At 41.1% G+C, this 72,089-nt stretch overlaps 1 protein-coding gene and 1 pseudogene across 1 annotated transcript; both read left to right on the top strand.

Moving 5' to 3' along the window:
• The first annotated feature begins 18,478 nt into the window (after positions 1-18,478).
• Positions 18,479-20,658, top strand: LOC127673682 (sperm motility kinase Z-like; annotated as a pseudogene).
• A 25,957-nt stretch (positions 20,659-46,615) lies between these two features.
• LOC127673681 (centromere-associated protein E-like) lies at positions 46,616-57,482 on the top strand. The gene is made up of 9 exons (XM_052169480.1): positions 46,616-46,748; positions 49,856-49,945; positions 50,087-50,202; positions 50,512-50,514; positions 52,096-52,215; positions 53,438-53,519; positions 53,600-53,667; positions 53,747-53,812; positions 57,396-57,482. Exons 1-9 carry the CDS (start codon positions 46,616-46,618, stop codon positions 57,480-57,482), a joined length of 765 nt encoding a protein of 254 aa, XP_052025440.1.
• Positions 57,483-72,089: the final 14,607 nt, after the last annotated feature.

Here is a 72,089-nt window from a genome sequence, read left to right as displayed (position 1 = left end):
TATATATATATATAACATTCTGTCCTAAAACAAAAGAATATACCTTTTTCTCAGCACCTCATGGTACCTTCTCCAAAATCGACCATATAATTGGTCACAAGACAGACCTCAACAAGTATAAGAAGATAGAACTAATCCCATGCCTCCTATCAGATCACTATGGAGTAAAAGTGGTCCTCAATAGCAACAAAGACAACAGAAAACCCACATACACATGGAAACTGAACAATATTCTACTGAATGATACCTTGGTCAAGGAAGAAATAAAGAAAGAAATTAAAGACTTTTTAGAACACAATGAAAATGAAAACACAACATACCCAAATCTATGGGACACAATGAAAGCAGTGCTAAGAGGAAAACTCATAGCCCTGAGTGCCTCCAAAAAGAAAATGGAGAGAGCATACATTACCAGCTTAATGACACACCTGAAAGCCCTGGAACAAAAAGATGCTATTTCACCCAGGAGGAGTAGAAGGCAGGAAATCATCAAACTCAGGGCCGAAATCAATCAAGTAGAAACAAAGGGAACCATACAAAAAATCAACAAAACCAGGAGCTGGTTCTTTGAGAAAATCAACAAGATAGATAAACCCTTAGCCAGACTGACCAAAGGGCACAGAGAAAGTATCCAAATTAACAAACTTAGAAATGAAAAGGGAGATATAACAACAGAAACTGAGGAAATCCAAAAAATCATCAGATCCTACTACAAGAGACTGTACTCAACACAACTGGAGAATCTGGAGGAAATGGACAATTTCCTTGACAGATACCAAATACCAAAATTAAATCAGGACCAACTAAACCATCTAAACAGTCCCATAATGCCTAAAGAAATAGAAGGAGTCATAGAAAGTCTTCCAACCAAAAAAAGCACATGACCAGATGGTTTCAGTGCAGAATTCTATCAGACCTTCAAAGAAGAGTTAACACCAAAACTCTTCAAACTATTCCACAAAATAGAAACAGAAGGAACACTACCCAATTCCTTCTACGAAGCCACAATTACGCTGATACCAAAGCCACACAAAGATCCAACAAAGAAACAGAACTTCAGACCAATTTCCCTTATGAACATCGATGCAAAAATACTCAATAAAATTCTTGCCAACCGAATCCAAGAACACATCAAAACGATCATCCACCATGATCAAGTAGGCTTTATCCAGGGAATGCAGGGTTGGTTCAATATACGGAAATCCATCAATGCAATCCACTACATAAACAAACTCAAAGAAAAAAACCACATGGTCATTTCATTGGATGCTGAAAAAGCATTTGACAAAATTCAGCATTCTTTCATGCTTAAAGTCTTGGAGAGAACAGGAATTCAAGGCCCATACCTAAACATAGTAAAAGCAATATACAGCAAACCGGTAGCCAGCATCAAACTAAATGGAGAGAAACTTGAAGCAATCCCACTGAAATCAGGGACCAGACAAAGCTGCCCCCTTTCTCCTTATCTTTTCAATATTGTACTTGAGGTACTAGCTCGGGCAATTCAACAACATAAGGAGGTCAAAGGGATACAAATCGGAAAGGAAGAAGTCAAACTATCATTATTTGCAGACGACATGATAGTCTACCTAAGTGACCCAAAAAACTCCACTAGAGAGCTCCTACAGCTGATAAACAACTTCAGCAAAGTGGCGGGTTATAAAATCAACTCAAGCAAATCAGTGGCCTTCCTATGCTCAAAGGATAAGCAGGCTGAGAAAGAAATTAGGGAAATGACCCCCTTTACCCCCTTTACAATAGCCACAAACAGTATAAAGTATCTTGGGGTGACTCTTATCAAACATGTGAAAGATCTGTATGACAAGAACTTCAAGACTCTGAAGAAGGAAATGGAAGAAGACCTCAAAAAATGGGAAAACCTCCCATGCTCATGGATCGGTAGAATCAATATCAGTAGAATCAATATAGTTAAAATGGCCATTTTGCCAAAAGCAATATACAGATTCAGTGCAATACCCATCAAAATCCCAACTCAATTCTTCACAGAGTTAGAAAGAGCAATTATCAAATTCATCTGGAACAACAAAAAACCCAGGATAGCTAAAACTATTCTCAGCAACAAAAGAAAATCTGGGGGAAGCAGTATCCCTGACCTCAAGCAATACTTCAGAGCAATTGTGTTAAAAACTGCATGGTATTGGTACAGTGACAGGCAGGAAGATCAATGGAACAGGATTGAAGATCCAGAAATGAAGCCACACACCTATGGCCACTTGATCCTCGACAAAGAGGCTGAAAACATCCAATGGAAAAAAGATAGCCTTTTCAACAAATGGTGCTGGTTCAACTGGAGGTCAGCATGCAGAAGAATGCAAATTGATCCATCCTTGTCTCCTTGTACTAAGCTCAAATCCAAATGGATCAAGGGCCTCCACATAAAGCCAGACACTCTGAAGCTAATAGAAAAGAAACTGGGGAAGACCCTTGAGGACATCAGTACAGGGAGAAAGTTAATGAACAGAACACCAATAGCATATGCTCTAAGATCAAGAATTGACAAATGGGTCCTCATAAAATTACAAAGTTTCTGTAAGACAAAGGACACCATCAAGAAGACAAATCGGCAACCAACAAATTGGGAAAAGATCTTCACCAATCCTACATCAGATAGAGGGCTAATATCCAATATATATAAAGAACTCAAGAAGTTAGACTCCAGAAAACCAAACAACCCTATTAAAAAATGGGGTACAGAGCTAAACAAAGAATTCTCACCTGAAGAACTTCGGATGGCGGAGAAGCATCTTAAAAAATGCTCAACTTCATTAGTCATTAAGGAAATGAAAATCAAAACAACCCTGAGATTTCACCTTACACCAGTCAGAATGGCTAAGATTAAAAATTCAGGAGATAGCAGGTGTTGGAGAGGGTGTGGAGAAAGAGGAACACTCCTCCACTGCTGGTGGGGTTGCAAATTGGTACAACCACTCTGGAAATCAGTCTGGTGGTTCCTCTGAAAACTGGGCACCTCACTTCCAGAAGATCCTGCTATACCACTCCTGGGCATATACCCAGAGGATTCCCCACCATGTAATAAGGATACATGCTCTACTATATTCATAGCAGCCCTATTTATAATTGCCAGATGCTGGAAAGAACCCAGGTATCCCTCAGCAGAAGAGTGGATGCAAAAAATGTGGTATATCTACACAATGGAGTACTATTCAGCCATTAGAAACAATGAATTCATGAAATTCTTAGGCAAATGGATGGAGCTAGAGAACATCATACTAAGTGAGGTAACCCAGACTCAAAAGGTGAATCATGGTATGCACTCACTAATAAGTGGTTATTAACCTAGAAAACTGGAATACCCAAAACATAATCCACACATCAAATGAGGTACAAGAAGAAAGGAGGAGTGGCCCCTTGTTCTGGAAAGACTCAGTGAAGCAGTATTCGGCAAAACCAGAACGGGGAAGTGGGAAGGGGTGGGTGGGAGGACAGGGGAAGAGAAAGGAGCTATGGGACTTTCTGGGAGTAGGGGTTAGAAAAGGGGAAATCATTTGAAATGTAAATAAAAATTATATCGAATACAGAAAAAGAATATTCTCAACACAAAGAAAAAAATTAAAAAGAAATACAGGATAACACAGGTAAATACCTAGAAGCCCTTAAAGAGGAAACACAAAAACCCCTTAAAAAATCAGAACAGGACACATTCAAACAGATGTAGGAAATGAACAAAAGCATCCAAGATCTAAAAATGAAAATAGAAACAATAACAAAATCTCAAAGGGGAACAACCCTGGAGTGAGAACACCTAGAAAAGAGATCAGGAGTCATAGATGAGAGCATCACTGACAGAATACAAGAGAAAGAACAGAGAATCTCAGAGGCAGAAGATACCAGAGAACACATTAACACAAAAGTTAAATCCATTTAAATTTCCATTAACCTAACATCCATCCACTACATAAACAAACTCAAAAAAACCCCACATCATCATTTCATTGGAGTCTGGAGGAGCATTTGACAAAATTCAGCATCCCCACCTCCTTTTCTGTTAGGTTCAGTGTGTCTGGGTTTATGTGGAGGTCCTTGATCCACTTGGACTTGAGCTTTGTACAAGGAGAAAAGAATGGATAGATTTGCATTCTTCTCCTTGCTGATAGCCATTTGAACTGGCACCATTTGTCAAAAGGCTATCTTCTTTCCACTGGATGGTTTTAGCTCCTTTGTGAAAGATCAAGAGACCATAGGTGGGTGAATTCATTTCTGGGTCTTCAATTCTGTTCTACTGATCTACCTGCCTGCCACTGTACCAATACCATGCAGTTTTAATAACTACTGCTTTGTAGTACTGCTTGAGGTCTGGGATGCTGATACCCCAGTTCTTTTATTGTTGAGAATAGTTTTCATTATCCTGGGTTTTTTGTTATTCCAAGTGAATTTGAAAATAGCTTTTTCTAACTTCATGAAGAATTGACTTGGAATGTTGATGGGGATTGCATTGAATCTGTAACTTGTTATTGTTAAGATGGCCATTTTTATTATATTAATCCTGCCAATCCAGGAGCATGGAAGATCTTTCCAGCTTCTGAGGTCTTCTTTGATTTCTTTCTTCAGAGACTTGAAGTTCTTGTCATAGAGACCATTCACTTGTTTGGTTACAGTCACACCACGATATTTTATATAGTTTGTGACTATTGCAGAGGGTGTCGTTTCCCTAACTTCTTTCTTGGCCTGTTTGTTCTTTGAGCAGAGGAAGGCTACTGGTTTATTTGAGTTGATTTTATATCCGGCCACCTTGCTGATGTTGTTTATCAGCTGTAGGAGTTCTCTGGTGGAGTTTTGGTGATCACTTATATATCCTATCAAAACATCTGCAAATAGTGATAGTTTGTCTCTGTCCATTCCCCATGGGAGGAGATACAGAGACAAAGTGTGGAGCAAAGACTGAAGGAAAGAACATCCAGAGACTGCCCCACCTGGGGATCCATCCCATATACAGTCACCAAACCCAGACACAATTTTGGATGTCAACAAGCACTTGCTGACAGGAGCCTGACATAGCTGTTTCATGAAAGGCTCTGCCAGATCCTGGCAAACATAGAGCTGGGTGCTCTTAGCCAAACACTGGACTGAACACAAGGTCCACAATGGAGGAGCTAAAGAAAGGACCCAAGGATCTGATGGAGCTTGCACCCCCATAGGAGGAACAACACTATTGTGTTAGTCAGGGTTTCTATTCCTGTACAAACATCATGACGAAGAAGCAAGTTGGGGAGGAAAGAGTTTATTCAGCTTACAGTTCCAAATTGCTGTTTATCACCAAAGGAGATCAGGACTGAACTTCAAGCAGGTCAGGAAGCAGGAGCTGATGCAGAAGCCATGGAGGGATGTTTTTTACTGGCTTGCTTCCCCTGGCTTGCTCAGTCGGCTCTCTTATAGAACCCAGGAATACCAGCCCAGAGATGGTACCACCCACAAGGGGCCCTCCCGCCTTGATCACTAATTGAGAAAATGCCCCACAGCTGGATCTCATGGAGGCACTTCCCCAACTGAAACTCCTTTCTCTCTGATAACTCCAGCCTGTGTCATGTTGACACACAAAACCAGTCAGTACAATTATGAACCAGTCAGTACCCCCAGAGCTCCCAGAGACTAAACTGCCAACCAAACAATACACATGAAGGGATCCATGGCTCCAGCTACAAATGTAGCAGAGGATGGACTTGCTGGACATCAAAGAGAGGAGAGGCCCTTGGTCCTGAGAAAGCTTAATGCTCAAGCATGTGGGAGTACCAGGACAGGGAAGCAAGACTGGGTGGATTGGTTTGCAGTGGTCTGGGGGCATGGGATAGGGTGTTTTCAGGAGGAAAACCAGGAAAGGCTATAACATCTAAATGTAAATAAAGAAAATATGTAATAAAAACTTCAGCATCCCTTCATGTTAAAAGTCTTGGAATGATCAGGAATTCAAAGCCAGTATCTAAATATAGTAGAAGCAATATACAGCAAACCAGTAGCCAACATCAAACTCAACAGAGAGAAAATTGAAGCAATCCCAGTAAAATGAGGGACTAGACAAGCCTGCCCACTCTCTTCCTATCTAGTCAGTATAGTACTTGAAGTCCTAGACAAAGCAATAAGAAAACAAAAGGAGGTCAAAGGGATACAAATTGGAAAGGAAGAAGTGAAACTATCACTATTTACAGATGATATGGTCATATACTTAAGTGACTCCAAAAATTCCACCACAGAATTCCTAAAGCAGATAAACAACTTCAGCAAAGTGGCTGTATATAAAGTTAACTCAAATCAGTAGCCTTCCTCTACTCAAAAAATAAACATGCTGAGAAAGAAACAGTAACAACACTCTTCAAAGAGATCCAAATAATATTGCATAGCTTGTTGTGACTGCAACCAAACAAATGAAAGATTTGTATAACATTAACTTCAAGTCTCTGAAGAAAGAAAATGAAGATCTCAGAACATGTAAAGCTCTCCCATGCTTATGGATTGGCAGGATTCATGTAGTAAAAATGGAATTCTGGCCAAAAGCAATCTACAGATTTAATGCAATCCCCATCAAAATTCCAACTCAATTCTTCATAGAGTTAGAAAAAACAATTTTCAAATTCATTTGGAATACCAAAAAAAAAAAAAAAAAAACCCAGGAGAGCAAAAACCATTCTCAAAAATAAAAGAACTTCTGAGGGAATGACCATCCCTGACATCAAACTAACTTACAGGGCAATAGTGATAAAAACTGTATAGTATTGGTACAGAGACAGGCAGGGAGATCAAAGCAATAGAATTGAAGACCAAGAAATAAATGTACACACCAAAGGTCACTTGATTTTTGACAAAGGAGCTAAAACCATCCAGGGGAAAAAAAGACATTTTTAACAAATAGTGATTGTTCAACTGGTGGTCAGCAGGTAGAAACTACAAATCAACCCATTCTTATCTCCTTGTACGAAACTCAAGTTCAAGTGGATCAAGACCTCCATATAAAACCAGATACACTGAAACTCAGAGGAGAAAGTGGGGAAGATGCTCAAACACATTGGTACAGGGGAAATTTTCCTGAATAGAACACCAGTGTCTTAGGCTCTCAGATGAAGAATCGGTGAATGAGACCTCATAACATTGCAAAGCTTCTGTAAGACAAAGGACATTTTCAATAAAACAAAATGGCAACCAACAGATTGGGAAAAAAAAAAACCTTAACAAATCCTACATCTGATAGAGGGCAAATATCCAATATACCAAGAATTCAAGAAGTTAGACTCCAGAGAATCAAATAACCCTATTAAAAATGGGGTATAGAGCTAAACAAAGAATTTTCAACAGAGGAATATTGAATGGCTGAGAAGCAACATCCTTAGTTATCAGGGAATTGCAGGTACATTGACAAATGGAGTACTACACAGTTACTAAAAAATGAGGAATTCATGAAACTCTTAGGCAAATGGACAGAACTAGAAAATATTATCCAGAGTGTGGTAATGCAATCACAAAACAACACACATGATAGGCACTCACTGATTCCTGTCGATATTAGCCCAGAAGCTCAGAATACCTGAGATACAATAAACAGGCCTCATGAAGCTCAAGAGGAAGGAAAACCAAAGTGGGAAAACAACTGTAACATATTCCTAGCAAATGATCTGATTGTAGAATATACACAGATCAATTCTGAGAAGGAAACAGAATGCTGGCGGCCAGCAGCAAATGCATACACTGGGGCATACTGAAACCCTAACCCTAGCCCTAACCCTAACCCTAACCCTAACCCTAACCCTAGCCCTAACCCTAACCCTAACCAAGGAATCCAAGCTCCATATTTTCATGAGTCAAGATGGTTTGTCTTTCTGAACAAAAGGCATTAGCCTGTCACAGATCATCTGCTTGTAGCCGACTCGGTATCTTCTCATGTCCTAACCTGTTAGACTTGGCACCACGTGTTTTCATGCTGAGGAAAATAAGAATTATGTCCTTCACAGCCAAAATTATCTGCTCTATGGAATTCCACAGAGATACTTTACACTTTAGCTTCTCTGGAGAATTTATTCAATATCTAAAGAACGTATTCACATTGAAGAGGGAGGTTTCTTTCTTTCTCTGAGAAGAAAAGAGTAGCAGTTAAGCAGTGTGTACCCTCTAGAATCCCCCAAGCTCTTTCACTATATATGCCTTCATCTCCCATGCAGTATGATGTGCGGCATGCAGTTTGATATGTTCCATGCATGTGATGTGTTCCATGCTGTATGATGTGTTCCGTATGTGTGATGGTTCCATGTGTGTGATGTAGTCCTTGGAGTGTGGTGTGTTACATGTATGTGATATGTTCCATGTGTGTAATGTATTCCATGTGTGTGATGTGTTCCATGTTGTTTTATATGTTCCATGTTGTGTGATGTAGTCCTTGGAGTGTGGTCTGTTTCATGTATGTGATGTATTCTATGTGTGTGATGTGTTCCATGTTTGTAATGTGTTTCATGTGTGTAATGTGTTCCATGTTGTGTGATGTGTTCCATGGAGTGTAATGTGTTCCATGGAGTGCAATGTGTTCCATACTGTGTGATGTGTCTGTCCAGATCATCCAATTATCTCAGAAGAGGAAGAATAGGATAGGTTTGGGAATACTGTCATTTTTGCTTTTAGACTAAAAGAAGAATAAATAGAGACAATGCACTTCATAGAATGCTGGACATGGTAGCACACACTTTTGATGGAAGTATTTGAGAAGTTGAGGTAGAGGATCAGAGTTTAAAGCCAGCTTAGAACACTTCCAGTTCAAGGCTTGCCTGGGTATATTGTGAGATGCTGTCTCAGAAAAGATAAAAGGTTATGGTGGTAAAAAAGGCAGCACATCTCAATGATACAGGAATTTAGAAGGTCACATAGGAGAAACATAAGTTGGAGACAAGTCTTGGATATGTAGCAGTATTCTATTATAAAAAGAAAAAAGATCATAAAGCACACTAACGGGACTGCAGAGATGGCTCAGAGGTCAAGAGCATTGACTGCTCTTCCAGAGGCCCCGAGTTTAACTTCCAGCAACCACAGACATCTGTAAGGAGATCTGGTGCTCTCTTCTGGCCTGTAGGCATACATGCAGGCAGAACACTGGATTCATAATAAAAAAATACATTTTTTTAAAAAAAAACATTAACAATAAAAGAATGATAAAATTATGTATGAATAAAAAGACACCATATTTGTGAATAGGTTTGTGCATGGGCAATGTTTTCTTCTGCTTATCTATTATTATGGTAATACACAACACTTCCTCTTTATGGCAACAGAACAATTTCCTTTATGTTGTCTAAGTACTTTAAGTATTTAAACATTGAACTACTTTATTTACCTTCAACTGTAAATGTTTTTATCTTCATCTGATCGTGTTTTACTTCCTATAAATCAGCCAGCTGAAATTATTTTTTATTTTAAATTAAGATGTAATAGAGATAATACACATAGAGCACATTGATTTCAGGATTTCCTTTGGATACACACCGAAATGTGTTACCAAACCTAGATCCTACAAGGAGCTTGTAGCAGCCAGGGCGTACAGCAGCTGTTCACACTGTGCCTACGTGCTGTTCACTGTCTCATTCTCAGGCAAGTGGCACCACACCACATGGGATGATGCCTCCCACTGTTAGGGCCATTCTTCTTCAGTTAAACCTCCCTGAAAATGTTCTCACTGACACAGAGGTTTGTGTCCTGGGGATCCATTGGAGATGGCAATCAGAAGTCAACTTCACATTTAAATGGCTAGTACATTTATTCAGAAGACTGAGAGCTCCCCTTGGGGCTCCCCTCTAGAACTAGACAGAAGACCCCATTGCAGAAGACACTACTCACTGTGGATGTAAGTGTTTCTCTGTGAAACCAAGGTGGAAACTGCTCTGGAAACTTTCTCCCTTTGACTAGTGTTTGGAGTGCCAGGAAGTTCCCTGAAGGCTGTGGGTGGGGATGATCAGCATTGATGATCTCACTCAGCTGTGCTCCCTGTGTGCTCCAGAACTATTCTGCCATGCAAGGTACACTCATTGTTGCAAAAAAGGCATTATGGTTCCAGGGGATAAGCAACCAACTCTACACTGAGCTTGAAATCTGTTCCACATGCTTGCTCCTGTAATCCAGGTAAAAACCTCTAGCTAGAGAAGTACAGGTCGGACAGAAGCAATCTATTATTGATGCTTCGTGATATGGACAGAGTTAAATTACTTTCTATATATTTGTGATTATATCCATAAGCTAATACAATTGTCAGCCCTAGTTAGAGAAACATCTTCTGTCAATGAATCAAAGCAGAGACTCACAGTTGGTCAAAGTCCTAAAAGATTATCAACATAACCCACTTTAGACACCAAGATCATTTCAGAAAAGGGGATAGAAAGTCTATGAGAGCCAGGGGGTAGAAAAGAATGCTATAAAATGCTACCTGCTTGACACCACGTGGCCACTAGAGTCACAAACACACAACAGCTGTGAGCTCCTGCATGAGATCTAGACACACAGAGTGACATGGGAGGAGGAGGGGAACTCTTAGGAAAAGAACAAAGCTTAGTAGGAAAGGGAGAATAAAGGCTGGTAAGGCAGGGAAATACAATCATGGTACATTGTATACAAGTAGGACATGGCTAAAACTGAAATCTTTTAGAAAAAATCTCAGTGTCAATCATCACCAGAAAAATGTATATGAAACTCACAGTGCATATCATTGTCTGCCCTCTAAGATATCCACAGTTCAGGAGTAAATTGGACATTCAGGGAAAGTTGTGCAAGAACTGTCTTCCATCGCTGATGAGAATGCAAATTGGTAATATGTCTTTGGAAGCCTAGTTTGGCACAAGTTATTTAAGTTAAAATTGTATCTGACCCATGGCCATAAAATTGTATCCCTAATTATATGGAGGATGAAAATATACATACATGGACGCATGGAATGTGTAAGAATGCTCAGAAGGGTACCATGGCTGAGATACACAAACTAGAAACTACATCAGCAAAAACTGAATGGGTGTGACACCTGACATATGGTTATAAAATGCATCATTCTACATATTTTAATTTTATACATATGAATGCATGCATGCCTGAATGTATTGCACCAGATGCATGTTTGGTGCCCTTGAAGGCCCTAAGCTAGTGCCAGATTCCCTAGAATCAGAGATAATAGTGAGCTGCTGTGCTGGTGCCAGGAGCCAAAGCTGAGAGAAGCGGCAAGAGTTCTTAACAAGAAGGACCACTGTCTGCCCCGACATGAATAGCATTTCCTCTTAGTGGAGATATTATTAGTGTAAAGAGACATCATGACTACAGCAAATCTTAGAAAGGAAAACATGTCCTTGGACCTGGCTTACCGTTCAGAGTTCAGTGGATCATCATCATGGCAGGAAGCATGGTGGGATTCAGGCAGATGTGGTGCTGAAAAAGGAGCTGATAGTTCTACACCTGGATCAGCAGACAGCAAGAAGAGACAGTGAGACACTAGGCCTGGCTTCCTCCAACAAGGCCACACCTACTCCAACAAGGCCACACCTCCTAATAGTACCACTCCCTAGGGCCTATAGGGTCATTCCTATTCAGACCACCACACCTTTGTAAGAGTAAAGTTAACTGAAAGAAGTCAGATGTGAGAGAATCCGCTGAATTACTCCAAGATGAGAGCTGTTAACTGGGTATTTGCTGTGCAAACATTTGGCTCTGCTTGGCCTTGTACGATGCTTACCAGAAAATTCACTTTGTGAGGATTCGAGGAGCTACAACTACTGTGATCTTTTTTCTCTTTGTATGTTATGCTTCAAGTTACAACTCTCTTTCAGGGCTGGGATTGAACACAGCCTTTATAAAAGCTGATCAAGAGCTCGGCCACTGAGCATAGCCAAGAATTACTTTTCTAAGAAAAGCATAGCCTCTTCCTTCAAAGAGAAATCATTAAATATAATGGTTTTGTGGAAGAGTTGGAGTGACCGGATTTTAATGGACTTTAGATATTAGATAAAATTGTAGCATCAGATAGACTGATGCTATAATGCATAAACATTGCAAGGACTCTTTGAATACCATACAGAACAGATGACAGGACACTGAAAAGACCTTGGAACCACAAATGCCATGGACCACCATCGTAAGCCTCTCTCCTCTGCGTTTGTACCGATCCTCTACCTGTTACAAATAACTACCTCACCAAGTTTCTCCAGTAACTACCTGCTCAAGTTGACTTCAAATGTAGTCACATTAATACCATACAGACCTGCCTCCGGTTATACTTGATTTTAAGCAATGAGAATTTTTCTCCCACGAGTTCTGCAGAGTACAATCTAGAACCATGAATTAAGAATGTCAATTGATTTGCTCATCAACCCAGTTCAAACTTCATGGTTATTAACTTCATTTTCTTAAATGTAAACAGAAAAGAAGAAAAATGTTAAAGAAACAGACTTTGAGATTGGAGTAAGGAGAACTCCATCCAGTTCCACTCCTATTGCTCTTAAAGAAGAAACATGTTCAAGCCTGTCTGCTGCCCTTGAAACTTGGGTAATACAACTTCTTCATGGGATTTATGGCTTTAAAACAGACAGCACACGTCTAATCCTTACTTAGTATCTGGCTCAAATGAAGTAATCATTAACTGTATAGTATCAATATTATATATCTTAATGAGTACTCTAGTTTTACTTCAATTTCTGTGATAAAATATCCTGGCAAAGACCAGCAGGAATTCACATATAAGCTTAAGTTATTCTCAGCCCTTATTTTAATAAGGATTGTTATCTGTTTAACATCCCGTCTAGCCCACAATCCAAAAGCAATAGTGCAAAGGAAATGTTATTAGGATACAGGGGAAGCCAGAATCCATCTTCATTGTCAGGAAATCAATATTTCACATCACAGTAGTCAGCAGCAGCAGCAGCTCAATCTACTCACAAACACTTCATGAATAAACCAACCATCCGGTTCAGGAGTATTGGGACAGCAAACACAAGGCAGCAGTGATGGCATGACCCAGCAGGAACAGCCAGACCTCAGCTGAGTCAGCAGGAGTCACCAAGACTACCAGGGATGCCAGCAGAACTTCCCTGCCACGCCCCTCTCACTGAAGGGATGATCATTGAAGTCTCCAGACCAAAAAGCAATGCAAAGCCCCTGTCACTGTCTATTCAGGCCTGTTTATATTCCCTCCAAAACATCATGTGTCCTCCAGGGGCCTTGCCTCACCACGTGTCTTGCCTCAGCATATTGAGTCTGTCCTAGCAAAACTCCCTGAAAGTCTGTGTCAGCTGACGTCACTCTGCCAATTGGCCCAAGTCTGAGGAAGTAGCAAGAAGGCACTTGAACACCACCAGAAGGATTTTGGTGCATTTCTCTCTATGGAGTCATGACAAATGGAGCTCAGCTAGGCAATGTAAGGTGAACCAATACATGCATGTGTTTAGATGCTCATGCATCTTTTCATGCTTGATTTTGCAAAGCATCCTTTCACCTGTGTCTGCTTCAGAAAACACTCCTTCCATGTCTGTCCCAGCCAAACACCATCTAACACAACTGACTTTCCGAAGAAACCATGACTTCTTACTTCATTTATAGCTCTAAGTTTATGGGGACTCTCTAGGTGCAGTTCATTTGTCATGATCTACTAAATACCATGTTGCTGGCTGCAGAGGAGTATGTTGTGTGTGGTCTGCTTCCGGGAAGTTTACATGTGCTGGACCTGGCCTCCCCCATTGTCCTTTTACATGCTCTGATCATATTGTTGTTATGCTGGATGCCATCTTACAGGACCCCATGCGAACTTCTGTACATAAGGCCTCCAGACACCATACCACCACTTACCATACCCCAGACATTGTGAGAAATCAGGTTGTGCTGAAGATGCAACACTTGTGAGGCTTAATGAAACATACATTTCTGTTTCAAGTTCACTTAGATACTGCTATTTGATCCCACAGTACTAAGTATAAGGTCCCTGCAAGAAAACCCACAAAAGACTGTCATATAGCATGCCTCTGATGTTTATGAAGCCCATGTTGCAGTCCTATTAAACTCTCTCTCTCTCTCTCTCTCTCTCTCTCTCTCTCTCTCTCTCTCTCTTTCTCTCTCTCTCTTATTGCAGATACATAAAACATACAATGTATTAGGTGCCAGTTGACCACTGACCTCTATCCCACACAAAGTGCCTCGACCTAGGTCACAAAATATACTACCACACCCAACTACCCTGTTTTCACAGCCATGGACCACATGCTATCTCTCTGATCTACCTCGCCACACATATACTGCTAGCTATCAGACACTACATAGACACACTAAATGAGCTGGCCAGCGTTCCTCACAGCCAAAGCCCACATGGTATCAGGGCAACCTCTGTAGCTCCACAGACACTGTAACAAATCAGGTCTTGGGGAACATCCAGGACACATTCTGTGCTAGATATCCAGCCATGCAGTGTACATCCTAAGCCCATTGCTCCCAGAAACACTGGTAATATTCATACCCTGCCAGATATAGACCCAAGCAATATACTTACTGCTGTGAAGCAGACAGTTATGGACCACTTGAACCCCACAACTCCAAATACACTTTTCATAACACGCCCTGTTGGCACAGCCCTGACACTTAGCCAAAACATTGCTAATGTTTTCCTCTTATGGTGCCTGCCCTAACCTCACACACACAGCTAATTCTCAGGTCTTGTGAGAATGACCCCTGACATATACTCCATGTCCCTCATGCAGTGCTCTAGCATTAATGACTGCTCTCCAGTCACATATATTACTCAAACTTGAATAAGTATAAGGCCTTGTAAGGCAGCACCCAAAACCTACCCCAGATAAACTTCTAGGTACCAGTTTGTTTAGAAATCCCCTCCTTTCCTTCATAGAGTATTCCACAGTGCATCAGATACTGATAGACTTATCTTCCACTCTTATGGCTTCTCAGCCTACAATACAATTTTACAGACCATAATGATCATCCCAATTTGGACAGAAAAACTTCTAGGTGTCAATTGAACTGTACAATAGTCCTGAAAATCTGTCCCATGTGGACGGATGCTCTGTTGCCTCATGCCTCATCTATGTGCTCAAGAGAAGACTTTGAGACACGCCACAGTTCAACCAATATGTACTGCATACATGGCTAAACAGTCCAAGTGGTTGTAGTGGCTATTCCTGGTTGTCAACTTGACTATATCTGGAATGAACTACAGTCTAGAATTGGAAGGCTCACCTATGATCCTAATTTGGAGGCTCAGAGATATAAGTTTCTGACCTGGATCTTGGCATGGAGACCTTGAAGCATAGTGGCTATGAATTTCAGAAGATTAAGACAAGGAGATTTCCGAGTTCAAGATCATTTGGGATTAAAAGCATGGATGCCACACCTTTAATCTGGGACACACCCTCTGCTGGAGACCTACAGCCTTTAATCTGGGCTACACCCTCTGCTGGAGATATATAAGGACATTGGAAGAAGGAAGATTCTCTCTCACTCTTCCTTGCCTGCTTGCTTTGTGGGACTGAGAAACTGCTAGATCCTTGGACTTCCATCCATAGCAGCTGCTGATCATTGTTGGGGAGTTGGATTATAGACTGTAAGTCATTGACAGATTCCCTAACTATATAAAGACTATCCATACGTTCTGTGACTCTAATACAGTGGTACACCAATTTTCCAACTACTATGAGACATCAAGTCTTGCTGCTCACCACAGACTGACTGCTACAAAGCCGACTTGATGGACAGCCCCACACTTGCCAACACACACACACACACACACACACACACACACACACACACACATGTGCACGCACACGTACACAAAGAGAGGGAGAGAGAAAGAGAGAGAGAAAGAGAGAGAGGGAGAGAGCGAGAGCAAACTATCAGTACTATGGAAGAGTGGACAAATGGAGCCTTGCAGAAGCAATCAAGTCAAGACACACCCATTTCCTTTCCTCTACTCTTGACTGTGAATGCAATGATGCTAATGGAGGTTCCAGACTTGACTTTTCCACAATGCTAGACTATAACCGGGAATTGTAGCCTCAAATTAACTTACTATCTCCAAAGTTGCTTTTTGTCAGGGTATTTGAGGAGTATTAATTATTTGGCTTAAAAATCCCCATAACAGTCTACCACTGAAGGATGTCAGAGCAGGAATTCAGAGAGAAGCAGGAACCATGGGGGAACACTTGATGGTTTTCTTCCTTCATCCTTTTATCCATTCTTCCTTCCTCTCTATATTTCTTCCTTTTTTCCTTCCTTCCTTCCTTCCTTCCTTCCTTCCTTCCTTCCTTCCTTCTCTCTCTCTCTCTCTCTCTCTCTCTCTCTCTCTCTCTCTCTCTCTCTCTGTCTCTCTCTCCTTTCTTTCATCTGATTTCTTATTCACTTTACACTCCACTCACTGCCCCCATTCCTGGTCACCCCCCCACCCACACACACACAATACTTCCCCTTCCCCCTTTCCATCCTCTCAGGATGGGACACCCTGGATATCCTTATCCAACCTTGTCTGGGTATTTTGTTTAACAAAGAATGACACTAGGACCCTAATCAATGCTTGGCACCTCTACACTGCTAGGAATCTGCATGTGCCCTTTAATAGTATGGGTAGTGGGGTATTTAGCAGTTCTGGTATATAGCTGTCTATGTGGATGATTCTCAGGGCACACTGTGTCCCACTTTATTTTCTAAAACACTAAATGTTGCTCTGCAGAGCCATCCTGACTCAGAAGCTTTGAAGACATTTCAGTCCCTGTGAGTTTGAACAAGTATGATCTGTGCATGCCCTACTGTGACCTCATGAGGATCCATTGTGAGAGTCCACCCAGCAGATATAAATAAGGGAGAGGCCTGCCCTGGATCTCTGAGGGTATAGAGAAGTGGAGTGGTTATTTACTTGTGAGATACACATTAGTGAGATTGTGTGAGGTTTTGAGATTCTGATTGTTTGATTTGTGAGTTGTGTGTGTGTGTGTGTGAGAGAGAGAGAGGGGAGAGAGAGAGAGAGAGAGAGAGAGAGAGAGAGAGAGAGAGAGAGAGAGAGAGAGAGTCATAGACAGAGATAGAGGCAGAGAGACAGAGAGAGACTGTGTGGGTGTGAGGGTGAGTCTGTGTATAGATTTAGTTGTGTGTTCTGTGTGCCTACCTGCTTGTGTGTGTCTGTGTGAATTCATCTACAAGCTTACATACAGCTACAGGGAAAGCCCAGGGTTAAGTTAGGGTAAGGTTAGTGTTAGTGTTAGTGTTAGTGTTAGGGCTAGGGTTAGGTTTAAGGTTAGGGTTAGGGTTAAGGTTAGGGTTAGGGTTAGGGTTAGGGTTAGGGTTAGGGTTAGGGTTAGGGTTAGGGTTAGGGTTAAGGTTAGGTTTAGGGTTAGTGTTAGTGTTAGGGTTAGGGTTAGCTAAACCTTCAGTGCTGTGCTAAAGGTATGTTGAAAACTTAATTTCTAAAGCAGAGTCATTCACTGGCCTCTTTTTTGCTACATAGGCTAGGTTTTGACTAAGGAGCCTCTGGATCTGCCTGTGTTTGGAGATTCAAACTAGGGAGGGACATTAATTAGGCCTGTTTTGTTTGGTGGGTCATTTGTTTAACTTTTGTGGTGGGCAGTGGTACTTTGAATTTAAATCCAAACCTTAGGCTTGAACAGCAGGTTCTACACTGAATGAGACATCATTCTAAGTCATGGACACTTAGGTTACTACTTTAAGATTTCCTTCTTAGCTTTTTCTGTTTCTATTCTTATTTTCCTTCTGTTTTTATTTTTCTTGAGTGGTTAATATGTTTGGGGGCCTTTTTTTCTTTTATATGACAGGATATTTGCTATAAATTTCAAATTTTAAAAATATATTTTTTCATTTTTGGTTTATTTAATCTTTTCCTCTAAAAACCATTATTGAGTACTCTTGGTGTTATTGACTGCTAGAGATAAGGCATAATTGGATGTGGTTAGTTATGGCTTCCAATTCTTTTCATTTCTCTGACTTGCTTTTGACTTTTGCTTTTTTGCTTCAATTTAATTAATGAGTTTTACATGCTTCCTTTCTGTTTTGATTACTTGAGGGGTCCTGGCTTTGCTTTGATTTCCTTGGTATTTTAATTAGTTTGGGGTATTGGTCTTCAATTTTTAAGTTATTTTGTAAATATTTTCTCAATCATTTCTTTCTTCTTCCATTCATTTTCGTTCTGATACTCTAGTTCTCTTCTCAGTTTTATCAAATAGCATCCAGTACATTACTGAGCTATGGTCTGTCTATTTTACTATATTGTGAGCTAGGTCCTGGTTTAGGGATCAAGACTGGATTCCTCTGCCTGTGTCACCATGGGTCTAGGTTAAAGCTTCTTGTTTGTGTGGTTTTCACTTTGTCTTTTGTTTTTACTTTGAATCCCACTAACTTTGTTTCTCTCATCCCTCATGTCTCTGTAAGTTTCTTTATATCTCCTTTCCTTTCTCTCCAGGCCCCAGTGCCTTTGGCAGTAGCACTGCTACCAACTATGTACTCAGATAGTGACTCGGAGTCATCAGAGACCGACACTGTGGTCAGCATGTTCGAGGAGGAGGTCTTCACCAGGCAGTACACAGTGTTGAAGACCTTGGGCCAGGGTGGCACTTCCAATGTGAAGCTATGCTCCCACCGCCTGACAGGTGCCCCAGTTGCTGTCAAGGCTCTCTTGAGGGAGAGGTGGTTGGAGCCAACAGTGCCCGAAGTGGACATTATGAAAATGCTCAGTCACCCAAACATTGTTTCGCTTGTGCAAGTTATTGAGACAGAACACACAATTTATTTAATAATGGAAGTTGCCAGAGGAGAAGAGCTACTTAAACGAGTCTGGGAGGCTGGATGCCTGAAAGAAGATAAAGCTAGGAGCATATTTGTTCAGTTGCTCAGTGCCATAGGCTACTGTCATGGTAAAGGTGTGGTTCACAGGGACATAAAGCCTGACAATGTCATAGTGGGTGAGGATGGAAAGGCTACACTTATTGACTTCAGCCTAGGAGCCAGATTCATACCTGGGCAAAAACTGGAAAGGCTGTGTGGAGCCTTCCAGTTCATTGCTCCAGAGATCTTCCGAGGCCTACCCTACGATGGCACAAAAATAGACATGTGGGCCTTGGGGGTCATTTTATATTATATGACCACCGGATTCCTGCCATTTGGAGCAGGAACCCTGTTGGAACTAAGCAGTAAGGTAATGAATGGAAAATACCAAATACCGGATCATCTCTCCGACGATATTAGGAGCATGATTAGCCTCCTGCTAACTGTCAACTCAAGGCAGAGGCCAAATGCGCAAGAACTCTTAAGCCATCCATGGCTCCAGCAAGGGGGAAAGACTTTGACATTCCATTACAACAGTGATACCAGATTCCCTGACCCTGACATAATGGGGGCCATGGAAAGCATTGGGTTTCATTCCCAAGACATAAGAGAAGCATTAAAACACAAGGAGTTTGACAAAACTAGGGCTACATACCATCTCATGAAAACCTAGGCATGTAAGGATGATGGCAATTACGTGCAAAGAGAGGTAACTAACCCAGGAGTGACACCTTCCCTTCAGCAACAGACCCTGACACTTACCCTCTGCCTCCCAGGAGAAGGGCCAGCGAACCTTCCCTTAAAATACTAGTGTCATCTACTGGACAACGTCCTGGGGAGACAAATGCCCCTGTTGCACCCAAGAAGACACCACCTATGGGAAGTCGTCAGCAAAGAAGAATTACTGCCCCTTGCATCTGCATTGCTACTTACACTGTGGTGGAAGTAATCAAAACCCTCGATAACACCTTCTCCTCTAACTCCCAGTTCGAAAAGGCCTCAAGTGAGTCAGAAAGAAGGAGACCTTTCACTCCAAGACCCCCTAGGGGATGGGCCAAATGGAAGAAATGAATTTCAAATTGCATCAGGACTCTATGCTGCTGTTGCATGTCACCTGACACAAGCTGGAGGAAGGTGTGCCCCCAAAAGAGAGAGGACACTCCGAAGATGACAAGACTTACAAGGCATCTTTCAGGTGAATTTTTATTTGCTATATTTATTTTTTACTAATATTTTCATATAAACAGTTCATGATTAGGTTCCTGAAGTACAGTGACTTAAATCTAGTTCTATCTAGATAGAATGGGCTGTGGACCCTCCTCCAATTAAACAGAAGTACAATACTTTCTTATTCCAGAAGTGTAGAACCAGAATACCATCAAATCAAATCAAAACCAAAATCCACTAGTGTAAATCAGTTCCTGTGGCTCAGCTCAGTGTCCCAAGCACAGGAGTCTGGATCTTCTGAGATGCAAATGTTTTTGGGCCACACCCCCTTGGGATTTTTTTGTCCACAGCACACACATCCTGTCTTCTCCTGTCAGATGGAATTGGTCCACATCTGTCATTGATGTGGTTCGTTATCACTAAGTCTTGGCATCTCCAATGTGTTCAGGGCTGCACTGTAATGAGGCTACACCTTCAACAATGGACTCTCCTGGCCTCTCACAGCACCAAGCTGGGGTTGTTTTCTACCCCTCAGCTTTCAGGATGCTCAAACCAATACCACCTTGGAAATTCTTACACATGATCTTGTTTGACTTCCAGCATGAGAAGCAGACTTTGCCACCATTCAACCAGACTTCTCTTGAGATATACCAAGGAATTGCTTTTGAGAAGATTTCAGCTCTGTGATGCCTCTGTCTTCTTAATCATGTCAAGTGTCTCAGCCAAAGATGAGTTGCAGCAATTGTCCTGGCTCATCAAAGTTTCCCTTTGATGTCCTGCTCTCTTGTTATTGAAAGCTGGTTCTTTGCCCCATGTCCCCCACTGATCAGTATCCAGAGATTACCAAATCAAATACAGTGCAAACCGCAGTGGCCATCCTATGTAAAGTTCCTGGGCACTGGACTTCAATAATTAATCAATAAAATGGCCCACAAACTTGCCCACAGGTAATCTGATCAAAGAAATTTTTTCAGCAGTTTCCCTGTTCCAAGTGATAGTAGCTCGTGTCATTCTAACAAAAATCTAACCAGCACACCTCTGAAGTGTAGTTCCCCCTAAACTTCAGAACAAAGCATATTTGTTTACAACATTCTCTTTGAGATTTTGACATTGGGCTCATCCTTTAATTCCTAGAACAGGGAGAAAATAAGAGCAAAGTAACCCAAGAATAAGGTTATCCTCTGAACCTAACTAGGAGGTCCATTTCCATCTACCACAGTTTTGACTACTGTTTTTCCCGTGATATAAAAACACATATAGTGGGAATGGGTAGCCAGAATTTCCCTCAGTGAAGCTCATTCAAGTGAAAGTTGAATTGGATGCCAATGTGGCTGCCTGAAAGGTTGTTCCCACACGACTTAGCTTCATGTTGTGTGCCTCCTGATTTGATGCTGTTACACCCCACATACTTTTGCCACACCTCTCACGTTCTCCTTGGGTTTTACAGCTTTGTCCTGATTGGCCTCTCCTCACCCCAGCACATGCAAGAAGCCCCTCCCATCAGCAGATAGGTCTACATTTTCTCAGTCTTCCTCTCAATGGCTCTTGCTTCTCTGGCTGATGACCCAATGTACCTGACATCAGAGGAGAATGGAGACTTCAGACCCATAAGCCTGCCTGCCAAAGAAAGGAGGGAGGCTGCTGCTGCTGTCAAGACCTTCTGGAAGTGGACCACCCCAGACCTGATGCTCCAGCTCAGGCTGCGAATAGTGATAGTTATATCAAATAAAGATAATTTGCTTATTCTCAATGATTTTCAAAGGTTGTTAGGATATATTAATTGGTTTTATCTTATAGTAACCTCATCTTAAGCTTGACACAAGAGGACTTAAATCTGTTTTCCAGGTAGATAAAAATTAACTGACAAAGGGCAAATAACTTTACAGATAGTAGAGAAGGCTACTGTAATCAGCTGTTCATGATATGTGTTCACTGCCATTCCTTGGCAAAGGGAACAATAATGTAGAATCACCCTTTCTCATCTCCACAAAAAGTTATAACATTCTCCAATAAATATACTGGTGTGGTAATAAAGTGTTGTAAGATAAAATCATAAAAGTATGCTAAGTATGTCCTTCATGTGTTCCTGTACCAGCATCATGACCAGTGATTTTAAATTCAAATCTTGTTTTACAGGTGTGATGGGGTATCCAGGACATGCTGGTAAAGGAGAATTGGGTTCAGATGTTACCATATTGCCTTGATTTCTGTTAGTGACGTTCCTGCGTTTGCCTTTTGCCATCTAGTTCTCACTGGTGTTAGTTGGTCTTGTCAATGCTGGACTCACCAGTGCAAGCTGCCCCTTCCCAGGTGGCCTCTGGTGCACAGCTTACCTCCTGCACTGCCTGGAGACAGGGTGCTGTTGCCCAGGCTGTTCAGATCCCAAAGCAGACACCTGAAGGCTCCCGCTGGGCCCCGCTGGATTCACCAGAGCACACCGACTTCTCCCCGCTGGCCGCCAGGAAGCCCCTCTTGCCTCTTGCAGGACCTGAAGATGTGGTGTTGCCGCCCAGGCTGATCTGGATCCGGAAGCAGAGAGATCTGAGTGCTCCCGCCAGAAGCCTCAGGACTGGAACCTAAGCTCTGTGCCACAGGAGCAAGCTGTGCTATGAGCTCCCAGACTGCCTCTGGGTACACACCAGGTCTCCCACTCTTCCTGGAGACCGAGTGCTGTGGCCCAGACTGTTCAGATCCCAAAGCCGGCACCTGAAGGCTCCTTCTGGGGCCCGCTGGATTAAACATAAACAAACTCAAAGAAAAAAACCACATGGTCATTGCATTGGATGCTGAAAAAGCATTTGACAAAATTCAGCATCCTTTCATGTTTAAAGTCTTGGAAAGAACAGGAATTCAAGGCCCATACCTAAACATAGTAAAAGCAATATACAGCAAACCAGTAGCCAGCATCAAACTAAATGGAGAGAAACTTGAAGCAATCCCACTAAAATCAGGGACTAGACAGGGCTTACCCCTTTCTCCTTATCTTTTCAATATTGTACTTGAGGTACTAGCTCGGGCAATTCAACAACATAAGGAGGTCAAAGGGATACAAATTGAAAAGGAAGAAGTCAAACTATCATTATTTGCAGATGACATGATAGTCTACCTAAGTGACCCAAAAAACTGCACTAGAGAACTCCTACAGCTGATAAACAACTTCAGCAAAGTGGCAGGTTATAAAATCAACTCAAGCAAATCAATGGCCTTCCTATACTCAAAGGATAAGCAGGCTGAGAAAGAAATTAGGGAAATGACCCCCTTCACAATAGCCACAAACAGTATAAAGTATCTTGGGGTGACTCTTACCAAACATGTGAAAGATCTGTATGACAAGAACTTCAAGACTCTGAAGAAGGAAATGGAAGAAGACCTCAAAAAATGGGAAAACCTCCCATGCTCATGGATCGGTAGAATCAATATAGTTAAAATGGCCATTTTGCCAAAAGCAATATACAGATTCAATGCAATACCCATCAAAATCCCAACTCAATTCTTCACAGAGTTAGAAAGAGCAATTATCAAATTCATCTGGAATAACAAAAAACCCAGGATAGCTAAAACTATTCTCAGCAACAAAAGAAAGTCTGGGGGAATCAGTATCCCTGACCTTAAGCAATACTACAGAGCAATAGTGTTAAAAAACTGCATGGTATTGGTACAGTGACAGGCAGGTGGGTCAATGGAACAGGATTGAAGATCCAGAAATGAAGCCACACACCTATGGCCACTTGATCCTTGACAAAGACGCTGAAAACATCCAATGGAAAAAAGATAGCCTTTTCAACAAATGGTGCTGGTTCAACTGGAGGTCAGCATGCAGAAGAATGCGAATTGATCCATCCTTGTCTCCTTGTACTAAGCTCAAATCCAAATGGATCAAGGACCTCCACATAAAGCCAGACACTCTGAAGCTAATAGAAAAGAGACTGGGGAAGACCCTTGAGGACATCGGTACAGGGAGAAAGTTTATGAACAGAACACCAATAGCATATGCTCTAAGATCAAAAATTGACAAATGGGACCTCATAAAATTACAAAGTTTCTGTAAGGCAAAGGACACCATCAAGAGGACAAATCAGCAACCAACAAATTGGGAAAAGATCTTCACCAATCCTACAACAGATAGAGGGCTAATATCCAATATATATAAAGAAGTCAAGAAGTTAGACTCCAGAAAACCAAACAACCCTATTAAAAATTTAAAAAATGGGGTACAGAGTTAAACAAAGAATTCTCACCTGAAGAACTTCGGATGGCGGAGAAGCATCTTAAAAAATGCTCAACTTCATTAGTCATTAGGGAAATGCAAATCAAAACAACCCTCCATCTCAGTTATCAAAAAGACACAAGACTTCTCAGTCTGGTAGCACACGTCTTTAAGAACTCAGGAAGCAGAAACAGGTTAATTTCTGTAAAATTGGTATCAGCTTGTTCTGCAGATGAAGAATAAGACTTCTTTCCAAAGAGTAAGATCCTCGTAATTAGCATTCTCTAGAGGAACAGAAATGATAGGAAATTCAGAAAATATTTTTAAAGGGTATCTATTTATTTATTTATTTATATGGATTTTCAAGAGAAGTTAGTTTTTTTTTTTTTTTTAATATGTAGCACTGATGGTATTAAAATTCATTCTGTAAACAAGGCTGGTCTCAGACTCAGAAATCCACCTACCTTTTCTTTCCAAATGCTAGATTAAAGGACTGTGCCACTATCTCCTGTATAAGTGGACATATATTAGCATGGCTTACACTCTGTAGTCTAGCCACCACTGCCTGGAAAAAAAATGTTTTTTTGTGACTCTCTGAAATAATTTACAAAAGGAAGAAAAGGAAAAGTAATCATTTCTCAGTAAGTAGTTAAATAATCTTGATTAAATAATTGACTTTTGAAAATATTAATATGGGCGTGCAAGGAGTTTCTGTCATATGCTGGACAAAAGGGTACTATCAGGGATCACATCAGAATAAGCCAGATTGTAACACAGCAAAATTAAACAATGCTTACTTCAGCACTATGGAAACCATTTAGAGTGGCTACAACAGCTGGCATTAATAGTGGGAGTCTAAGACACTTGAGACAAGATTGTAAACATGCTGTTGTGAAGTGAGGTCCTAAGGCCTGACACTATTACTGAGGCTATGGGGTGTTCCCTAAAAGCAGGACATAGCATGACAGTACTCCGGTTGATCCAACAAGCATCTGAAAGGGTCAAACGAACATATTTGCACCCAACCTAAATTCAATTCCTGCTTAAAAGCAGCTGGAAACCTGGTACCTAAGCATTACTATTGGTGTGGGAATCTCTCGGATTTCTCTGACCAACAACATGAAATCTTCCTTTCCTGGCTGGGCAATGAGTTCTCATTTGAGGCTTTAAAACAAAACAAAAGCTTCTTTTTGGGGGGAGGGGGGGATTTGGTTTGGTTGGTCTGGCGTTTGTTTGTTTGTTTACTTGCTTTTTTAAGATTATAATTATTTTGTTCTGCAAACTGCCAGCTTTCTATGAGAGATGCTGGTGTGACTCAGAACTTGACACCTCTCCCCAGCTCCATGTCTCTGAATCTCTTAAACCCCCCCCCCCCCCGCACTTGGACTGTCCCATGACGTCATGATGCTGTGCTGCCCAATCCACTGAGACCCTGAGGACACTTTAAACTTAAAGGCGGGGCCGCTCAGGTGGTCAGTCTGCGCAGTTTCCCTCAGGTATTCTTTGGGCTGCAACAGACAGAATGGCCGAGGAGGATGCAGTGGCTGTCTGTGTTCGTGTGAGACCCCTCAAACGCAGGTAGGGCAGCCTGGGCCAGTGTAAAGCAGTGTGAGACACCTGGGGACCTGTGTCCCAGACTCCTTCTTTCTTCCAAAAACACAGTCAGACTGCATGCTTTGCTCAGGGGAAACTGCTGTCCTTGCCTGATTGACTGAGACAGATAATGTTTAGTAGTAGTGGGGAAGGGTCCTCCAGAAAGAAAAGACAACAGGGTGGAAATGAAGTCTATTGGGTTTGCTGGCCTCTGGCCTTCATCTAGAGATGCCCAAGGTTTTTGACGATCACAAAATTGGTATTGAATGTGTGTGGTCGATAGGTGAGTTTCTATAATTAGTTATTTATATAATTAGTTATTTCTTACATTTAATGTCCTTGTCTATTTTGGGGAAAGTTGTCTGTCTTTCTTTCTTTCTTTCTTTCTTTCTTTCTTTCTTTCTTTCTTTCTTTCTTTCTTTCTTTCTTTCTTTCTTTCTTTCTTTCTTTCTTTCTTTCTTTCTTTCTTTCTTTCTTTCTTCCTTCCTTCCTTCCTTCCTTCCTTCCTTTCTTTCTTTCTTTTTTTTTTTTTTGGATTTGGTTTTTTTGAGACAGGGTTTCTCTGTATAGCCCTGACTGAGCTCACTCGAACTCAGAAATCCACCTGTGTCTGCCTCACAATTGCTGGGATTACAGGCATGTGCCACCACTGCACAGCTGAAAGTTGTCTTCTAATTAGCTTTAGCTGTTGACCTGAGAGCCAGCAAGTTTATCTAAGGAAGTCTGAATTGGCGGTTTGCCTCCATTAGTTTGCCAATAGTTATGACTTTGTGGTGGATTCTTGGTTCCTAGTTGATATAGGCAGTGCTTAGGCTACTCTGGGTGGTTCCATTTTTACTCATGGGATTCAAGGCTGTGTAAGAATGCTACTTAGGCAGAAACCAGAGAGAGGGAGACAATACACTGTGTTCTTTTTTTTTTTGTATTCGATATAATTTATTTACATTTCAAATGATTTCCCCTTTTCTAGCCTCCCACTCCCCGAAAGTCCCTTAAGTCCCCTTCTCTTTCCCTGTCCTCCCACCCACCCCTTCCCACTTCCCTGTTCTGGTTTTGCCGAATACTGTTTCACTGAGTCTCTCCAGAACCAGGGGCCAGTCCTCCTTTCTCCTTGTACCTCATTTGATGTGTGGATTATGTTTTGGGTATTCCAGTTTTCTAGGATAATAACCACTTATTAGTGAGTGCATACCATGATTCACCTTTTGAGTCTGGGTTACCTCACTTAGTATGATGAACTAAGTAGAACGTCTTAGTAGAACGGGGAACTGGGAAGGGGTGGGAGGGAGGACAGGGGAAGAGAAGGGGGCTTACGGGACTTTCGGGGAGTGGGGGGGCTAGAAAAGGGGAAAACATTTGAAATGTAAATAAATTATATCGAATAAAAAAAATTAAAAAAAAATTAAAAAAAAACGGGGTCTGGGCCTTTCCATGAATTATTTAAAGGATCCCGCCACTTAACCATGGCGTAGGAATTGGAAGTAGCTGGATGCCAGTGTCTGTCTGCATCGGACTGACCTTTAGCATCCGTTTGGAGAAAATTTAAAATGAATAAAACAAAGGCAAGATGTGATTTTGGAGACCGAGGAGGATATAAATTCCCCTTCTTAGTTTTAATAAGCCAATTTTTAAGTGTGCGATGGGCACGCTCCACGATTCCTTGCCCCATTAGATTATAAGGAATTCCAGTTTTAAGTTTTATATTAAATTCCTTACAGAATGAGATAAAGTTCTTACCAGTGTAGGCTGGTCCATTGTCTGTCTTAATGACCTTAGGTACCCCCATGGTATTAAAGGCTTGTAAACAATGATCAATTACATTTCTAGAGGCTTCTCCCGTATGCAGGGAAGCAAAAATAAGTCCTGAGCACGTATCAATGCAAACATGTATAAATTTTAATTTCCCAAATTCTGCATAGTGAGTTACATCCATTTGCCAAATTTGATTGGGCACAAGGCCACGTGGGTTAACCCCTAAATGGGGCACTGGTACTAAAGTGAGACAATTAGGGCATTGCTTTACGATCATTCTAGCTTGCTCCTTTGTGATCTTATGACGGAGTCTCAACGTATGACTAGAAAGATGAAATTTATCATGATCACGTTTTGCCAATTCTATGGGTGTGAGTGCCAAGGCTTGACCTATTAGCGCCTTGTCAATGCGCTCATTACCCTGAGCCAGAGGTCCAGGGATACCCGAGTGGGATCTGATTTGTCCTATATAAAAAGGATTTTTTCTAGCAAGAATGATACCTTGCAATTGTGAAAACAAGGATCCAGCTGGCGTATTAAAATTAAACATGCCACAGGTTTCTAGTTGCGGTATAGAAAATGCAACATAAGCACTGTCAGTAAAGAGATTAAACGTACTATTTGCAGTTTGAAAAACACACAGCACTGCTGTAAGCTCTGATAACTGAGCGGATAACCCAGGCGTTTCTACGACCACCTGCTGATTGTTAACACGATATCCGGCTTTTCCTTTTGACGAGCCATCTGTGAAAATTAGGAGTGCGTTCTGCAACGGCCGTAGAGATGTCATTTTAGGAAATACAACCTCATGCATATTTAAAAACTTTATTAACTTGTCTTGAGGATAATGATTGTCTATACACCCTTTAAAACCAATCTGAGCTAGCAGCCAATCTGTGCTATGCTGTTTTAGCCATTCATCCTGATTTACACTGTAAGGTTGTATAATAAACTCCGGCTCCTTACCAAAATAAGTCAGCGCCTGCTTTCTACCAAGCATAATTACTTGGGCCACTGCCTCAAAATATGGCAAAATATTACGCCTAGAAGACACCCTCAAATGAATCCACATCAGAGGAGCCGCATTAGCATTCTCATAGGCTAGTTGAGTAACCAGCAGATTCTCTGCCTGAGAATTTCCAAAAATTCTATTAGCCGTTTTTAGCGTCTACGAAATCCTGAAAGAGTTCGTCGGGAGCCTGTTTCACAGCTGTTAGATTTCCACTAAGATCTCCCGTAGATGGTAAAAGATTCCATGCACGGCGGGCGGCCACCGCAATCTGTGCATACACTGCGATGGGAAACCCAATCTGGTTATTATTTCCTTCATATAGGCCTTCCCCCAGTAACATCTCCGCATTCCATTCTGGATGGCCTGCCTGAGTGTTAGTGGCGGCAGTTCTTTTGCTAGCCTCACGCCATTCAGAACTCCAAAGCAAGAAATCTCCCCCCGACAACGTGGCTTTGCACAGCGTTTTCCAATCCTGTGGAGTTAGATTCGACTCTATCACAGTATCCAATAACGCCTGTGTAAAGGGAGCTGTCAGGCCGTACTGGGCTATAGGTCTGATATTGTCTAATCACATTGTCCTGGTCTTCTATCTCAAGGACTGGAAAAGCTAAGATTTCTGACGTATCCTGCCCCTCCCCACGGGCCTGGTTTATAACTCTTTCTAATGGCGACTGGCGGGTCTCCGAGTTATTGTTCTCTCTAGTATTAGAGACCCTTTTTAGCTCCTGTAACTCATTAGTCAATTTCTGCAATTTAATTTCAAACTCTAACTTTTGTAATTGCATGTCCTTCTGGATCTAGGCTTCTGCCATCAAGGTCACAGGCGGAGCAGATGGCGCTAGGGGGGGGGGGGCAATTTTCTCCATGAACTTCAGTCGCTCCTTTCTCGGGATGAGCTATTTTTTTTCTTACAATAGGCTCATCAGAACTGTCTCTGTGTTTACCAGACTTAAATTGTGGAGAATCTTCTATTACAGGGATCCTCTCTACAAGGCCTTTTACTTGAGAATCCTCACTTTCTTGAATAACACCTAATTCTTCCAAACCTCCTTCATCTATGATGTCTTTAATCAGAGTCCAGAGGCAGAGAGTGATATTGTCTGCCTTGGCTGCCTTTAGCAAGTTACCAATTCTCAGCCAAGTTCTCTCATTTAACGTTCGTTTTTCTTGGAACCAAGGACAACAGGAATATATCTGGTCCAAGAAATCCTCCAATCTTTCTTCTTCAAACCCTATCCCTTTCGCCTGAAGCAACTCTTGAATGTTGCGTGCGCAAATTTCGCGCGAACTTTCTTGTCCCATATTCCCTATCTTTTCAACCCGAGCGGCCACTGTGCTGGGCAAACACAGTTTGCTTGAAAAACCCATATCCCTCTGCACTATGTTCATAAGGGAAATTGGTCTGAAGTTCTCTTTCTTTGTTGGATCTTTTTGTGGCTTTGGTATCAACGTAATTGTGGCTTCCTAGAAGGAATTGGGTAGTGTTCCTTCTGTTTCTATTTTGTGGAATAGTTTGAAGAGTATTTGTGTTACTCTTCTTTGAAGGTCTGGTAGAATTCTGCACTGAAGCCATCTGGTCCTGTGTTTTTTTTTGGTTGGAAGACTTTCTATGACTCCTTCTATTTCTTTAGGCATTATGGGACTGTTTAGATGGTCTAGTTGGTCCTGATTTAATTTTGGTATTTGGTATCTGTCAAGGAAATTGTCCATTTCCTCCAGATTTTCCAGTTGTGTTGAGTACAGGCTCTTGTAGTAGGATCTGATGATTTTTTGGATTTCCTCAGTTTCCGTTGTTATATCTCCCTTTTCATTTCTAAGTTTGTTAATTTGGATACTTTCTCTGTGCCCGTTGGTCAGTCTGGCTAAGGGTTTATCTATCTTGTTGATTTTCTCAAAGTACCAGCTCCTGGTTTTGTTAATTTTTTGTATGGTTCTCTTTGTTTCTACTTGGTTGATTTCGGCCCTGAGTTTGATGATTTCCTGCCTTCTACTCCTCCTGGGTGAAATAACTTCTTTTTGTTCCAGGGCTTTCAGGTGTGTCATTAAGCTGGTAGTGTGTGCTCTCTCCATTTACTTTTTGGAGGCACTCAGGGCTATGAGTTTTCCTCTTAGCCCTGCTAAGAGCACTGCTTTCATTGTGTCCCATAGATTTGGGTATGTTGTGTTTTCATTTTCATTGTGTTCTAAAAAGTCTTTAATTTCTTTCTTTATTTCTTCCTTGACCAAGGTATCATTGAGTAGAATATTGTTCAGTTTCCACGTGTATGTGGGTTTTCTGTTGTTTTTGTTGCTATTGAAGATCACTTTTACTCCATAGTGATCTGATAGGAGGCATGGGATTAGTTCGATCTTCTTATATTTGTTGAGGTCTGCCTTGTGTCCAATTATATGGTCGATTTTGGAGAAGGTACCATGAGGTGCTGAGAAAAAGGTATATTCTTTTGCTTTAGGGTGAAATGTTCTATAAATATCAGTCAAATCCAATTGATCCAAAGCTTCAATTAGTTTTACTGTGTCCCTGTTTAGTTTCTGTTTTCCCGATCGGTCCATTGAGGAAAGTGGAGTGTTGAAGTCCCCCACAATTATTGTGTTAGGTGCAATGTGTGCTTTGAGCTTTAGTAAGGTTTCTTTTACAAATGAGGGTGCCCTTGCATTTGGCGCATAGATGTTCAGAATTTGAAGTTCTTCTTGGTGGATTTTTCCTTTGACCAGCAAGAAATGTCCTTCTGTGTCTCTTTTGATGACTTTAGGTTGAAAGTCAATTTTATCTGATATTAGAATGGCTACTCCTGCTCGTTTCCTGTGACCATTGGCTTGTAAGATTGTCTTCCAGCCTTTTACTCTGAGGTAGTTTTTATCTTTGACACTGAGGTGTGTCTCCTGTATACAGCAAATTGTAGGGTCCTGTTGCCTTATCCAGTCTGTTAGTCTATGCCTTTTTATTGGGGAATTGAGACCATTGATGTTAAGAGATATTAGGGAATATTGATTATTACTTCCTGTCATTTTTTTTATTCGATATAATTTATTTACATTTCAAATGATTTCCCCTTTTCTAGCCCCCCCCACTCCCCGATAGTCCCTTCTCTTCCCCTGTCCTCCCTCCCACCCCTTCCCACTTCCCCGTTCTGGTTTTTTTTTTTATTCGATATAATTTATTTACATTTCAAATGATTTCCCCTTTTCTAGCCCCCCACTCCCCGATAGTCCCTTCTCTTCCCCTGTCCTCCCTCCCACCCCTTCCCACTTCCCTGTTCTGGTTTTGCCGAATACTGTTTCACTGAGTCTTTCCAGAACCAGGGGCCACTCCTCCTTTCTTCTTGTATCTCATTTGATGTGTGGATTATGTTTTGGGTATTCCAGTTTTCTAGGTTAATAACCACTTATTAGTGAGTGCATACCATGATTCACCTTTTGAGTCTGGGTTACCTCACTTAGTATGATGTTCTCTAGCTCCATCCATTTGCCTAAGAATTTCATGAATTTATTGTTTCTAATGGCTGAATAGTACTCCATTGTGTAGATATACCACATTTTTTGCATCCACTCTTCTGTTGAGGGATACCTGGGTTCTTTCCAGCATCTGGCAATTATAAATAGGGCTGCTATGAACATAGTAGAGCATGTATCCTTATTACATGGTGGGGAATCCTCTGGATATATGCCCAGGAGTGGTATAGCAGGATCTTCTGGAAGTGAGGTGCCCAGTTTTCGGAGGAACCGCCAGACTGATTTCCAGAGTGGTTGTACCAATTTGCAACCCCACCAGCAGTGGAGGAGTGTTCCTCTTTCTCCACACCCTCTCCAACACCTGCTGTCTCCTGAATTTTTAATCTTAGCCATTCTGACTGGTGTAAGATGAAATCTTAGGGTTGTTTTGATTTGCATTTCCCTAATGACTAATGAAGTTGAGCATTTTTTAAGATGCTTCTCTGCCATCCGAAGTTCTTCAGGTGAGAATTCTTGGTTTAACTCTGTACCCCATTTTTTAATAGGGTTGTTTGGTTTTCTGGAGTCTAACTTCTTGAGTTCTTTATATATATTGGATATTAGCCCTCTATCTGATGTAGGATTGGTGAAGATCTTTTCCCAATTTTTTGGTTGCCGATCTGTCCTCTTGATGGTGTCCTTTGCCTTACAGAAACTCTGTAACCTTATGAGGTCCCATTTGTCAATTCTTGCTCTTAGAGCATACGCTATTGGTGTTCTGTTCAGAAACTTTCTCCCTGTACCGATGTCTGTGGCGAGCTCCCTGACCAGCAGGGAAGAAGACCACCGACATGAGGATTCTTCTCTGATCACACTTTTATTGGAGTACCGATGGGTTAATGGAGAGTTGAAGATGAGAGACAAGGGAGAAGGAAAGGGAGCGGCATATATAGGTAGGACAGGATGTTTTTACTATAGATAAGCTAGTCAAGCTGGGATAGGCTGTTTGTTGTTGTCGGGTAGACTTGTGTTGGGACAAAGGCCAAAATGAGATGTTTACTGTACTCTTTGGTGTCATCTTGTAATGGCGTTTGTAAGAACAATAGGCAGTCCCTTATATCTCTCTCTTTTTGTTTTATTATGTAGCAAATAGATCTCTCAATTGAGAGGGTAGAGACAGTGGTCGTACCTTTTAGTCTTTTATCAGACCATGTACGGGAGTAATCTCTAGGCCTATTTTGGAGCCCGAGATACTCTTGACCTGTCTTCTGTCGTTTTTCTGGGAAAGGGAAACTTGGGCAGGCAACCCTTATGTGGAACGACATGTCTCTCAGAGGGATAGTGGCCCTCTGTGTGATACCTTGTTTAACAACCTTCTTTGGGTGTTGAGTTGGACACTCTGTCTAGTGTAATGAACCTGAGTTTCGGGCGTGTAAGAGCTGTCCGGTCAGTTGTCTAAATGCTTGAGCATAATTCTAGGGCTGTAAATGTCTGAGTAATAAAGCCTCAGAGATCTTTGTAGAGGCTGATCTACGCTTGAGGAGATTGGCCGGCTTTTAGAGCTGTCAAGGCTCGAGCAATGACAACCTTTTCCCTGTTTCGAGCTGTTCGTATTTTGTAGAAAAGGAATAGAGTTAAAAATAGTCTTGTCAGACAAAATGCGCCAAACATGTCAACTCTTATCTATTTTTTAAAATAGGAAAAGGTTTTTACCATCTAATCTGAAAATTGTCTTATAGTGACCAATTTTACCTTGGTGTTGTTAAGAACATGAATGTGATAACTGAAATTAGCTTGTAATTGTTCAAATTTTCTGGACCAATTTTCACTCAGAATATTAGACAACTGTTTAGACTCATTGAGGGTCGCAGAGTAGGGTGTTACACAGATGTGGGGAGTTCTGTCTACACAGCTTGTAGAGATGACATCAAATAAATCTTGTAAGGCTACCTCTAAGAGGTCTATTCTCTTATTGAGCATTAAGATTTTTGATGTAAAATGAGCATTCATTTTCTCTTGTGAGGAAAGAGCAGTAGAAGTCTTTTGTACTATTTCATTAATTTGAGTAACTGTTTGTATCTGATTAGCCATGGCAACTCTTGTAGTGACCGCTGTAGCTGTAGAAACCGCAATTGTAGTGACTATTGTGGCAGTGATGTCAAAATTTCTTTTCTGTCTAAACAGGGTAACTAAAGGAAATTTACTTGGATCGACCTTAACGGGGATAGGTACTAGGGTAGGCATGTGTATTACTAAAGCTGAGTTATATTTTTTGTTGTCTCAGCACTGACTGATGTAATAACTTTGGTTTGTGTAATCTATTACTGGAGAGGAATAATTAAACAGCAAAAACAAAAATGGAGGATCTACAGACATGTGACCTCTAGAGAATGTCATATTATGTTGTTTATGAAGACTATTAACTATAAGCCTATTAGTAGTGGAGTTTAGGACTCTAGAAACATTGAACAGATCTACCTTACTATTTTTTAAATTGACTATAGGCGATAGATCACAGACTATACCCTTAGAGTTAATAAGGGTCTAGGATGATAAAGGCCATCTTTTCTTTGTGGAATTGTTACGATACTTGTATCTGTCTAGATCAATTGTAAACCAGAAACTAGGTGAAATGGGAAACACTCTATCAAAGTGTCTCCTGTAGTGTAAAAACTCAGGTGGGTAGTTAGGAAGGACATTTGGACAAAGATAAGTAGGCTTAGACCCGTTGTATATCTTGTTACTATTGTTTTTAGAGATCATGGGTATCAATAATGTCATGTTTATCTAAAAGGTATGAGTATTAACTGTGTCTAAGCCATTACTACCATCACCCGAGCCTGACTGTTGGCCTGTGTTGACTTTAATTAATGTCTCAGTCAGCATCTTGACCGGAAGACCTGGTCGTAGATATCTAAGTGGATCATCAAAAGCTGTCAGCGTTTGGTTCTGAATTTGAATACATTGTGACTGAAAAGAATTGGAAAAACAAAGTGTTCTTGTTAATGGAACCCGAGTCTGATTAAAACTTTGTACCTTCAATTTAGACTGATCTTTAGATTTACAAGGTACCCCATAATGGCATTGGGTGGAGTAAAATTGAGGAAAAACATTGGATTTATTATGTATAGGCACTGGTATTGGCCACGTGTGAGAAAAAGACCAAAAATAACTTTCACTGGCAATCATCAGGTGAGTCAGCCACCACAGCATCATTATTCTTTTTTACATCTTTGTCACTGGGATTCGAATCTTTTTCTCTTGGGCTTTCAACTCGGCGAGTCAGCCTCTCTGGAACCCAGATCGGATCAGCTCGGTCCTGTGGAAAAACACAAACAGCTCCCCTGGATCTCTGAATCACAGGATCTGGTCTATACCAGTTATTGTCTAGCACATCTTTTTACATGACGTGTATGTAAGGAGATAGAACTGAATTTACGTGCCTGTCGGCGGCAGTTGTATTGGACTCTTTAAGATTTAAGAAATTAAGTGTAAAGAGAGTTAGAGATGTTTTTTCTCGTGGGGTAGCATATTTAGCTATTCTCCCTTTTTTGTTTAATTAAGTAAGATTTAAGAGTGTGGAGGGCGCGTTTTACAATACCTTGTCTTTGGGGATTATATGGGAGGCCAGTTAAATGAATCACATCTATTTGACTGTAAAACTGTCGAAATTTTTGAAAAGTTTATGTTGGTCCATTGTCTGTCTTGAGGAGTCTGGGTTTGCCCCAAGCACTCTATGTCTCGAGGCAATGTTGAATTACATGTGAGGCCTTTTCTCCTGTTAGAGGTATAGCATATATAATGTCAGAGTATGTATCAATAGAAACATGTAAATATTGAAGTATTAGTGGTCGAATTCTCCGTGGGTTAATTCTCATGTGAGGCACAGGCAAAAATTGACAACAATTTTGACATTGGGTAACTATTTCTCTAGCTTCTTTTTTAATCAATGAAAAACGGTGACGTAAGGTTTCAGTCATCACATGAAAGCACTTATGAAATTCTTTTGTAGCTTTTGTCTAGGAAAACAGTGTAATAGCCACGATCTTGGTGGCTTTATCTGTCAATTTATTTCTTAGCGACATAGGACCAGGGAGGCCCGAGTGTGTTCTAACATGAGTAATATAAACAGGGAATCTTCTATTTACTAATACAAATTGTATTTGTTGAAAAATGTTAGCAAATCTGTTGGAGGACTTTATTATCTCAGCTGTCTCAAGAAGGTTAACTGTATTAACTACATAAGAAGAATCAGACACAATATTAAGTAGTCCTGGGAAGGTCTCAAGAACCTCTAGTACTACTAAACATTCTACAATTTGAGGTGAGGTTTCATTATATTGTTTAGATACTACCTTGCAATTAACTATATAAGCACCTATACCAGTTTTTGATCTATCAGTATATACCATGATTCTATCTGGGAGTGAATTTTTGGTTGTCACTCATGGAAATACTACAGCCTGACTCAGGGCAAATTGTAAAATTGGATGTTTTGGATAATGATTGTCAATTTGTCTAGCAAAGGAGGTAACTAAAATCGCCCAATCATTGGCTGTAGCTGTCAAAATTTGAACTTGAAAGGAGCATTATTTGAAAACTTTTAACATAATTTGTAATTTAACCACCTGTGAGGAGCCAGGCTGATATTGGCACAAAACGGGCTCATTGCGCTCGATCATATAAGCTCTACAACCTGTTTTTGATCTATCTGTAAATATATTGGGGGCACCTGGCAAGGGTGTTTGTGTAGTTACTTTTGGAAACACCGCAGGATGTTCTTTAAAAAATGAAAGCAAAGGATATCTGGGATAATGATTATCTATTAATCTATCAAAACAGCAGTGTAATATGACCCAATCATTAATTGTTCTGCACAAAATCTGTACCTGAGAGGCAGTATAGGAAATAATCAGTGATGTAAGATTCTTCTTAAAAAACTGTAGGCATTGTTGTATCTCTAGACGGGTCAATTTTGTAATTGTAGTAGAGTAATGATCAATAGATTTTGTTGGTGAGGCTCTAGGATGTACCCACAACAAGGGACCTTCTTGTTATAGTAGGCCTGTAGGCTGTAAAAAGGTAGACAAAATGTATAAAGCAATTTTCTCTTTTTTTTTGTAGCGAAACAACACTGTGTCTTGTAAGCCTTGTTTTATGACCCGTCCAGCAGGTCCAGTTATTCCTGGGTCCCGAAGAGGCACTACCTGAGGGTCAAAAATGGGGGGGAGAGAAAAGGGAAGCCAAGCATGCTAAGAAAGACAAGTCAGTCTGGGTTATGTCAAGGCTTCGTTTAATGTCGGGGAGGTAAGTGGGTTTTAAGGCTTACAGAGAAGGAAATAACCTTCACACCAGCCAAAGGAGGGAAGGGCAGAGACACCCCTAGGGGTTGAAGTAGGAAGCAAGCGAGGAGGTCATCTGGTCATCTGGAGAGGACACCCAGAGTTAACGGAGTTAACGGAGTTAACGCCGGCAGGTACATTCCGTGGTTAGGGCAGGAACATCTTGTGGTATTCTCGGGATCTTCTCACACTGGGCAGGAACATCTCGTGGTATTCTCGGAATCTTCTCACACCGATAGCTCAAGGAGAAGGCTCTAGTTAATTGTTCTTATATTTTAGCAGCCACCACCTTAGGGCCATGAGTAAGCATTACTCCAATTAGCTCAGGACGGCTTCCCACAGTTTTACTCTGTTGAGGGCTACTCTAGCCTCTTGTGTCAAATTCGGTGTGAATCTAAGGCCGAATTTTAATGTCTTTATAATTTCTATATAGCCTTATTAATGTTTTATAGATCTAAGTTTGAAACTTTATTTTGAACTACATCTGTGTGAATCTGTTAAAAATATTCTTTTTGTCAAAATTCTCTATGTGAAGCTTGTAAGATAAGGCCAGACCTACACCTATCAATCTTGCAAGGAATAGCCTGTAACCAGACCCCACTGTATGAAGGTCAAATAACAAAAGGAACTTGTAATATTAAAGCATAACTACAATTTTTGAAAGCAAAACCCAGTTTTAAACAATCTTTTCTCTTTAAAATAATAGCAAACACATTATTTTCATATTGTAATGTTTGTCTATCAGCTTGTGTGTTTGATTGTATGACAGTGTAACTTATTGAAGAGACATTACTTTAAGTCTTATTTTTTATAAGTCTGAGTTCTAGGATAAGAATCACATAAAACATTATATCAATTTAGGAATACCTTAAAGACCTAATATTATTGGCTTCTGTCATGTCACGTGTTGTTTAAGATAGCTTTAACCCTAAATTATCAGTTTTAAACTTACCTTTTGTTACCATTGTATTTTCTTTTGAATCATGTCTAATAACTTATGAGTCAATACTCTATAATCAAGGCATGTAAAACATTTATACCTTTAAGACCAATTAGAAATAAGGATGAAGCAATTACACAAATCTCATTAATTTAAACCAAATACATATATATTTTTCTAGCTGTAATTTTAGGGGAATAAAACACCTTGAACTCAACCATCACCATGGTAGAAATTTTTTTTAGGAGAATTAACCATTAAGTTTGAGACTGTTGGCTTCTTAAAAGTAGCTTTTTTCTCTAGCTGTGTTTAACTCATAGTCAAGAATGTGAAGCTCCTTTAATCATCTTTTTCTGTGTAAATTGTAGACTGACAGACTGTCAGTAAATAACCCCCCCTTTTTACCAATTTATGTTTTCCTTTCAACACATAACATAAACACAACAATCATTCAGCCACTCAAACAATAGACAACATGAATTGACACACATATAGACAAGTTTTTGGTGCACCAAAATAGACAACAGACAGAAATGGAACTTAATGTCCCCAAAAAGATCTAAATACTTTAACCAGAACTAAGAATATCTCTATAAGGATTCAGAGAGAAAATAGGATGTCTCCCATTTTCTTCTGTTTCTTGGAAAGTTTTAAAGTTAGCTTTTAACCGTTATTATTATTATTATTATTATTATTATACTTTTAATACCATGTCTTATACATGAAAAAACTGCTTTTCAGAAACCTGTTTTTTCTCTTGTTTAAGAGTTAACCTCTTATCTTCTTTTCTTCTGGGAGTTCTGTCAGAGAAGGGAAGAAAAACACAGTGACCTTGTAGAGAAAAACACAGTGACTTTGTAGAGAGAGGTAGGAGGGGGGGAGAGGCCAGGATTTTCTTTGTCTGGCCGTTTTAACTGTCTCTGACTTTTAAAGTATAATTTTTTCTTCTAGAGAATTTAGCTCGAGTAGGCTGCATAAATTCCTCAGGTGTGATCTAGCTCTCCATGGAGCTCCTTTGAGAGGGCTATACTTAAAGCAAGCTCTTGCTCTCCCAATTAACCGCGCAGGCTAGCAAAAGGCTGTTTTAAAAGTAGGGTTGTGAACTTTCTTGTAGTTCTCACTTAACTGTGAAGTTTGTTTTTAGTTTATTACTATGTAAATCCTCTTTCCTTTCTCGAACTCCCCCACCCCTGGTCTGCCTTAATCTGCCGGGCGAGGCTAACTAGCCACACTCTCCTTTGCATATCTTCTTGCTTAACTCTTCCTCCTCTCGACTCTGACAACTCCTGCTCAGAGTCACTGTTAGCCAGATCTAAGGTTATTTATTTTTTTTTAAACATATACAAAGTATTCTCTCCGGGTGACTTGTACTTCATCCCCCGGGACACGACTGTTTTTAATGGATATAAAGTATCCTCTCAGGGTGACTTGTACTTCATCTCTCGGGGTACAACTGCTTTTTCTTTTGTCGACATAGTTTCCTCTTTTTGTATCTCTTTTACTTTTACTTTAACAACCTTTTTTTTTTTTTGCGTGCTTCCCTTTTTGTGTTTTTCTAAGTTAGCAAACTTTTCTAGTACTGGATACAGGGGTTCCTTTTTACCTTCCCCTGGTTTTATTTTCTTTTTCTTTTCTCTTTTATTTCTGTTGTATTTTGTAGGCCTGTCTTCCTCCCCTCTTGACTCCACTTCCGAGAGACTATCCTGGCGCGAAGCCAAGACTTTGGGCCCCTGCTTAATCAGCTCCATGTTCTTACTGTCCTTGAGGCACGAATGGACTAGCTTCTATAAAGGAATTGATCTTCGGCCAATTTTATCCTCCTGCTTTGCTCTTTCAAGGTCTTTTCCTAACTTTTCCCAGCAGTCGAGGTTAAAATCGCCCGAAACAGCGAACCACGGCGCTGCCTTATCAATATCTTTCACTATAGTTTCTACTGTGCGCAGTGATATCTTCAGTCCTCGCTGCTTTAGCAGACCCTGTATAAGGGCTGCAAAGTCACAGGTGCCAGGTCCAGCCCCCAAGTTGTTGCCCATACTGCCCACTTATCTACGAGGGACTTACAGTACAGTAAGAAACGCCGCTTTATCTACAGCGGTCTTACTTTCGTTTTTAAACCCAACAAAGGCACTCCTCGCCAGGTTTATGGCAACGAAGCCAAAAACAACACAGAAGAATCACCACGACTGCACAGAGAAAAAATCCAGCAAACATCAAAGGGTCAGCAGGGTAGCCGAGCCACATACTACTTACCTGGGGAGACTTACTCACTCCATGTGTAGAGTTCTGAATCCTTCTTTGGGCCCTCAGACATTTCCACTGGACCTACTTCTCGGGTTTCGGCACCAGCTGTGGCGAGCCCCCTGACCAGCAGGGAAGAAGACCACCGACACGAGGATTCTTCTCTGATCACACTTTTATTGGAGTACCTATGGGTTAATGGAGAGTTGAAGATGAGAGATGAGGGAGAAGGAAAGAGAGCGGCATATATAGCCAGGACAGGATGTTTCTACTATAGATAAGCTAGTCAAGCTGGGATAGGCTGCTTGCTGTTGTCGGGCAGACTTGTGCTGGGACAAAGGCCAAAATGAGATGTTTACTGCACTCCTCGGCGCCATCTTGTAATGGCGTTTGTAGGAACAATAGGCAGCCCCTCACAGATGTCCTCAAGGGTCTTCCCCAGTTTCTTTTCTATTAGCTTCAGAGTGTCTGGCTTTATGTACCATGAGTTGCTGAGAAAAAGATGGATGCACCTCTCCTGACTGGTGGGAGGCCGAGTTCTGAAGTGGCCTCCATGCAGGAAAGGCGCAGCACAACTGCAGCTGCTTGCCGCCCGGCTGGTCAGCGAAGGTCAGTGGTCGTGGGCGCAGGGCCTAACTGGTCCCTGTGTCGCCCTGGCCCTTCAGCTGGACCAGCTACTGCTGCACTGCCGCCGCCGCCGCCGCCTAATAAATGACTTCCTGTCATTTTTTATGTTCTTTTTATATTTGAGTGGTTATCTTCTTTTGGGTTTGATGAAGGAAGGTAACTATCTTGCTTTTTCCAGTGTGTAGTTTCCCTCCTTGTATTGGAGTTTTCCTCCTATTATTCTTTGCAGAGCTGGGTTTGTGGAAAGATATTGTGTGAATTTGGTTTTGTCATGGAATATCTTGGTTTCTCCATCTATGGTGAATGAGAGTTTTGCTGGGTATAGTAGTCTTGGCTGACATTTGTGTTCTCTTAGAGTCTGCATGAGATCTGCCCAGGATCTTCTAGCTTTCATGGTCTCTGGTGAGAAGTCTGGTGTGATTCTGATAGGTCTTCCTTTATATGTTACTTGGCCTTTCTCTCTTACTGCCTTTAATATTCTTTCTTTGTTTAGAGCATTTGGGGTTTTGATTATTATGTGACGGGAGGTATTTCTGCTCAGGTCCAGTCTGTTTGGAGTTCTATAGGCTTCTTGTATATTCATAGGCATCTCTCTCTTTAAGTTAGGAAAGTTTTCTTCCATAATTTTGTTGAAGATATTTGCTGGCCCTTTCTGTTGTAAATCTTCACTCTCATCTATACCTATAATCCTTAGGTTTGGTCTTCTCATTGTATCCTGGATTTCCTGGATGTTCTGGGATACAAGCTTTTTGCATTTTGCATTTTCTTTGACAGTTGAGTCAATGGTTTCTATAGTATCTTTGGCATCTGAGATTCTTTCTTCCATCTCTTGTATTCTGTTGTTTATATTTGCATCTATGGCCCCTGATTCTTTCTCAAGGTTTTCTATCTCCAAAGTTGTCTCCCTTTGTGATTTCTTAGTTGTTTCTACTTCTGTTTTTAGGTCCAGGATGGTTTTGCTCATTTCCATCATTTGTTTGTCTGTGTTTTCCTGTAATTCTTTAAGAGATTTTTGTGTTTCCTCTTTCATGACTTCTGCCTGTTGACTCAAGTTCTCCTGCATTTCTTTAAGTTTTTTTTTTTTTTTTTGCCTTTCTTCTTTATTGGCTTCTATCTCTTGGGCCTTATTCTCCTGCATTTCTTTAAGTGTTTTTTGTGTTTCCATTAAACGGGTTTCTAGCTTATTCATGTTCCCCTTTATTGCTTTAAGAGATTCATTCATGTCCTTTTTGTGTTCTTCTAGCAGCATCATGAACAGTGATTTTAAGTCCAAATCTTGTTTCTCTGGTGTGTTGGCATAACCAGGACTTGCTGATGTTGGAGAGTTTGGTTCAGATGCTGTCATATTGCCTAGATTTCTGTTAGTAGCGTTCCTGCGTTTGCCCTTTGTCTGGAGCTAATTGGTCTTGTCTCCGGCTGGTGTTACAGCCTCCTGAGAGACTCTAGGGCTATTTCTGCAACACTGGAGGGCAGGGTTTTCCCTTTTGCAGATTGCTGATGTGATTTCCTCCTCTTGGGTGCCCTTGCAGCCCTAGTGTTCCTTGCCCCAGATTGTGTCTGTGAGCCAGAAGGTGCCCGTTTGCTCCTTCAGGGAGCGCTGAGGCTGTATGCTGCGGGGACCTTTTCTGTGTGCTGATCTCTCTGCTGGGCAGCAGGACTCCCAACCGGGTTGGTGCACACAAGGCTAGCCTAGCTGCTCAGGCCCTGAGTCTAGGCAAAAGCCTGGCAGGCCAATGTCGGGGCAAAGTTCCCCTCAGCTGTGAGTGTTAATTGGGTCTGTCAGGTGGCTAGGATGGTGGCATGGGCGCGCTCCCTGAGAGTGCTGGGAGAGTCTGCTGGGCTAACGACCTCCTGGCCGGGTCAGCACACAGATGGCCCACCGAGCAGCCCAGGGCCTGGGGGCAGTCCAGGGCCTGACCGTCTGAGACCCCTGCTATGTCCGCCTCGGGCTATGCCTGTTAGTTGGTTTGGTTTTGCCTGCTAGGTCTCTCTGGCTTCCCGTAGGCAAAATGGCGGTGGTGTGCAAACCGGCCCAGATAAACAACCTCCTGGCCGGGTCAGCACACAGATGGCCCACCGAGTAGCCCAGGGCCTGGGGGCAGTCCAGGGCCTGACCGTCTGAGACCCCTGCTATGTCCACCTTGGGCTATGCCTGTTAGCTGGTTTGGTTTTGTCTGCTAGTCTCTCTGGCTTCCCGTAGGCAAAATGGCGGCGGAGTGCGCTGGCCCGGGGCAAACAAGCTCCTGGCTGGGTCGGCACACAGATGGCCCACCAAGCAGCCCAGGACCTGGGTGAAGGAGTAAGCAGGATGATGAAGTAGTCAATGAAGGAGTCAGTGAACACGGACATGGTATAGAATAGAGTTTATTCAGAATAGGGGATGGGAGTTAGTGGGAGAGAGAGAGAGAGAGAGAGAGAGAGAGAGAGAGAGAGAGAGAGAGAGAGTGAGTGGAGGCCGGCCATGACCACGTGGAGGGGGGGAAGAGCCCCAGGGGCAGAGAGGTGAGAGTGTGGGAGAGCGGTGAGCAAAGAGAGAGAGGAGGAGCAAGTAGCCCCTCTTATAGTGGGCCAGATCTCTGGGGCGTGGCATACCTGGCTATTGCCAGGTAGGTGTGGGGTGGAGCTTACACAAAACCCCAACAGTCCCCAATGTTTGGTTTATTAATAAAAGAAAAAGAAAAAAGAAAAAAGAAAAGAAGTGATGGTGCATACGGCGAAGCAGGAATAGGGTCGTTGTTGTGATCTGACTGCTTCATGCTGACATTGGGGCGGCGTGTCTCTGGGGAACCTAGAAAAAGGGGTATGGGGGGTGATTGTTCAGTCTCATGAGGACTGGCTGCTTCTTTGCTGTCCAGGGTTTGTAGAGCCATTTGAAGATAGGTCAGGAGAACAGGTCCAGTAGAAGCTGTCTGCGTCTGGAGAAGCTGAGAGGAGATTGGAGCATCTGAAGGTTGCTTCTCTGGAGCTGTCCTGGATATGGCAAGGGCCTGGACTTGACAAGATGTTGGAACACATTAGTATAGTTAGGGAATAAGACTAAGTACATTTGGGAGAAAGGAAAATTTTTTAAGATGTACAATCGAAACCCAGAGGAATCCCACCCTTTGGAAAGGTAGTAAAGTGGGAACTTGGGCAGATGTACTTATCTGGATGGAGCCTACTTGGTCCATGAGCAGCAGATCTGGGTAGGTTTCCTGTAGCTAACAAGTTTATTAAAGAGATAACAACATGAGTTAACCACATGAACAGTCTTTAAGATGAGCCTTTGTGGATCAGAAGGAATAGAATTGAAGGTTGGGAAAGTGACAGAGCAAGAAGAGGAAATATGAAGCATTTAATGGAAACAGAGTTTAGGTAAGGAGATAACTGTCTAGCTGTCAATGTAGTCAGAAGTTAAAACAATAACTTAGCAGTTATATTATTAAAGAATGACAGATTCCAGTAGCCAGCAGTTCTTTGTGGTCTCTGGTCTCCATGGCGGCTTTGGCTGTCAGTTTGGCTTTCAAACACAGAAGATGCAAGGCTTTTCTCTGTGGAATGGATACCCATGACATGAGAAATGGCTTACCTTTGTTTAGCTAAGTCATTTGACTCAAGGTATCTGGTTTTGTCCACTGCACTTTCAGGCAGCATCCTGTGGCGGTGTCCATCTTTCTTCTGAGACCTCCTGGGAGAAGCTGTCAGGCCTTTGGGAATTCTGTCTGTCTTAAATCTAATAACAAACTTCTGACAAGATTGAGCGCAAGATAGGAGAGCAATAGTTAAAGAGAGACTAGGAATGGAAATCTTAAGTAGCTTTGGCAGGTTGTATAGGTAGAGGAAAGTATATTGCCTTGGTTAGTAAAGATGTTAGGATCACAGAAAGAAAGTTGGCAGCAATGGATAAAATTGTGATGTCTAGGCAGATTTAGGCTTGTTAACATCAACTTGAGCACACAGCCTATAGGAGCAAATGAGCTAAGGGTGTGGGAACACAGATGGGGAGCAGGCAGGGCTAAGAGAAGGCTTAGACCAGAGATAGATAAAAGCTTAAATGTATAGGATTCAGTCCCATTTACCGGATTGCTTATAGTATGTATTAAGATCCCTTAAAACAATTAGATCTAGGGTGCCATTAGGTGGCCATTTTGAATTATTATCTAGTTTATATTGAGTCCAGACCTTATTGTAGAGGTTTATTAGTTCAGAAACTTGAGATTTTCCAGGAGGCATCTCAGAGGGCTTCCTGGGGGTACCGGCGAAGACACTCTATTTCCCATCAGGTGTGGGGGGATTTGTTATACCACTACCGGCATCCCGGATAGTGTTAATATAACAAAGAGAACGGCAGCTAGGCCAGAGAGTCCGGACCGTCGTGCGGGCTTCTGGGAGCTGGGGCAAAAAGCCGGAAAAAGTAACCTGCCTGGGGCCCAGGATTTTCAGAGAACGGCTGGAAGCCAATGGGGGAGACTCAGGATTACTTCTGGAATGGAAAACACCGTGGGTGAGCGTCATAAAATGAGTGTTAGCCAAGCGGCACCTAGGTCCAGCAAGGACTGGCCACATCCCTTCTGAACTTAAGAAACCGTCCAGCCAACTGAAAGACCTTACCTTCTTAGGCCGATGGTGTTTGCTAAGGAAGTGCAATCCGATATCCGGGAACGTGGAAGTCAGTGTGGACTGCTTGCCTGTGGGACCCGGTCCCCCAACCTTGCTTCACCTGCCTGTGCGTGGCTGCAAGACCAGTCATGGACTGCCTAGGACATTGGGAGACCACGCAGTGTAGAAGAGGGAAGACAGGGTGATAGGGAGAAGCTGTAGAACTGTGAACGAATCGGGTAATAGAATTGATGGGGACGTGGGCTGTGGCTAGGCTTTTGCAGGTAAAGGCCCTAGAAATCTGCGTTGTAGCCAGCAGACCAGGACAGTATGGTGGTGGGGGGTGGGGCGTAGCAACACGAAAGAGTGCAGGCTTGCTGTGGCGAGGAGGCAGCATCGCTCGGCAGGGATGGAGTGCAGCCGATTCTGAGAGCCTGGAGACCGCGCCATGTATAACAGTTGCATTAACAGAACCTGGTTTGGCTCTGATGGTAGACTGTCAGCAAGAAAACTGTAGCAGGGAAAGTTAGTACAGACTTGCTGCAGCGGTCTCTGAGAGCCGAGGAGGCATCAGTGATCCCGCATGCACAGGGCGGAACTTCCTGTCAGCAGTGGAAGTAGGAAGTTAGGTAGCACAGTGGCTGGAAATAGCTTGTTTCATATCCTGGCAACGACGCAGGAGAAGCGGAGCTGTTGTAGAAGCTGCGGCAGTGGTGGCTTCGGCAGCAGTTCTGGAGCGGGAGGGGGCTCTGGCATGGGCTGCATGGGCCATGGGCTGTGGGGCTCGCGGCGGGGGGGTGGTGGTGTGGGGCCGGCGGGGGACCGCCCCCGGCCGGCGAAGGCCGCCGCCGGGCGCACTTCCACCGTGGAGGTGTGCTGCGACCAGCTCCGGGACTGCTGCCGCCGCTGCCGGGCGCACTTCTACCATGGTGGTGCGCTGTGACCAGCTCCGGGACGGCTGGGAAGGCCTGGCAGGGAAGGTGGTGGCCTCGGCTCTGGCAGCCAGCGCCATAAGCCCCACGGACCGCCAAGCCAGCACGCGAGAAAACAAGGAAACCAGTAATAAGATGCAGGAGTGAAATTAGATAGCTGAGCCCGGTGGCACTCCCTGAGCGGGGCATTGCCGCTGCACCTGAGTTCCACAGGGAAAAAGGGAGGGAACAGAACAGCATGGTCCTGTAGGGAAACGCGGGAAGTGCAGAGACTTACCCATTGGTGGAAGAGGCTTAATATCCTGGGTGTTTCTCGTATCCGGGCCAACCGCACCAATGAAGGAGTAAGCAGGATGATGAAGTAGTCAATGAAGGAGTCAGTGAACACGGACATGGTATAGAATAGAGTTTATTCAGAATAGGGGATGGGAGTTAGTGGGAGAGAGAGAGAGAGAGAGAGAGAGAGAGAGAGAGAGAGAGAGAGAGAGAGAGAGAGAGAGAGAGAGAGTGTGAGAGTGGAGGCCGGCCATGACCACTTGGAGGGGGGAGGAAGAGCCCCAGGGGCAGAGAGGTGAGAGTATGTGGGAGAGCAGTGACCAAGAGAGAGAGGAGGAGCAAGTAGCCCCTCTTATAGTGGGCCAGATCTCTGGGGCGGGGCATACCTGACCGTCTGAGACCCCTGCTATGTCTGCCTCGGGCTATGCCTGTTAGCCAGTTTGGTTTTGCCTGCTAGGTCTCTCTGGCTTCCCTTAGGCAAAATGGCGGTGGCGTGCGCTGGCCCGGTAAAAAAACCTCCTGGCCGGGTTTGCACCCTGGTGGCCCCCTGATCAGCCCAGGGCCTCGGTGCAGGCCAACGCCCGTCGGGCTTAGACCCCTGCGATGTTGGTCTCGGGTTATATTTGCGTACCTCAGTCTGATTTCTCTGGTGACCGAGAACCAATATGGAGGCCTCGTAACTGACTGGCGGGAGGCAGAGTTCTGATGTGGCTTCTGTGTGGTGAAAGGCACCGTAAATCCTCCGCTGCTCACAGCCTGGCTGGCCAGCGATGGCCAGTAGTCGTGGGCGCAGGGTCTGCCTGGACCCTGTCCGCTTGGTTCTACTACTGATGGCCCTTCCTCTGGACCAGCCGCTGCTGCTGCTGCTGCTGCTGCTGCCTCTAAGAAGGTTCTTAATCAATACACTGTGTTCTTATGGTTTCTGCCTCAGCCCCTGATTGAGAACCTGCTCTGGCTTTCCTTGGGGCTAGAAGTGCAAGCTGGTATAAACCTTTTCCACTCCAAGTTGCTTTTGGTCATAACATTTTATCACAGCAACACAAAGCAAACTAAAAGAAAATGTATCTACAGACATAAGTCATTATGATATGCAGAAATAACAGTGTGGAGAATGTTGAAAAAGCCTAATACATAATCAGAGCCCAACTCTGAACTGTTCTTCCCTTGCTGGGTACTTCGAATGAAGGGTGACTTACCAGTAGGGAACTGGTAAGAAGCAGATCTTGAACTATGTTTAAGAGAGCTGAGACCTGACCCTTCCAGAGAAGATATAATATGTTATTGCTATTCTTGAGAACATGAAACGTTGTAAATTAGCCTTCCTGTTATGTGACCTCCAGAATCACATCATCCTGAAGCATGATGTTTTATTCTTCCAGAAAAGAACATGGAGAAACCATCCACGCTTTCTGGAAAACAGATAACAATATTATTTATCAGAGTGATGGGAGTAAATCATTCAAATTTGGTAAGTTTATGATGGTGTCAACTCATAGCTAGGTGGTGGTGACCACTGATCCCTGCACTTAACAGTCTGGAGATAGTGGATCAGGAATTCAAAGCCACTTGAACTGCAAAAGACTGCTGTAAATTGAGCCATTTTCCCTGACCCTGGGTAGTCATCATTAAAACTAGAAGGACAAAATTTTGAGCACAGTATAGGAAACAAAATACTTTCTAGTAAACAGCTGTTTTGAAATATATTAATATAATTTTTTGAAGTTAAATAGTATGTTTAAGAGATTATAAAAGCAAGACTAAAAGTTTCCCAAGCATTTGTACTCTATAGTATTGTATGTTTTTGTGTCTGTACTGGCTGGTTTTGTGTGTTCACTTGACACTGGCTAGCGTTATCACAGAGAAAGGAGTTTCAGTTGGGGACTTGACTCCATGAGAACCAGCTGTCGGGCATTTTCTCAACTAGTGATTAAGTGGGGGAAGGGCCACTTGTGTGTGGTACCACCTCTGGGCTGGTATTCTTTGGTTCTATAAGAGAGCAGATTGAGCAAGCCAGGGGAAGCAAGCTATTAAGAAACATCCCTCCATGGCCTCTGCATCAGCTCCTGCTTCCTAACTAACCTGCTTGAGTTCCAGTCCTGAGTTCCTTTTGTGATGAACAGCAATGCAGAAGAGTAAGCTGAATAAACCCTTTCCTCTCCAACTTGCTTCTCGATCATTATGTTTGTGCAGGAGTAGAAACTCTGACTAAGACAGTGGCCCTATATGCTATAGAAGATTTGACATCATCAATTGCCTGAGATTGATGGTGTTAAAATACAAACATCTTCCAACTCTGCTTAATCCGAAATCCTTACTGCACAGCCCTGTATGGCATTGGTTTTCCTGTTTCACCTGAGGATAACTTGTGTGGGTCTGATTGAAGCAGAACAACTGCTGGGTTTCTTTGCCATCTCATTTTCCTATTTTAAAGATCACCATAGAAAGTGTCCCATTTTTTTAGTTTACTAACAAAGGCAAATAATGGCAAACTTAGCACTGATGCAAACACCTTCATTTACCAGGCAGGTGACTATTTCCTGTAACTTTTTTTTAGGTGTTTTCCTGATTCAGCTTAAGCTAGGCTTTTGAAAAACAATAACCACTCACATTTCCTGTGTATTAATATACTGACAATAAATCTGTGGAGATGATAATGTACCTGTGTTACACATTAGAGACAGGGGCCCAACATCTTGAGCTCTAACATAGTCTAGAACCAATCTCAGCCACTATGCCCTGCTGATCCTTAAAATGCATAGGGCTGTTGAGGAATATGATTTTCTATGTGAAGACTATTGCATTTTCCTTTTGGGAAGGGTGTTTTCTGAAAAGATAGAAAATAAGGAAATGTTGTCCTAGATAGTTTACCAGTCTAGATCCTGACAGTTTATTTCTTTGGGCAATTACTAATTCTTTGGAAATGCAATTGATATGTTTGAATGTCTGTGTTCCTTTTAGATCGTGTCTTTCATAGTGAAGAAACCACTAAAAATGTGTATGAAGAAATCGCAGGGCCAATCATCAGCTCTGCCATACAAGGCTACAATGGTTGGTATCCATTTGTTTCCAGAGCATCTCAGGTCTTCAGTGCCCATGCCATAGTGCTGATTGTTGGACTCACTATAAGTTCGTTTTAAATCTTCTTGACTGTATCCATAATGTATCTATTTCTTGTGCTTGTTTTTACAGGTACTATAATTGCCTATGGGCAAACTGCATCAGGAAAAACACATACCATGATGGGGTCTAAAGATTGTTTGGGAATTATACCCAGTGCAATTGAAGACATTTTCAAAAGGCTTGAGGTAATAACCTCTGACTTCCTAGCACACATAGTCAAGTAGTGAAAACTTAGTAGCAATTGCTGTTTTCTTTGTGTAAGAATGAGAGAGAAAAGGAGACTCAAACTCAGCTCCTGCTTTTTCATGGGAAAAGGAGAAAAGTGTAGCACTGACTCATACACTTTATAAAACGTAGAGTTCTCTACTTTATTTTTCCGTTGTGCCCCAAAGCAGTGTTTCGAACAAAAAGAAGACTAAGTTAGGCAATAGGGAATCCTATCAGAAGGGCTGCTAGTTCCACGTTAGCCTTGTTGGGTTACTAGGAATTCTTAGAAAGTAGATGTGAGTTACAGAGGATTAGAACGCAGGGCAGCAGCACCTATGCTGGAAGCTGGGAGTCTCACAACCAAGTGAGGGTAGTTGTGGAGACATGGTATAGGACTCTGATGACGATGGCTTTGAAGTCTGAGGGTCTCAAGGCTTTCTAACTGTACTAAAATGTTAATGCTAACTTCTAAAATGTCCTAGACATTCCTTTTTCTTTCTGAGGGTGAAAGTCTGCTGGTTTAGGTGATTAACACCTGTAGCCTAACAGCAGAGGATTAAGAAATGTGGTCTTTGTTCTATCTCAGCAGCAACTGCTGGGCTCTAACTTTCAGCTTGCTAGTCAAAAGTCTGCCCAGGAAGAAAAATAAGACACTTAAAGAAGTGATTAATGAGTTTATTACTAAGTTATAAAAAGTTTCCTATGTATGGCTATTTAAGAGGGAAAAGCAGAAAGACCCTAAGCCGAGGAGAGGGAAAAGTTCTAGTTGGAGAAAGGTAAAAAGTGAGAGGGAGTGGGAGAAAGAGAGAGAAAGAGGAAAAAAGCCTCACCCTCTCTATTGTCTTCGGTATTTATACATCTTCCAGGATACATGATCACATGTTACAAAGTTCATCACAAGTTCACACAAAATACTAAGTCATACATTAAAATAGCAGTTTACAACAGAGAATGTTTACATGTATATTCATTAGGAGTAATTATCTAGCTAAACATCTATCACAAGTTCATTGAAAGGTTAAAACCATAACTGAGTTAAAAGTGAAGCTTTATATAGAGAAACCCAGTCAATATTTTATCTTCTGTCATAGTACCTATAATAAATACTACTTCCCTTTTTACAACCTTTGGTTAATTCTTTTACCACCTCTTGGAATGTGCTATGGTAGGAGAAAGTCTGATTGCCATCTAAGAGCAATTCACTAGTGATACTTGGGAGACTAGCAGAGTTCTCATTGCAGTTTTGACTATAAGAAAAAGACCTAGTTGCAGTCCCAGTATAAAAAGACTTAATAATCAGAGATATAATTTTAGGAATTCTTATAGGATCATCATTAAAACTTAAGTCATCAGTCTACATAGCATCACTATAAGACAGTACATCTTTGTGGATCTGCAGAGATCTCCTCCAAAATAGTGTGCTATTACATATTATTATATATGTATAATAATAATAACAACAGGAAAAGCATAATAATAGCAGGAATCTTTCCTAAAATTATCCCCCCATTGCCTTGCTGAATGGGGGCTCACCTGTCGCAGATTATATAATAATCTGAGACAGGCATTTCAGGATGATCATCTGCTAATATATTAGCTTGTCCCATTATGGCTCCTGACACACCTACATCTGTTAGCTTGCTTTTAGATGAGTATTTTCATTAATGCAAAAGCATCTAGACTCAGAGCCTACACAGTGTGCCTGGGTGTTTCATTATCTCTGAAAGACTGCATCTCTGCTTACTGTCAGAATACAACTGTGGGTCCTGTTGGCTTTACAGCTAACTTTATTTGGACTGTTTATCCTTGATGTGAATGGACAGTGCTGATTTATAACTCTTTGATGTTTGAGACATCCTGTTTTCTCCTAGATTTGTGAGAGAGAATTTCTCCTACGGATTTCTTACATGGAAATATATAATGAAACCATTATAGATTTACTATGTGATGATCAAAAAATAAAACATTTGAAAATTCGGGAAGACAGCAATGTGAGTAAAGATCTGGATGACTGTACTGGGTTATCCTGGAAATGGATCTATCAGCAGTCACATGGGGCCAGAGGTGGCATTCGGGGGGGGGGGCACACAAACAGGGAGAGAAAAGACACTGATGGCTTGCCTGTGTGCCTAGTTAGACTCCAGAAAACCAAACAACCCTATTAAAAAATGGGGTACAGAGTTAAACAAAGAATTCTTACCTGAAGAACTTCGGATGGCGGAGAAGCATCTTAAAAAATGCTCAACTTCATTAGTCATTAGGGAAATGCAAATCAAAACAACCCTAAGATTTCATCTTACACCAGTCAGAATGGCTAAGATTAAAAATTCAGGAGACAGCAGGTGTTGGAGAGGGTGTGGAGAAAGAGGAACACTCCTCCACTGCTGGTGGGGTTGCAAATTGGTACAACCACTCTGGAAATCAGTCTGGTGGTTCCTCCGAAAACTGGGCACCTCACTTCCAGAAGATCCTGCTATACCACTCCTGGGCATATACCCAGAAGACTCCCCACCATGTAATAAGGATACATGTTCTACTATGTTCATAGCAGCCCTATTTATAATTGCCAGATGCTGGAAAGAACCCAGGTATCCCTCAACAGAAGAGTGGATGCAAAAAATGTGGTATATCTACACAATGGAGTACTATTCAGCCATTAGAAACAATGAATTCATGAAATTCTTAGGCAAATGGATGGAGCTAGAGAATATCATACTAAGTGAGGTAACCCAGACTCAAAAGGTGAATCATGGTATGCACTCACTAATAAGTGGATATTAACCTAGAAAACTGGAATACCCAAAACATAATCCACACATCAAATGAGGTACAAGAAGAAAGGAGGAGTGGCCCCTGGTTCTGGAAAGACTCAGTGAAACAGTATTTGGCAAAACCAGAACAGGGAAGTGGGAAGGGGTGGGTGGGAGGACAGGGGGAGAGAGGGGGGCTTACGGGACTTTCGGGGAGTGTGGGGGGCTAGAAAAGGGGAAAACATTTGAAATGTAAATAAATTATATTGAATAAAAAAAATGTCGAAAACCATGAAAAAAAAAGTCAAAAATAATTCTGTGTTCATTGTGCACTGGAAACTGTATAAGTTGCCTTTTCTACAGAGTAATGGTTCATTTGTTACTTTCCCACATTCAGCAATAGACTGTAATTTTCGAAGCATATTTTCTTTCTTTAATCTTTTTATGATTAAACTGTTTTCAGAGGAACATCTATGTTCCTGATCTCACCGAAGAAGTGGTTTATTCTGGAGAAATGGCTTTAAAATTCCTCGCCAAAGGAGAAAGTAAGTCTGCTGTATTTTTAAATTCATATCAAAACTATCAAGTCATGCTTTTATTGATGTCATTTTTTTTTTTTTTACAGAGAAGAGACATTATAGAAGAAGCAATATGAATCAAAAGAGCAGTCGATCACATACCATTTTTAGGATGGTTGGTAATTGTGTTTCTCCCTATATTTGCTCTTTTGAAAGAATTTGCTCATTTGTGACAAATTGCCTTTTCTGTCTAGATTTTGGAACTCGGGGAAATAGATGAGTCTTTCAATACTGATGGCACTATCAAGGTGGCTCATCTGGTGAGTATTTACACATCATAACTTTCCATGTGGGCCCAAAAAGACGGGTCAACCATTGTCTGACTGTGTTAATAAGAGTGGTTTGCTAAGAGGAAGAAATGGTGGGAAGTTGTCAGTGTGGCCCAGGAGCAGCCTTGGATGTAAGGCTTAGAGCGTCTTGTTTCTGTACGTGATCGCTACAGAATATGAGCTGTGTCTCCTTCTAACCACAAGCAGAGTCAGAGCTTGGGTTCTCTTTCCTGAGTGGTGAATTTTAGAATCTGAATACGTTTCTCAAATCCTAGTCAGTTTCATCTAGAACTGTATGATAAGACAACAAAAACTAAGTGGAAAAATATGATTTATTTGTAACAGAGAGAAAGTTGTTGATAAATGGTGGGAACATTCTTTTGTTTTACTATCTAATAATAAGCCCTAGAGCTTCTACATACTAGGCAATGTTCTACCACTAAATGCCACCCCCAATTTCTGGCCCATAAGCCAGAATGCTTAAGACCATAAATCCTTAACTAGAAAGGCGATATAATATTCAGCGTTAGAAATCAACACAGTAAACAGCCTCTGCTTGTCACACAGTCATGAAAATGAGCAGTATGCAAACATTGCTTTTTGCTCATGAGAAAGCCTCTCATTTTACCTCCTCCTTTATCAGGAAATCACCATGTAGCCCAGGGGGGCTTTACAATCATAATTTATCTGCCTCACCCTCTCAAGTGTTGAGACTGTAGGCAAGCTCTAATAAAGCAGATATTAACATGTAGTTCTAACTTCACCTCATTATGCTTAAAAAGTGACTTATTTTAATAGATTTTAGTGTTTAATAACAGAACCTCTACTAGACCATGTTTTTTTCTAAGTCTGACTTATGATATTTCAGAATAATTTTAACATTTCTAGTTGCACTACTTTTTAATGAATAAATTTTTTTGTCTTTTCAAAAAAATACTTTTAATCTTTTCTTTTTTGATTTTTTTCAAGACAGGGTTTCTCTGTGTAGCCCTGGCTGGAACTCACTTTATAGACCAGGCTGGCCTCAAACTCAGTAATCTGCCTGCCTCTGCCTCCCAAGTGCTATGATTAAAGGCATATGTCACCACTGCCCGGCATCTTAAATCTTTTCTTACAGTCTAGTCATTATCCCCCTTCTGGTCCACCCCTCTGCCAGTTCCTTATCCCATTCCCCTGCCCCTCCCATCTCCAAGAGTATTCCCACATTCCACCTTCTCCAACAGGCCTCCCCATTCTCTGGGGCCTCAAGATACTGGATGGTTAAGCATGTCTTCTCTAACTGAGGCCAGACCAGGCAATCTTCTGCTATATGTGTGTCAAGGACCTTGTATCAGCTAGCATATGCTGCCTGGTTGGTGGCTCAGTGTCCACGTTAGTGGAGATGACTGCTGGTTTTCCTATGGGGTGGCTCTCCTAATACTCATTGCCTGTTTATTTTGTTTGTTCCTGGCTCATTTTCTGTGTGTGTGTGTGTGTGTGTGTGTGTGTGTGTGTGTCTTAGGACCCCACTTACACCAGCCTGTTAGTCTATCTAACACCTGTTGAACTCTGTAGGAAAGAAATTTCAGTGTATCCAAACATAGCCCTTCCTTCCACAGTTAACAGTTTTTCTTAGTCTTTTTTTCAAGAAAAAAACAACACTCTACACAAAGGCAGGAAACCTAGGCCTCAATAGACCATTTGTGCAATTGTCCCATTTACTAGCTATTCCATCTTGGTAGAGTTCTGCATGCATTGTACTCTTTAAATTATTCTGTCCTTTGAATCACTGCAGTGGTCTAGCACATGTCCTCCATGGTTCCAGCCTTCCCTTCTTCAGTGCATCATACAGATTTGTAAGAATACAAAATACTATTCGGTTAGGTCATTTCATGTGTCAAGTGCTGGCCATTCCCAGCTAATGTCCCTTAACTTCCTTCCAAAACCCTACAAGCTTCAGTCTCAACATCCCTGGATACAAACAATCATTTTCACGGCACTCACTACACTGCCTCTGTGTCCACCTTCCTTATGTGTTGTATCTAAAGAATCTGCAGTGGGCACTGGGAAAGGAAAATTAGGAAGGGTATTGAGCTTGGACCATAGAACAGGAGTGCACAATTACTCGTAAACTCTTGAAAATCACCACAGAAAAAGGAAACGTGTCTTCTCTTTTAGGGCAGTGAGGAAATGTTCCATGTCATGAGCGTGGTGCTGGGTTCATACAAAACATGTCTATCCTCTGCCACTGCCTCTCAGGACATTGTCTGTGCTCTCCTGAGCTAGATTCTGCCCCTCACATCTGAATCCCTATGTCTGCGTTCTGCCTGGGCATTGGCTGCAGCTGTTGACTCTTTGTTCACTCTGTGCTCGGGGCTGCAGGTGTTCCTGTAGGACACTGAATAACTTTTTGTTACTTTCATGCATAAATCTCTCTAGTGGCTTCCCTTTCATTTTGGAAATCCCATGTCTTCTCAGTCTTGCTTACAAGACACTACATAACCCGGCCCCTGCCTATGGCCATCGATTGTTGCTTCAGTCCACCAGTGGTGCTGCAGTGTCCTTGGATTTGGTGTGTGTTTGGTTTGGCTTATTAGGACAGGGTAGCCTAGAACTCTGCATAGTTTGGGCTAACCTGGAACTCACTCTGGAGGCAAGGCTGGCTTGCATCTCATCATCCTCCTTTGCCCTTTAATTCCTAGGCTCTAGTGTTACTGAGGAGCAGCTGGATCCTTCTGGGTTGGTGACAAATACCCTAGCGGGTCTGTTTTGGGAACCAAAATGCTAACCTTTTTGTATATACAGTGCTGTTTCTGTTTAAATCTTCATATCTGACTACCTCTTTGTCATTTACATATCCTAGTATCATGCCTTCCCTGACCCCTGTTCCAGAGAACATATTGTGTCCCTCTTTGACCTTCTCCAGCTGCCTATTTGTATCTTCTCTGTAGATTGCAAGGTCTGAGAGCAGAGCATTTACATGACTCTCATCTGTTGCTCCAGCACCTAATATACTGCCTAGAGTGTGATAATCTGGTTTTTAGTGTTACTTATGAAATTAAATAGAGGACAATGCTTTAAACATGCCATAGTGCAGTATGGTACACACATGGCCAACCCAGCAAAATAAGAACTGTGAGAAGCCTGACCTCTATCGAGCTTGGACATGCAGTTAAGGATGTAATCATAATAGGTGTGCATGAAGATGTGGAAAGTTAACAAGACTCCATTGAGAAGATAGTGTTTAGTGTTGCCCTAGGTTCTTAAATACTGAGTGAGGATGGACTAAAACATTAGAAGTAAAAGGAGCAGCAAAAACTCCAGCAGAGACCAGGTTTAAAGATCACGTTCACCTTGATAGAGTTTTGGATGTATAGAACATGCTTCCATCCATGGAGTATTTATAAAGAGAGACAGATCAAGATGTGGAGGCCAGTGTGGCTCAATGAAAAAAGGGGAGGCCTTAACAGTGGGCTGGGACTGAGGATTCAGAGGGGCATTCCAATATACCGTGTCTTTAATGTATTCCTTTACCGAATTAGGATTTATTCCTTCTGGTTACACCTCCTAAACATTGTTTTCATCTGTCCTACAGAATTTTGTGGACCTTGCAAGCAGTGAAAAAACTCCTCAAACAACTGATGGTAATGTGAACTTGTTAATATCTGACCATTTATGTTAAAAGTACTAATAATGTGATCAGTTCCATAAGGAAGTCTTTATTATAAAAATCAAACTTCATTATTTTGACCTATAGCACCAACTCAAAATTCAGTTGTGTAGTTGATAGTATTTTGCAGCTGGGAAGCCCAAGCATGTGCTGTGAGCACCATCTAAGATTTCTTAGTTAAAATTAGGAAAAGTAGTAGGGACAGCCTTATAGGATTAATAGTCTGTCCTCAGTCCCTCCCTTAAACCCATAGTGAACATGACAATTGGCTGAGAAGAGAAAGGTCAATAATGAAGACCAGTCCAAGTAGACTCTAGTATCTGAACTGCAGAGCTCCCAGATGTGTCCGTAGGAAGAGTTGGGCATCGGGCCAGATTTAACTAAATGGGTTCTACATGTTCATGGTAAGGTTGATTATTGGTTCCCCATCCCATTCGCCTTTTATGAGTGATAAAAATTATGGAAGGCCAAATAAAAGGTAGCAACTTTCAAATGAACAGGTAATAATAACTCATAAGCAAGAACCAGTCTGGATGTTTTAGTGGACAAAATGATTAGACCATTTTCATGTGTTATCTAGGTAAATACTCAAAGGTTGTATAAAACTATATTCTAGACTTAAACTATTTCTAATTAAACCAAATGTACACTTTTATGTTTAAACTAGATACAATGATTTGAAATGTGTATGGGAAGCAGGGTGGACTATCTAAGAACAATCTGAGGAGAGTGAATGGGATTCAGCCTCATAAACTAGTAGAGTGGAGCTACAGTAATTAATCATGTAATTCTGAGTGGGTTGTCAGCCCACTGGAGCTGAATGGTAATGACCAAGAGGGCCACAGATATAACCCCCAACTCTCAGGAGGTTAAGCAGGGAGCACTACAGTTCGAGGGTAGCATGAAATCCACAGGGAGATATTGTCTCAAGGAAAGGAAGGAAAATGAGTGTTTTAAATTACAATTCAGGCTACAGTGGGAAAGGCTGTGGCTGTCTACTAAACAAAGTCTAGAAGTGGAGAAGACAGATTGGCAAACATCAAAGCCTTCTGCGAAGGAGTAAATGGGGCTTATACTGCATGGCTTCCTCGGGCTAACAGGTCTGGCATGCGCTATAGGAAGTGCATATATGCTGCAAGTAGTTAACTAACATAGCAGAAATAACCTTGGTCCCTAAATATTTGTCACAGTGGTTTTGTAGGAGAAGAGCCTTGTAAAGCTGTGTCTTTCAGTGGACCAATGAAACTGGATTCAACACACGGAGGAGTTAGATGATGTAAAATTAAGGCCAACATTAATTAATAGGGATTTTTTTCTGAAATACATTTTCAAGGGAAAAGGCAAAGTACAAAGTAACATAAATAGACCATATAGGAAGGGGATGGAAGATGAGTTTATAAGGGTGTGATTGTTAAGTCTAAGAGACAAAGCAAGGGAGTTATAGGCTTCTAGTGGGGATCAGGAACAGTCTGAACAGACAGGGGAGTGGGCCTGAGCCTTTTCGAGGTTTGTGTTTTCCCTTTGGCTATTTGAATCATGTAAGCATATTAGCAATTTAAAAAGAAAAAGTCCTGGCATTTGATTGGAAGTTCATGACTACCTTTATTTAAATGTTTATAAAAAAGATTTGAACTGAGAAGTTAGAGAACTTTAGGAAAGAGGCCAGTTTTCCTCCTCTTAGTCACTTTATTTTATGTTGTTTTCTCGCAGGTGATGGCATTTCTGCTTGACTCAATATGTAGGCAGACTAAGGAGAGAGAATTCCTTAGTGTTAAAACTGAGTTCTGGTAGAACCCACAGCATAGGTTTTAGCACTCAACTTAGCATCTGCCTTACAACTTACAAGCAAGCTCTTTATCTAGTATGGAGGTTAATTTTTGCATGTTTACTTCAGGTGTGCAATTGAAGGAGAACTCTTTTATAAGTCAGAACTTGTTTATTTTGAGACTAGTGATTAAGAAACTTGGTGATGGACAAGCTGGGTAAGTTTCATTATATACTTAATTCTTAAGGTTTTTTATTAGATTGAAAATTGTAATACTTTGGTCATAATCAGGTGAATTGATTTTTTCTACATTTTCAAAAGATTTTGGATTTCTATAAGCTGTGTTTTAAGCATGTGTGCTTCTGTGAGATGTGGTGGTTGTACATGTAATGTGAAAGGCAATTGATGTTTCATCACTTGAGAGTCTGAGATATTGTCGATATTGTCAGTTGTAGAGCTTAACATGTTTACATGCGCCTAAGAATGGGAACCCGGGGTGCTTGGCCTGCTGCCTCTAGTCATCTTTCCCAAGGGCTTTCAAGGACCAATGCAATGCACACTGCATGTGTCAGCCCAGGAGATGAAGACCCCTGCCACCGCCCCAGCCTCACTGTGGTCTGCATCCCTATCCTACTCCAAACTCCCTGCCTAGAGAGCCCTTTGCCTACATTTTTTTAATTTTATTTTGCACACACATTGGGTCATCAGAGAACAGTTCTTGGGAATCCCTTCTCTCCTGTCACCTTGAAGGTCCCAACAGTCTAACTTAAATCTTCAGACCTTGGGATGCCTCTACCCACTGAGCCATCTTACCAGTCTGAAGAGCCCTTTCTTTTTTCTTTTTATTAGAATAAGTAATACATAATTTATGAGCATAATTTCTTGTATATATAAATCTAATCTGAGTTGTTTAAGTGTTTTAGTTAGCAGTGTGATCTGCCTTATACAACCTATAAAAACTTAATTTATAAAATTATGACTGTTCATCATTTTAAAGGAAACATTTTCTCATACATTCACAACCTTTTTCTTCCCACACTTGTTTCTTACTAAGTGGGTTTATAAACTATCGAGACAGCAAGCTTACCAGAATTCTTCAGAACTCCTTGGGGGGAAACGTGAAGACACGCATAATTTGCACAATTTCCCCAGGGTCATTTGAAGAAACACTGACCACGCTTCAGGTGAGTTTTAAGTCTCATGTCAATACTCTGTAGGAATGAACCACTGTAAGAAGATCTTCTAACAAACTGACAAGTCATTTTTCTATCATTGTCATAATATCTGTAATAAAATTGATGTATAGTCTAATAAATAGCATTCCTTTATTTAAATTCTAAGAGTTCAGTAATTTGTATCCCATCTCTGTAGTTTTGAGCACAGCCAATACTTTTAACTGAATGGTTTGATATTTTAATTAAATAACTAATTTTTCCCATTGATACATGGTAACTAGAAGCTTTATATTAGATTCATAAATAAAACAACCAAAAAAAAAAACCCAGTGCATTTGCCACAAATAACCACACTTTTAGTGAATTTCTACTAACTATAGGGTGCATATAAACTGCAAGCCTGAATTTCCTATTTAAAAAGAAAATAGAAAAAAGTTAGGAAAGCAGTTTTCTTGGTGAGGGGTCCAGTGTTGTTAATGCTCACCTTAAGATGGCTATATGCCCTTGCTTTAGCTGGTGCAGTGGGAAGGATGTAGCTTGGTAGAATGTTTGCATAGCATGCACAGACCCCGAGTTTTCCCCATGGTGGTAGAAGTGTTTTGATGCTTTAAAGCTGGGCTTGGTGGCTCATGACCCAAATCCCAGTATTTAGGACCCTAAAGCAGAGGGACCAGCCTCAGTAACATAAGACACTCGTTCTAAAATCGAAAATAAATTAAGTCAGGTATTGGGAATCAGAACCAAGATAATTCCTCTGAGTTTGAGGCTAGCTTCATCTACCTATCAAGGTTTGGGCCAATCTCAGACAAGCTTCTGTCTACAAAAGAAAAAATATAGCCATTGAGTACTGCTAGCCCCATAGAGTTTATGAAGTAGATGAGACTTGGCTTCCAACACGGTTACCTCAAGTTAGTAAAGTGACTAATAAGAATAGTGTCCTGGGAGCTAAAGAGATGGCTCAGAGGATAAAGCACTTCTTTCACCAGTGTGACAATTAGAGTTCAGAGTCCCAGCACCCAAGCTGGGCAGACATATCAACTCTCCTGCAATCCCAACCCTTAGAATGAAAAATCAAGAGATCCTAGGACAAGCAGGTGGCTAGACTAGCCAAATGAGCGAGCTCCAGGTTCAGTAACAACCCTTGCCTCAGTAAAGTTGAGACAATGAAGATACCGAACAACTCTTGTCTTTTATGCACACATACACATATACACACGTCTACCAAGAAACATGAAACCGTCACATATACACATCACCACCCCCACCAAAAATAAAGACTAGAATAAAAGAAAGGGCAAGTCTTTTCAACCAGGAGTGCTGTTTCCTTTTGCAATGAAAGTTGTTTGCAAGAAACAAGTATTGATAATTGGAATTATTTTAGCGTTGAACATCTTATACTTTTATGTTCTGTCCCAGTTTGCCACTATGGCTAAGTTTATGAAGAATACTCCGCATATTAATGAAATATCAAATGATGATGTTTTCTTGAAAAGATACAGAAGAGAAATAGTGGATATTAGAAAACACTCAAAGGAGGTATGTATGGTTTTTGTTTTGGCAAAAGACTAAGAGCCAATATAGAATAATGGAGATTTGCCTAAGAAACTATAAATTTATAAATATCTAAATTTCTGTAACTTAATTTTAAGACAAGGAGGTGTTTTATTTCTCAGAATTGAACATTAGTTTTATTTGTATGGGAAAAATTTAGAATTGAACCTGAAATTAACACATAAGCAATCAACCTATTCATGCATTTATAACTTTTTATAACATGTATGTAAGAAAATAGCACTTATTTTAAATTTGTTAGAAATTCTCACATTTTCTCATCCTCTCTATAAAAGAATAGTTTATTTATAAATTGAAAGAAATAAATCCACAATGTTGTAGTTTATAGAAATTATCAACATACTTGGATAAAAAAAACCACTTTGGAAACAAATCTCTTGTGATGACAAGGGTGTTTACAGAAGAATTTAGGAAAAAGCGGGAAGACCCACTATTGTGAGTAGCTTTGCTACCCTACCTTTTTTTTATTCCATATCTTTTTTATTTACATTTCAAATGATTTCCCCTTTTCTGGCCCCCCACTCCCCAAAAGTCACTTAAGCCCCATTCCCTCCGCCTGTTCTCCCACCCAACCCTTCCCACTTCCCTGTTCTGGTTTTGCCTTATATTGCTACACTGAGTCTTTCCAGAACCAGGGGCCACTCCTCTGATCTTCTTGTACCTCATTTGATGTGTGGATTATGTTTTGGGTATTCCAGTTTTCCAGGCTAATATCCACTTATTAGTGAGTGCATACCATGATTGATCTTTTGAGACTGGGTTACCTCACTTAGTATGATGTTCTACAGCTCCATCCATTTACCTAAGAATTTCATGAATTGATTATTTCTAATGGCTGAATAATACTGCATTGTGAATGTATACCACATTTTTTGCATCCCTTCTTTTATTGATGGATACCTGGGTTCTTTCCAGCTTCTGGCAATTATAAATAGGGCTGCTATGAACATAGTGGAGCATATATCCTTATTACATGCTGGGGAATCCTCTGGGTATATGCCCAGGAGTGGTATAGCAGGATCTTTTGGAAGTGACGTGCCCCGTTTTCTGAGGAACCACCAGACGGATTTCCAGAGTGGTTGTACCAATTTGCAACCCCACCAGCAGTGGAGGAATGTTCCTCTTTCTCCACATCCTTGCCAACACCTGCTTTCTCCTGAGTTTTTAATCTTAGCCATTCTGACTGGTGTAAGGTGAAATCTCAGGGTTGTTTTGATTTGCATTTTCCTGATAACTAATGAAGCTGAGCATTTTTTAAAATTTTATTCGATTTTTTTTTTATACATTTCAAATGATTTCCCCTTTTCTGGTCCCCTACTTCCCGAAAGTCACATAATCCCTCGTCCCTCCCTCTGTTCTCCCACCCATCCCTTCCCACTTCGCTGTCTGGTTTTGTCTTATACTGCTACATTGAGTCTTTCCAGAACTAGGGGCCACTCCTCCATTCTTCTTGTACCTCATTTGATGTGTTGATTATGTTTTGGGTATTCCCGTTTTCCAGGCTAATATCCATTTATTAGTGAGTGCATACCATGATTGATCTTTTGAGACTGGGTTACCTCACTTAGTATGATGTTCTCCAGCTCTATCCATTTGCCTAAGAATTTCGTGAATTGTTTCTAAAGGCTGAATAGTACTCCATTGTGTATATATACCACATTTTTTGCATCCATTCTTCTGTTGAGGGATACCTGGGTTCTTTCCAGCTTCTGGCTATTATAAATAGAACTGCTGTGAACATAGTAGAGTATATATCCTTATTACATGCTGGGGAATCCTCTGGGTATATGCTCAGGAATGGTATAGCAGGATCTTTCCGAAGTGACATGCCCATTTTCTGAGGAACCGCCAGACTGATTTTCAGAGTGGTTGCACCAATTTGCAACCCCACCAGCAGTGGAGGAGTGTTCCTCTTTCTCCACATCCTTGCTAACACCTGCTGTCTCCTGAGTTTTTAATCTTAGCCATACTGACTGTTGTAAGGTGAAATCTCAGGGTTATTTTGATTTGTATTTCCGTGATGACTAGTGAAGTTGAGCATTTTTTTTAAATTTTTATTTTCTGTATTCTTTGTTTACATACCAAATGATTTCCCCTTGCCCAGATCCCCCCTCCCCATATGCCCCATAAACCTTCTTCTCTCCACACATTCTCCAATCACCTGTCTCCTTTTTCTCTGGCCTGATACTCCCCTCCAATGCTAGATCAATCCTTTCCAGGATCAGGACCCTCTCCATATTACTTTTTTTAAATATTTTTATTTTCTATATTCTTTGTTTACATTCCAAATGATTTCCCTTTTTCCAGATCCCCCCTCCCTATATGTACCATAAACCTTCTTCTCTCCATCCATTCTCCAGTCACATCCCTCCTTTTTCTCCATCCTTATATTCCCCTCCAATGCTAGATCAATCCTTTCCAGGATCAAGATCCTCTCCATACTTCTTCATGGGAGTCATTTATTATGCAATTTGTGCTTTGGGTATTCAGGGCTTCTAGGCTAATTAATATCCACTTATCAGAGATTGCATTCCATGAGTATTCTTTTGTGATTGGGTTACCTCACTTAGGATGATATTTTCCAGGTCAAACCATCTGCCTAAAAATTTTGTGAATTCATTGTTTCTAATTGCTGAGTAGTATTCCATTGTGTAAATATACCACATTTTCTGTATCCATTCCTCCTTTGAGGGACATCTGGGTTCTTTCCAGCTTCTTGCTGTTATAAATAAGGATGCTAGGAACATAATGGAGCATATGTCTTTATAGCATGCTGGGGAATCCTTTGGGTATATGCCCAGGATAGGTATAGCAGGGTCCTCTGGAAGTGTCATGTCCAGTTTTCTGAGGAACCGCCAGACTGATTTCCAAAGTGGTTGTACCATATTACAGCCCCACCAGCAGTGGAGGAGTGTTCCTTTCTCCACATCCCCGCCAACACCTGCTGTCTCCTGAGTATTTGACCTTAGCCATTCTGACTGGTGTAAGCTGAAATCTCAAGGTTGTTTTGATTTTCATTTCCCTAATGTCTAATGATGTTGAGCACTTCTTAAGGAGCCTCATGGCCATCCGAATTTCTTCAGGTGAAAATTCTTTGTTTAGATATGTACCCCATTTTTTAATAGGGTTATTTGGTCCCCTGGGGTGTTTCTCCACCATCTGAAGTTCTTCAGGTGAGAATTCTTTGTTTAACTCTGTACCCCATTTTTAATAGGGTTATTTGGTTTTGTGGGGTCTAACTTCTTGAGTTTTTTGTATATATTGGATATTAGCCCTCTATCTGATGTAGGGTTGGTGAAGATCTTTTCCCAACTTGTTAGATGTCAATTTATTGGTGTTCTGTTCAGGAACTTTCCCCTTGTACCGATGTCCTCAAGGGTCTTCCCCAGTTATTTTTCTATTAGCTTCAGAGTGTCTGGCTTGGTCATTATGTGGAGGTCCTTGATCCATTTGGAGTTGAGGAGACAAGGATGGATCAATTCGCATTCTTCTGCATGCTGACCTCAGTTGAACCAGCACCATTTGTTGAAAGGCTATCTTTTTTCCATTGGATATTTTCAGCCCCTCTGTCAAGGATCAAGTGGCCATAGGTGTATGGGTTCATTTCTGGATCTTCAATCCTGTTCCATTGATCTGTCTGCCTGTCACTGTGCCAATACCATGCAGTTTTTAACACTATTGCTTGGTAATATTGCTTGAGGTCAGGGATACTGATTCCCCCAGAATTTATTTTGTTGTTGAGAATAGTTTTAGCTTTTCTGGGTTTTTTGTTTTTCCAGATGTATTTGAGAATTGCTCTTTCTAACTCTATGAAGAATTGAGTTGGGATTTTGATCGGTATTGCATTGATTTTGTATATTGCTTCTTGCAAAATGGCCATGTTAACTATATTAACCCTGCTGATCTATGAGCATGGAAGGTTTTTCCATTTTTTGAGGTCTTCCTCTATTTCCTTCTTCAGAGTCTTAAAGTTCTTGTTTACATGATCTTTCACATGTTTGGTAAACGGTACTTTATACAGTTTGGGGCTATTGTGAAGTGTGTCATTTCCCTTATTTCTTTCTCAGCCTGCTTATACTTTGAGTATAGGAAGGCTACTGATTTGCTTGAGTTGATTTTATAACATGCCACTTTGCTGAAGTTGTTTATCAGCTGTAGGAGTTCTCTAGTAGAGTTTTTTGGGTCACTTAGGGAGACTATCATATCATCTGCAAGTAAGCTTTAGAAGTTAGCTTTAGAAAGAAGGATGGAAGTCAATGGTAGAATGCTACCTGGCGTCCATCTCCAGCAACAACAAAAGAAATTGACTACTAAATAAATTGTCTTGTTTCTGACAGTTGAGGATGTCATTGAGTTGGTAGGGTCACTGCCTGGTGACCCTACCTAGAGTATTCTGTGTATTTGCAGTGCATCATCCCTACCTAAGAAGTGCATTTTAAGTACCACTCTCCAACTCTTATTTGAAGAGATACTAATTTAAAAGTTCTAAGCTATTGGTAAAGACTGTCTGAACTATGACTCTTAGTAAAGGCTAATGCAGATTACTTAAAAACAAAAATCACTAGGGTTCATTTAATTCACAGTAATACTTCCTCAGGAAAAGTAACGGACAAAATAAATCAATGTAGGGATTGAAATCCCACCTTCCAGCAAGTGTATTTTTTCTTTTTCCTGGGGTTGGTTTCTCTGTGTCCAATAGACATGGGGGAGTATTTTCATTTGGAAGGTAGCCTTCAAACCAGTCCAATTAAACATTTCATCGTGGTTCCATCAGTTGCTAACTATTGACCTTACATGAAGGAGAGCTTGATATCCACTCTCATTAATGTGCGTAACGGCACTTTAAAAATCCTAATGTAAAATCATCTATATAATAATCAGTAGGCATATTGTGTAAGTCACTAGAAGATGTGTAAACACTGAAGAGCTATTGATGAATGAGGATGACTAGGAAATAGCTTAATGGAAGATGCTTCAAGAGGAAGTGTATATGACCAAAATCTTAGAGGGTTGCCAATACAAGGTAGACATACTGGGCCCTTAGTGCATAGTAGCCAGTGCATAGCAAGGCACACTGAGGAATCTGAATGTGCTGCTGACAACAAAGCCTTACAGATGACATCAAAATTGAAGTTTAGAAAGTTGTGGCTACTGTCTGTAGCTCTATCATATAAGCTGATGACCTGTGAACTATGACTCTGGAAGGGGAGCAAACTGAAGAAATTAGGGAAATAATTGAGAGATAAACTAAGCAGGATGTAGATAGTTTGGTGTTTGTTCCCTGGCGGTGGAAACAGTAAAGCAGTGACTTATTTGCTAGAACAATCTAGCAATCTAGCTCAGCAGTTAGGAGCACTGACTGCTCCTACAGAGGACCACAGGTTCAGTCCCAGCATCCATGTGGCAGCTGTCTGTAACTGCAGTTCCAGGGAAGCCAGATCTTTGGATAATCTCCCAATTTTAATTTACCTTTCCCTAGTAACAAAAGATGTTGAACATGTTTCATAAAATAAATAGCCATTGAACATCCTAAATAATTTATTCTCTTAATGTTGTATTAGACTTGATGGGCAGTATGCATATTTTCTTAAATATGTTCCTTAATGTTTCTTTTTTACAGTTGTAGCTCTTAATTTTGTTTTAAATCATTGATGGTTTCCAGTATTCCCATGCATGTGGCTCAGGTTTTCTATCTGTTGTAAGGCTCTGTAATCTGTATGGGTTGAAATTAATAATTTTGGAAATTCACTGTGGAGGCAGTAGCCATCAGACACTTTATGCTATTTTAATTTTCTATATTTAGAATTGTCTGGTTTATCAACAAACTGAATGAAAATTAACATGCAAACACAAAGTATAATTGCCCATGTTTGGTATGTTTTGTTGACTTTCATATACAAGCATGTTGTGATATGATCTTAATAGTTAATTCATTCATGTCCAACAGAAAAGAGTGGGAACCATTTTGAGCTCACTGATCATTGGTCAGTGCTTGAATCGAGTCATAAAAGCATCAGAAAAATATGATTTTAGTCCACTTTTCTTTGTCCACTGAAAGCAGACTGACGTTTCTTTACAGTTGCCTTTGCACTTGGATTTCTTCATTTTTGAGTCAAAAGTAATTTCTGAATATTCCCAATTTTCTAAAGATAAGCTAATATTATAAATTCTAATCTAGAACTTTTTTAAAACTCTAGGGTACTGAAGACCAAGAAGAGTTAAGAATTCTTAGAGATGAACTTAAAAGGCAACAAAAGATAGCTGCACAGAAAAAGGATCATGCCAAGGAGAAGAGAGAAGAGCTCTCCAGGGTGGAGATACTGGCAGAAATGGCAGAGAAACTATACGACGTGGTGAGCTTCTGTGCTTGCTTCCCAACTCTTTGTCCTAACTGCACATATGCTAATAGACTTTGATTCTTCTAATCTTCCATATCTCCAACTTGGAGAATACTAACAGTTTGAAAGGCATGTGGATTCAGTTTGAAAGCTGAGGCAGGGGGATCTCTGTAACTGATACCAGCCTGGGCTTCTTACTGTGTTCTAAGCCAGCCTGAGCTATAGACTGAGACTTTGTCTCTAAATAAACAAATGACATATGTATTTAATTTATTTATATCATGGGGATTGTGATTATTTGGAATCTGTGTCTGTATACTTAACTAATATTTTGGGTTTTAGTTTAATTTCACCTTGCTCCACTAATCAAACATGTGAGATTCCAAGATAATGCCAGAATTGCTATAAAGTGACTTACAAGACAGAAATGCATTCTGTTACCGTTCCTTTTTGTTTGTTCATTGTGAGTCTGTTCTTTGAGACAGTGTCTTACTATGTAGCTCTAGCTGTAATAGAACTTATTATTATCCAGAACAAGCTGGCCCCCAACACACAGAACCTGAGTTTAAAAGTTGAAGTGTCACTGGTTTTCCTTTGATGTCTTGGGAAGAGTCCCTTTTTTGCTTTGACTGGTATCTGGTATCTCTGAGCTGTCCTGGAACTGCAACACTCAGAAGAATATATTTTATTCTATAATTGAGAAGAATCTGGTCTCTCACTACTTTATGATATCTGTAAAACTCCCTTTTCCAAACAGGTTCAAATTCTGAGCTTCTAGATAGTCTTGACTTGTTTAACCCATCATAAGCATTATGTCTAATCTAAGAGCGAGTTTATGTCTAATGTTGCTTATCTATTTCCACTGGGGCAGACAATGCTCTGTTAATGGTACTACATAAAAATCTGGCCAAATATCAGCAACATGATAATTATAAATAATTGTAATTTTTAAGCTCCAGAAACTCCAAGAGGGACAACAGCAATGTCTTAGTACACAAGAAGATTTGAGTAATATGCAGGTAAAGGTGACTGAAGTAGAGAGCTTAAAGAATGAATTCAGGAGCCAAGGACTGGAATTGGAGCATGTGGAAACTAAGAGACTGGTGATAGCTCAGAAATTTAATGAAAATTATGAGGAGATAAAATCTATTACCAAAGAAAGAAATGATCTGAAAGAATTACTGGAAACAAAGATAAAGCAACTTAAAGAACATACAAGGCAAATCGAAGCTGCAGTAAGTAATAATCAGTTTTTTATCTGGTAAATATATCTTAGTCACTTGAGCTAGAAAGAGGGAGGTGGTTATGGGTGAATACTATAAAATTGTTTAAATTTCACTTACTAACCAAGGGCCTACAAACAAAAGAAGTAATAAACATTGTCGATGCAAATCTAAAAGAGTACGATGAACTCATCAAAGGTCTAAGAAGAAGCAATTCTGAAAAGGAAGCTCAAGCAGCGACCTTCCAGGACACAGCACAATCTGACCCTGAATTACAGGCAGAGGTATGTCATGTCTTCATATCCTTCACCCTTTCTGTCTCCTTTCTCCTTGGAAGGAAAATCGATGCTCAGTTACAATTTATTCACCACATAAGAATTTAGTGGCTACCTACTGTGGCAGACACAGTGTGGGCTAGTGCAACCTACACTCTGAGAACTCTAGGGTAAAGAAGGAGAAATGGGAGTTCAAGACAAGCCTGGATGCCAGAGAAAGTTTGAGGCTCACCTGAGCTATGGAAGACCTTGTCTCAAAAAAAGAAAAACTGTGCAAACAGGGACAAAGACCCATATTGGTTGTAGTAGAAGGAAATAGTGCCAAATGAGCAACCAGGCAAATAAAACAACATGAAGTAATTGTAAATGCTGTGAGAAAGATGACATTGGGATAACAGAACTAGTCCAGTTTTAAAAACTACTTTCTGTTGAGCATTGGAACTTGTATAATAAAATGGTTCTTTTTCTCAATGTGTATACATGTTTAAACAATTCCTCAATTCTAATGTAGTGCCTGTAGAAATATGCAAATTTAAATGGTTCTGCTAGCAACCAGGATAAATGGAGAGTTAGTATGCACACACAGAAAACTTAGAAGGTAGCATTTGGATTCAGCAAAAGATGGGAAATATATGAATGTGTGTATGTATGTATGTATGAATGTATGTATATGTATTTTTGCATGTAAGTATATATTCAATATATAAAGTATGCTATATGTACTGAATATATTCACAAAGACCTATGACAACTTATATTTGGTTACAGTTTGGGAACCAGTTAGAATTTAAGATTTTAGCGTGATGCTATATAAAGATTGGTTCACTTTGGGCCTAAGCTGACTAACTATGGCATACTGATAATAGATGTTATGTAGAGTTTAAAGGTATTGAGGGTGAGTGCATAGGAGAAGCTTGTACCAAGGGAGACTGAATGGCTCAAGGTCACTGTCATTGCTGATAAATTTTCCTGACACCATCCATCTAAAAGATGTAATCTCTAGATAGTAACCTGTGCATTGTGAATATTACAACATCCTGGTGCATCAAGAGCAAGAGCTACTTCCTGATGTGAATGAAGGCAGGGACAGTGCAGAAAAGGTGAATGAACTGGAGCCAGTGGAAGTACATACCAGGACAGTGCATTCAGCAACAGCAGAGGGCATAGATATAGAAAATGTTGGGCTGACCAGGAACCTTGAAGACAGTCAGAGGGAAATCAGTTGTCTCACTAAAGAAATTTCTAGGAATTACTTTAAGATGCAAGAAGGTCTACAGAAACAGAAACAGCCCCACTGTGTGGAATGGAAGGACAGTGAGTATACCAACGTAGTGAATCAGTGAGGTTGGACAACCAAGGAACAGGGCAAAGGCAGAAAGAAGAAAGAAATGCTCATGTTAGTAAAAGAGCAAATATTTAGAATGTAGCTTCGGATTATGCTGGTTAGTAAAGATTTGTTTGTAGATTATCCTCCAAGATCTATGACATTACTAGCCCTGAGTAGTTGCTTAAGTTTGCAGTACCAGATGTTATTTCCCTCTTGTTGAACATGTCTTAAGTCTAAATAGAGAGCTGTTGGTTACCATCAAGGTGTGCATGCCATTCCTACCCACCTCAGGTTAGTGTGCTGTACTGGCCAAGGGAGGAAGATGGTCTCCTTTGCCTGCAGCAAGTTCTCCAGGGAAGACATGAGCAGTACAGCAGCTCAGAAGTCACAGATGCCTTTCCTCTTCCCACTGTATTTCTCAAGATCTTTATAAGCAAACCTTTTCCTTATGACTCAATCTTTTTTAAAGGAGTTAATTGTAATTTAATGGTTTCATTTCAATAAACATCTTATAATTCTCTGTAATTCTAAAGCATATAGAAACTGAAGAAGAACTTAACCTTGAAGAAGCTTACCGTCCCCTGAAAAAGCAAAGAAACAAAATGAATGCTCTAAAAATGAGACTCTCCCAGAAGGAAGCTGAGCAGTCCAGTATGCGGGAACAATTGCAGTTGACCACAGATGAAGTAGAGAGAATGGTAAATGAAGGCCAGAAGCTGTGGGAGGGAACTGCTCACTTGAAGACTGGTTACACACTGAATTATGTTGGAACCTATTTTGTATTTTTCTGAGAGAGAGAATGGACCTATATTTGTTGTGCTGATAACTTATTTATCCTTGGTTGAAGGTTCAAGAACTCTGTGAGAAACAGGAACAACGTAATCTAAAAGGAACTAGTGAGGCTCAAGGGAGGAAGGATGAACTAGAGCAAGCAAGGGCGCTTC

Source organism: Apodemus sylvaticus, chromosome 23 (genome assembly GCF_947179515.1).
Source record: "Apodemus sylvaticus chromosome 23, mApoSyl1.1, whole genome shotgun sequence".
Lineage (NCBI taxonomy): Eukaryota > Metazoa > Chordata > Mammalia > Rodentia > Muridae > Apodemus > Apodemus sylvaticus.
This window is presented reverse-complemented; position numbering and strand designations above follow the sequence as displayed.

What these genes read in the sequence shown, in the direction of transcription:
- LOC127673681 (XM_052169480.1), top strand. Translation starts at nt 46,616, where the DNA reads ATGGTGGTGCGCTGTGACCAGCTCCGGGACGGCTGGGAAGGCCTGGCA. An exon ending in ATTCCTCGCCAAAGGAGAAA is followed by an intron (nt 53,520 to 53,599) that starts GTAAGTCTGCTG and finishes TTTTTTTTACAG; the next exon opens with AGAAGAGACATTATAGAAGA. An exon ending in CACATACCATTTTTAGGATG is followed by an intron (nt 53,668 to 53,746) that starts GTTGGTAATTGT and finishes TTTTCTGTCTAG; the next exon opens with ATTTTGGAACTCGGGGAAAT.